The sequence below is a fragment of the Arachis hypogaea genome, chromosome 13 (genome assembly GCF_003086295.3).
Source record: "Arachis hypogaea cultivar Tifrunner chromosome 13, arahy.Tifrunner.gnm2.J5K5, whole genome shotgun sequence".
Classification (NCBI taxonomy): Eukaryota; Viridiplantae; Streptophyta; class Magnoliopsida; order Fabales; family Fabaceae; genus Arachis; species Arachis hypogaea.
In genome coordinates this window covers 15,185,682-15,241,583 of record NC_092048.1, presented here as the reverse complement: position 1 = coordinate 15,241,583, position 55,902 = coordinate 15,185,682, and the positions used below count along the sequence as shown (strand labels likewise).

General features: G+C 35.7%; 5 protein-coding genes and 1 long non-coding RNA gene across 7 annotated transcripts; 3 read left to right on the top strand and 3 right to left on the bottom strand.

Moving 5' to 3' along the window:
* The first annotated feature begins 9,608 nt into the window (after positions 1 to 9,608).
* On the top strand, positions 9,609 to 12,453 carry LOC112737423 (MICOS complex subunit MIC10). The gene is made up of 3 exons (XM_025787329.2): positions 9,609 to 9,947; positions 10,419 to 10,558; positions 12,224 to 12,453. The coding sequence occupies exons 1-3, from the start codon at positions 9,836 to 9,838 to the stop codon at positions 12,242 to 12,244; spliced, it is 273 nt and encodes a 90-aa protein (XP_025643114.1). The 5' UTR covers positions 9,609 to 9,835; the 3' UTR covers positions 12,245 to 12,453.
* A 1,658-nt stretch (positions 12,454 to 14,111) lies between these two features.
* LOC112737421 (GCN5-related N-acetyltransferase 10, chloroplastic) lies at positions 14,112 to 15,845 on the top strand. The gene is made up of 4 exons (XM_025787327.3): positions 14,112 to 14,895; positions 15,133 to 15,185; positions 15,266 to 15,436; positions 15,527 to 15,845. The coding sequence occupies exons 1-4, from the start codon at positions 14,512 to 14,514 to the stop codon at positions 15,741 to 15,743; spliced, it is 825 nt and encodes a 274-aa protein (XP_025643112.1). The 5' UTR covers positions 14,112 to 14,511; the 3' UTR covers positions 15,744 to 15,845.
* A 45-nt stretch (positions 15,846 to 15,890) lies between these two features.
* LOC112737420 (chloroplast envelope quinone oxidoreductase homolog) lies at positions 15,891 to 19,029 on the bottom strand. The gene is made up of 4 exons (XM_025787326.3): positions 18,865 to 19,029; positions 18,598 to 18,742; positions 18,406 to 18,497; positions 15,891 to 16,942 (listed from the first exon to the last, which is right to left on the bottom strand). The coding sequence occupies exons 1-4, from the start codon at positions 18,955 to 18,957 to the stop codon at positions 16,253 to 16,255; spliced, it is 1,020 nt and encodes a 339-aa protein (XP_025643111.1). The 5' UTR covers positions 18,958 to 19,029; the 3' UTR covers positions 15,891 to 16,252.
* Positions 19,030 to 19,162: 133 nt separating this feature from the next.
* On the top strand, positions 19,163 to 22,033 carry LOC112737422 (uncharacterized). Its single transcript, XM_025787328.3, has 4 exons — positions 19,163 to 20,059; positions 20,178 to 20,231; positions 20,652 to 20,777; positions 21,352 to 22,033. The coding sequence occupies exons 1-4, from the start codon at positions 19,691 to 19,693 to the stop codon at positions 21,529 to 21,531; spliced, it is 729 nt and encodes a 242-aa protein (XP_025643113.1). The 5' UTR covers positions 19,163 to 19,690; the 3' UTR covers positions 21,532 to 22,033.
* Positions 22,034 to 22,439: 406 nt separating this feature from the next.
* LOC112737419 (phospholipase SGR2) lies at positions 22,440 to 35,537 on the bottom strand. Of its 2 annotated transcripts, XM_025787324.3 has the most exons (21): positions 35,035 to 35,537; positions 34,461 to 34,561; positions 34,152 to 34,346; positions 33,224 to 33,379; positions 32,427 to 32,498; positions 32,150 to 32,302; positions 31,527 to 31,577; positions 31,136 to 31,306; positions 30,055 to 30,204; positions 29,438 to 29,503; positions 28,842 to 29,351; positions 27,832 to 27,904; positions 27,638 to 27,726; positions 27,378 to 27,450; positions 26,587 to 26,689; positions 26,074 to 26,167; positions 25,928 to 25,990; positions 24,863 to 24,911; positions 24,096 to 24,193; positions 23,870 to 23,916; positions 22,440 to 23,030 (listed from the first exon to the last, which is right to left on the bottom strand). In XM_025787324.3, the coding sequence occupies exons 1-21, from the start codon at positions 35,246 to 35,248 to the stop codon at positions 22,775 to 22,777; spliced, it is 2,784 nt and encodes a 927-aa protein (XP_025643109.1). In that variant the 5' UTR covers positions 35,249 to 35,537; the 3' UTR covers positions 22,440 to 22,774. The 2 variants fall into 2 exon arrangements, with proteins under 2 accessions (XP_025643109.1, XP_025643110.1); XM_025787325.3 differs by lacking the exon at positions 30,055 to 30,204.
* Positions 35,538 to 46,523: 10,986 nt separating this feature from the next.
* LOC112735780 (uncharacterized) lies at positions 46,524 to 48,118 on the bottom strand. Its single transcript, XR_003168536.3, has 3 exons — positions 47,441 to 48,118; positions 47,162 to 47,210; positions 46,524 to 46,674 (listed from the first exon to the last, which is right to left on the bottom strand). It is a non-coding gene; the product is annotated as an uncharacterized lncRNA (long non-coding RNA).
* Positions 48,119 to 55,902: the final 7,784 nt, after the last annotated feature.

Below are 55,902 nucleotides of genomic sequence, written 5' to 3'. Positions count from 1 at the left end.
GTGACTTTGACAAAGTCTGTCCTGGATATGAGTATTAAAAGGGAGGAGAACCGGCAACAATTCCGAAGGACTTTTGTCATCTTCATATAGAAGTGCTTCTTGCTGCCGATAACGGTAAGCATGGCCTCCCCGATCCATAACTCGCCTATCTTTCATGTGGACAACATCTGACAGTGGGATTGGGCAAATCATGTGCTCAGCTTCTTGAGAAAGGGAATCGAGAACAAAAGAAAGGGAAAGAAACAGTCCGTTGACGGCTGTGTTTTTGTTTTTATGCTTATTTATTTCCATGAAACCAAGTTCCCTTGCTTGAATGGATCTGCTGCTCCCCTGCCACCGTGGGTGGCCCACTGGACAAAGAAGATGATGCTTGACCGGATTTCACAGGAAGCAACAGACGCAATGGTAAATTTTAAACAAAAATTTCTCCCTAAAATTTCTCCTAGTTGCATTTTAAGTTTATTGGATTGAGTTGCTTTATTTAGTACATCGACTTATTCTGAAATGTGTTCTTCATTTTGATTGTTAGTGTGTTCATTTGAATCCTTGTGCATACAGAAATGTTTTTTTCATGATTAAATGTTTATCACGTTTTATTCATCACATGAATGTTGTTCGGTTCAGTGGGGTTTGAAGTTTTGATTCACCTGATTCTTAGTGTGTTCAGTTGAGTCCTGGTGCATGCAGAATTTTTTTTCTTGATGAATGAATGTTTATCGCGTATTATTCATCACATGAATCGTGTTCGGTTTAGTGTTTCTGCTCATTTTGATTCACCTGATTGTTACCGTATTTGCTCGTTTCAGATGCTTCTAAAATACTCTGCTAACTAAATAAGTTTGTTTGTTTAGGGACTTTTGTATAGAAAGCAAATAAAGGAGGAAAAAACAAAAAGAAAGAAGGTGGAGAAGAAACCAACTTTTTTGAAGGGGAAAGAGAAAGAAAAAGGGAAGAAAGGAAAAAAAGAAAAATGTTGATCTGGATTATTCTTCGGAAGAAGACACTTTTTCCAAATCTGAATCCAAATCCGAATCCGACAAAACACTGCCAGCCAAGAGAACAAGACAACAAAGGTTGGCTAAAAAATAAAAGATTGTTGAGACGGATTCAGAATCAACAAGAGAAACTAAAGCAGTCCCACAGATTCTGAAAGTAGAAGTGAATCCGAAAACCAGTAAGTTTGATGTTCATAATGGTTTTGCTTTACTTGTATTTGGTTAAAATTGTTCTTATGCGCTTGTTCTTATGTATTTCAGAGAAGAAGAAATTGAAAAAACAGCAACAAAGAAAAGAAAACAACCACAGAAGGTGGTTACAAAAGAAAGCAAAAAAATGAAGCATGTGCCGACGGATTAAGAGAGCACAAGCCAACTGAAAGCTAGTAAGTATCGGGTGATGTTCATTTATGTGATTGTATGATCTCGAACTGGTTTAGTTTTGCTTTTCTTTGCTGAAAATTGTTTTATTTAGCACATGAATTGCGTTCGATTCAGTGGGCTTGTTCACTTGATTGTTAGTGTTTTCACTTGTCCTTTTGTATGCAGAAATATTTTTCCTGATGATTGAATGTGTATCACGTTTTATTCAGCAAAAGAATTGCATTCGGTTCAGTGGTGTTGCTCATTTTCATTTACTTGATTGTTAGTGTCTTCAGTTAGGTTCCTTTGCATTAGAAATGTTTTTCTTACTGATATTTGTCTCCGGTATAAGTTCGATGTGTTTGTCTATGTTGTAGAGAAAAAGAATTTGAAAAAACACCCATAGTAAAAAGAAAACAACCGGGGAGGGTGACCAAAAAATAAACCAAATCAGGAAAGCTTGTTTTCACAGATTCAGAGAGTAAAACTGAATCTAACAGGGAGTAAGTTTCTCGAATCATATTTTCGATTATTCATGCTTTCGTTTTAGGTTCATTGATACTTATTTTATGAATTTTCAGAACTGAACAAGAAAAGGACAGCGATGCAGAAAGAAGAAGAAAGGCGTTGGAGATGTTAAGAGAAAAGATAACAAAGAGAAGAAACGATGGAGCTCAGACAACAAACGTTGCTCCAAATAGGTTTGACTCCACAGAGGCACGAAATGATTTCTCTAAGACGTAAGATTCGATTTATTATATTGAGTTCTTTTTCTTTGTTTGCTAACATTTGATAGAATCTCTTATAATTCCTCTGGATTCACTGCGTAATATTTATTTATCTTACTTAGATTGCCGACTCTAAACCTGGGTAGCGAACCTATCTTACAGACTGAAGCAAGCTCCACACCGTCTGTGAATGTCCCGGACAATACCAGGTAAATTCGTTTATTGCAGGCTTTACTTTTGGTTCAGTAGGGTCTAAAAATGAATTTCATGTGTTTCTAGACCGCTGCTTTTAATCTTGGTTGCTGATTTTAATTTGGTATCTTTTTTATTAGGAAAAATATCCCGGAAACCCCGGTAAAAGTTTTTTAAAGAAAGAAAATCCATCAAAAGAAGAGTTTTAAAACTCCACCAGTGTAAGTTAAAAATATTTATGTTGCTCTTTTAGATTTAGGTAATAAATTTGATTTAATTAATCACACGAAAATCGTGTTTAAATGTCAGTAGCACTACACCTGTTTTCGACCTACAAATAATTGAGGTTCGAGAAGAAACTCGTTCTCAACCTTTGGAAATGTGATTTTTTCAATGTGCAAATTTCGGTTTCTCAAAACCTATTCTAATTTTTCAACATTAACTTCTTCCTTCTTTACATTCCTTAGAGATCCTATTGCGGTATCTCTTCCGAGTTCTCTTAAGAGTTCCTGAAAGATGACTATATCTAATTTCGGGCTACTGCTTTTTCATTGTTTCTTTACGTTGTAATTAGAATTCTTTTTATTAGTTTTAATGGTATAGGATAATAATTCTGGGTCGTTATTGAACTCTTTTATGTTTAATGCAGCAGCCCTCCCGAAGAACAAGAGCAACCATGCCAAGAAGCTCCGGCGGCACAGCAATTGGAAGAAGAAGCACAACCTGATTTGTAAGTTTTCTGCTTGTTCAAATCTAGATAAATTTCGGTTCACTGTTTCATTTTGTTTCGGTTCACTGATTTGTTTAATCCAGAAATTAATTACTCTCTCTATTGTCTTGCAGTGCTGCTCGTCCTAGGCAATGGGAAGATGATGTGCCTTCCTTCAGCCTTGGTATAAATCTCCTAGCATCTCAACCAACTTTCCCGTCTCAAGTGACAATGACTCAACCAACTCATCCCTCTGAGCCGACGGTGTTAGATCTTGAAGTCCTGACAGACGCCGTGGTAGATGCTAGTGTGACGGCAGCATTAAAGTTTGCTGAAGCAACGAGTGACGAGTCGAGTTTCACAGCTGCTGAACTTTACAAAACTCTGGAGAAAGAAAAAGAAATCACGGAGGAGTTGAAGGAGAAGTGTTATCATTTGATGACACATGTCAAAGTAACCAAAGATGGTACCGATGAATATGACCCCTTATTCATCTTGAACCATAAAGCGAATTTTGAGTGGCTTAGACATCACTTCATGTCTTTAATACCCGGAGAACAAGTGGAAAGCACGATAAATTCTTTGCCTATTGCATTAACATCAATGATTTTTCTAGAGACTCTAATATCGCATATCTCGTAAATTTTCTTCTTATAGGTGGGCAATACACATTGCAATTCTCAACGACATGAAATGTCCCCAGTTTGAGAAAGATATATACTGTGTGCCAACAGATATTGTGGTAAGCCAAATTTTTTATTCCCTGCTGATTGAATGTGTATAACATTTTATTCAGCACATTAATTGCATTCGGTTCAGTGGTGTTGGTCATTTTCGTTCACTTGATTGTTTGTGTCTTCAGCTATGTCCTTTTGCATGCAAAAAATATTTTTCTTGATGATTAAATGTGTATCACGTTTTATTCAACACACGTTTTTATCACTTTCAGGGTTTAATAATATCCCAAGATGAGGGTTTACGCTGGGGCGGAACCCTTAATGGAGGACGGAGATGGAGAAGAAGCAGAGTATATCATGCTCAATGGTCAACGTACAAGGTAAAAATCTTTCTCTTCTTTAGTGCTATTTTTAATGTGTTTTATTTTGTATACTATTAATTGTATTTTACTTAAATTCTTGCTTAGCTATGATTGTGGCATATACGTCATGAAATGGCTTGAAATAATTGATCCTCGAAAGATCAAAAGCGGGAAGAAGTATCAATATAAAGCTTGGACACAAGTAGTTTCTAAATTAATAAAATAAAATTCTTATTGAGTTTGATTCATTTCTTATGTAACTAATTCCTTTCAATTAAAATGTAGGAAAAGATTGATGCTTTCAGGCTTGAGTATGGTCCAAATATTATCTTCCACAAACTGAATAAAATGAGAGACCAAATCATTCGGGCATGTGAAGCAATAAGACTCCCGAAGCCATCTGCTGCCCTCTCCAACCCTTTTTGTAAATTCACGTCTGAGGATATATATAGTAGTAAATAGGATATAGTTTGTTTGACTGGTTGTAATTAACACTATTTTGTTTAAAAAAGCAAACATTACTTCTTTCAATGTATATATCTGAATATTAATGTAAATCCTAATGTATATATCTAATGTTAATGTTAATGTATATATTTAATGTTAATATTTATATCTGATTCAAGATGTATATATCTGTTGGAACTGTCTGGCTACTATTTTGTTCCAGGTTCACAGTGAATGGAATCAGGGTGTTTTTCAAACATTACAAACCCCAAATAAACAAATAAACCGAAACTAATACACACAGTGAACTGAAAAAATGCATATATCAATATAGCAGAGAGATAATTTGAAAAAAAATGCATATATCAGTATTCAGTTTCAGAAACACCTGAACTCTCTGACATAGCACAATAAATTGACCATGGAATAAAGAATTTCACAAAAGCTAATATCAAAAACAAAAAAAGTGACTATTCAATAAAGACTAACAACAGTCAGAAATTAACCATCCTATAACTTCAGTGAACCAAAATTTGCTCATAGGTGAAAGGAAATTTATGTTAAAAAAACTCGTATAATCCTCTCCTGGATAATTCATATCCGGGGCATTGTAAAAGCTTGAACTTGGCTGAATCGCTGGTCCGCTGTCTAAAAGATTCAACTGCAAAAAAAAAAAAATCGTATATTAGCAAAATGCACAAATGAATGTTTGCCTAATCGAAAGCAAATCAATTTTACCTCTCTTGGAGTTGGCCTTTTCTTTTTCTTCGTGACGTTAGAGATCATTTTTCCAGGTTTGATCGAAGTCTGTTCTTGGACCCGCCTCTTGTTCTGACATGTGGCGGGATTTGAAGGTTCTCTCTCTCTCTCTCTCTCTCTCTCTCTCTCTCTCTCTCTCTCTCTCTCTCTCTCTCTCTCTCTCTTTGCCCTCTGCTTGCTAAGCAGTTGTCGTATTGCTTCACGAACTGACTCAAAGAGCTATTGCGTGTGATGAACTTGTTGAAAAATGGATGCATACTCTCGCTCCTTTGTGTGCTTCTCATCCCAACCCAGAAATGGTTATCCAAGTAAACTGGAATCTATAAATGTCGATCCTCATACACCACTGTAGAATGAACTGAACCAATGAGCTGCACTAAACCAAAATCTGTGCATGTTTTAATCCAAAATAATTCCAATTAAAACCTCGGTTACCTGAGAGCCACTTGTTGCCTCCGAGGCCATGCTTTGTGAGAAAATCGTTCCAGTTTCTGTCGAATTCCACTTTTGTGAACGAGTTCCAAACGACATGGCTCATCTCTTGTTCAATTTCTTTGTGTCGCTTGTAGCCGTTTAGTTTGTTTGGGATCTTCTTCATGATGTGCTAGATGCACCAGTGGTGAATTATTGTTGTCATGCACATCTCAACGGCCCTTTGCATCGATGCGCATTGGTCGGTAAGAATGCCTTTTGGTGCCTTGGCTCCCATGCAATGGAGCCAACACTCGAATAGACATTTGAATGATTGGATGTCCTCGTTTTTCATTAGCGCACATCCGAGAAGTGTCGACTGATCGTGGTGATTGACGCCCACAAAAGAACCAAAAACCATATTGTACCTGCATAAATGCACACTGTCACAAATTGGTGAACTGAAATGTGTACATATGGTGAACATACAAGCTTAATCTCAGTGAACGGAATACCTATTTGTGTTGTATGTGGTGTTGAATGAAACAACATCTCCGAAATACTCGCATGCCGCCCTGCTTCTTGCGTCGGCCCACAATACATGTTTGATGGAGTGATCACCTTCGAGGATGAGCTCGAAAAAGAAATGTTAGTTCTTCTCTTTTATTCTTAATAGGTACTTCCCGAATTCTTTGGTGTCGTCTTGTTCGAACACATTCCGTACTTTCTGTGTGATGTAATTCCTCACATCTTTTTCTATAAAACTTAGTTCACGATGACTGCCGGCTACTACTAGAATGATTGGTAAGTTTTGCTAGGTCTGATTCCGGCTTCCTCGTTGGTTTCAATGGTGCGACACACAAACATGCTTAGCTCCCTGTGTTGTTTGAGCATCTCTGTCCGGTCTGGACAGCAAGGGTGTGAGTGATTCAGAATAACTTTAGAAATTGCCCAGAGACCCACGTCCTTCAATATGTGTACGTATATCTTAGCTGGATAGTTTATGTCGGCTGAGGTGGGTTTGTCTTCAGAGTAGGAGATATCTTGGATTTCCACCTCCCCTCTCTGCTGCATACAATTAGTTGATTATTAATCTTGTCTCCGTCCCGAGTCATGTTCCTTATTTTGGTAGAAAAATCGGCAAGTTTGGAATAATTTTTGTAGAACTTTCTGGCTTCTTCTAATGTCTTGAAAATCATCCCAACCTTTGGCACAAATTGTTCATCCACAACACACCTGGTCTGCAGAATGAACTAAATATGTTGTTATGGTGAAACAATTGTACAACACTGAATGAACGAAACATAATCCATTATATAAAATCAAATTCAAACAGCTTTTTGCATAATGAACCGAACACGTACTCATGGTGAAACAATTGTATAGTACTGAGTGAACAAAATATAATCCATTATATAAAATCAAATTTAAGCAGCTTTCTGCATAATGAACCGAATACGTACTTATGGTGAAACAATTGTATAGTACTAAGTGAACGAAACATAATCCATTATATAAAATCAAATTCAAACAGCTCTGCCTACAATCTACAGATTATCAATTCAATTCAATTTAATTCAGTACACCTCCGTCCATTCAATTCAAATTCAATTCAATTCAATTCAAATTAGGAATTGCATTCCAGTCAATTCGATTCAAAATTGAATAATCCAAACCTCTTCAGTTTGATTCGTTTCAGAAGAATAATCCAAATCGCTCTCATTCAACTGATTTGAAGTTGAGTAATTCATTGTTTCTATTCAGAAGTGCAGATCGAAGAAGAAAACGAAGAACAATAGGAATAAGATAAATGCAATGTAAGCAGATCTAAAGAAGAAAACGAAGAAGACGAACGTGACCAGAGGAGAACGACGAAGTTGATTACATTGAAGGAGAACGCGAGCAGAGAAGAAAAAGAAGAAGAAGAGGAAGAAAACGCGAGTAGATAAGAAGGTTTAGGTTGCAGGAAAAGGTTTATGTTGAGCAAAGGTATAGGAATACAATGCAGAAAAAGTTTACGTTATATGTGGCGCGTGTATAACAAACGAATGAGGGAATGGGGAGGCGCGTCTATCAAAAAACATTTGGATAACTTGGATGCATTTTTTACATGGATGCAGAGTATTATTGATTTTTTTTCTTTCTCATGGTGCAAGTCGGAGCACTATTTAAGGATTTGTTGATGGCTAATAAGTCGCTGCATCATCAAATGATATTCAAATCGTCGACACTTGTTTAAATAAACTAGTAACTATCCAACTTGGTTAAATATTCTTTTTATTTAAATGAGTAAACTACCATTTCTATCCACGAAAGTTGAAAACGCTGACACATCTACCCATAGAAGAAGAAAATTACCATTTATACCCTTGAGACATGAGCTCCGCACAACAAAATTATCCAACCACTAAAAAATTACCTAAAAATCCCAAATTACCTTATCATTACCACTACTACCATCATCCCCCATCTCTCTCTTCGTACCACTTGAATACCCTCCGATCTAACCTCCATTTCTCTGCCACAAACCACCTCATTGCTGCTCCTTCATCACCATAACCTTCATCACCTCAATTAAAGCATAGTGCATTGAAAAATAGTGACCTCATGAATTAACTCGGAGAAAAGAACCTTTGGAGGAATTAAAATCAACCCAGAGAGGGATTTAAAATGGATCACGATGGGTGAGAGTCAAAATTGAATCTTGGTTTCAGCTGAGTGTGAAGTTGTTTAAGAGAACAAAACAGTGAAAAGGGTGTCGTGGAGAAAGCTGGCAGAAATAAGGCGAAAAAGGACACAGATCTAAGGTGTGAAGAGAGTGAAGAGAAAGGATCAAATCTAAATAACCAAACACAGAAGCCTCGTGTATTTGGATTCACTTTTTCTGGGAGAAAAGAAAATGGCGAAAGAGACAGAAAGAGAGAGAGAGCTCGCCGCGATTTTGGTTCGCAAAGGAGACCGTTGTGGTGGCGGCTAGCGCGGTGGCCCGTCGGGGGCATTGGTTCGGTGATGAGGAGAAGGTAGCCACGGTAGGTGAGGGTGGTGGCGATGAAGAGAGGAGGGGGCTGCGACTCTAGGATTGCTGGCGGCGGCGAAGCAAAGTCTGGGGCAGAAGTTCCTCTGGTCAGCAAGGGCGAGACAGGGAAGAAGAGAAGGAGGGGTGGTCGCTGACACTGACGCTGGAGGCTGCAAGAACAGAAATAGAGGCTGCGACATTTGTCACGGAGGAGGAGAGGTGGCTCGTGGCTGAAAAAATTGCTGTTAGGATTGTTTGAAAATCAATTGATTATTGGTTAGAGAGAGAAAGGATGGGGTTAGCGGTGGTGGTGGTGGTAAGGTGATGAGCATATGAGGATAATGGAGTGGTTAGTGGGGAGGAGAAAGATGATGCAGATGATGATAAGGGTAATTTAGGGTTTTATGTGATTTTTTAGTGTTTCGATAATTTTGTTGTATAAAACTCATGTTTTATGGGTACAAATGATAATTTCTTTTTTTATGGGTAAATTTGTTAGCATTTTTAACTTTCATGGGTAAAAATAGTAGTTTACTCTATTTAAATAAAAAAATAAACCCGATTCTAAATACGAAAGGTACTGGATAAAAGGCGATGGATTCAAATAGTGTCAAAATTTGTCGGTTTAATTATTCTGTTGGTTTCTATAGTTTCGCGAAATTTTCAATTAGGTCTCTATATTTTTTGTTCCTTTTAATTAAGTCCTTCCACCAATTTTTTTTTAATTGGGTCTCTACACTTTTTTTTTTATTTAGGTTCCTGTACCAATTCTTTTTTTTTTAGTTGGATCCCTATAAAATTAAGCCAATTACTACTAAGATGGACTTAATTGAAAAAAAATTAGTATAAAGACCTAATTATAAAAAAAATATAAAGACCTAATTAAAAATTTCACGAAACTATAAAACCAACAGAATAATTAAACCAAATTTGTCCCTATGATTGTCGTCCCTATTTCTGTTTTATTTGGAAGAAAACTAGAATTCTAGAAAATAGCAAAAAGTTTTTGTTTTGGGTTGGGCCAAGGCCCAGAGAAAGTGGAACCCTAACGGTGGAAACGCATGACGGAGTTTTGTGACATAACAGCAACAGGAGAGGAGAGGGAGAAGGAGAGACATCGGCATCGCAGAGAAGAGAAGAGAAGAGAAGAAGAGAAAGGAAATCGGAAGAAGAGAAATGGGAAAGGGAGAAGAGCTGGATGCGAAATGGGAGGCGTGCCTTGATCTCTCCCTTCGGCGCGTCGTGTATTCGTCCCTCGCCGGTGCATTTGGCGGTCTCCTCTTCTTCAGTACGTTCCTTCTTATCCTCGCCTCATGATCTCTCACATAACTTAATTAATTATATAACTCATTCCTTTCTTTGTATCTCTGCATCTTAGGTTTCACCGTTTCCCTACCATTACATAGCATAAGCTACCCTAATTTCCAAGCCCCACTTAACATTCCATTATTTCGCTGATTTCTTAGATGCCAGTGTCACTTGCTAGTTTTACCTTATGCTATTGCTTTGGGTTCTGTTTTATGTTGCTCGGAGTCCTAGATATGCACTGCAGTGGTGGTTTATTTCCGGTGAATAAATACGATCGTTTCCCAAGCCTCTATGCAAGCTTTTCTCACATATAATGCCGGAAATTTATTGAATTGCATTGGATATGAAGACTGATAAAATTGTGAAAGAGTAGTTTAATAAAGACTTCATTTGTATTGGTTTGACCTCTGCCGAAAAAAGTAATGTTGTATTGCTCCGGTTGTTGTGTTAGGGAGTCCTACAACTCGCTGGGCCTCAGTTGCGTTTGGTGCTGGAGTTGGAATTGGGTCTGCTTACACAGAATGTTCTTCGCTGTTTGCTGGATCCGCAACCAAGATAGCACCACCCCAGGTCCATGACACTCCCATTCAGGTACCATTTTTTTCTTATTTACTTCTTCATCGAAATTGTTTAGTATCGGTGTCTGAAATTATGGGCTGCTACTGCTACATGCTTGCCCTCAATACTAGTCAAACTATTGGTGTATGCTGCTGCTTTACTAAGAAGTAGGAATTAGTGCTGGTTGCTCCTAACTTAATTTGAATTGGTGAGAGATATTCATGACAAAAGCTGTAGTGAATGCATAGTTCAAGACTTCAAGCAATATGGATATGAATTATTCTTTAGAAAGATTTAGTGCCACATTATATTCAGTACTGGTAGTGGCCTGGAAAGTTTGTAAACAGCATTATGGTGAAAACTACTGGATTGTCTTCTTTTCTATCTGTAGTGAAAATTAGAATTCTCTCATTTCCTGATTATATCCCGTGTTGTCTTTTGATGTGCACTTGATTGTTTATAAATTTATTTCTACATACAAGCACGTATACTTTTCTGTTGTCCAAAGTATGCCACTGCTCTTGTTAGTTAAAAGTAAACAATCAAGACTATTTTGTAGAAATTTGTCCTCAAAGAGTAGGAAAAGTACATTAATGGAAAGAGCTTGAGAATTTAGATGTCTCTGCGCTTGAAATTTGCACAGTGGCCTTTGGAACTTAAATATTTGAAATTTTTTCATTTCATCTTCTATAATGATTTGGAAAAAAATAAGGTCTTTGCCTCTTTAAAATTTTATTCTTAAAAATGAAACAATGATGTTAGCGAGTTTATACTCCTAACACACATTGTTGGCTTGTTGGTTTTTTCTTAACTGCATAATGAATTTGATACTTGCATTGGAGAGCAAGTGAGGAGAGTGCATGAGAAAAGAAATATTGAAATAATCCAAGAGAAATGGACAAATAGGTTCTTGACATTTTATAGCGAATATGATTAAGTCTCTTGCCAAATTTGATTACAAACAAGCCCTGACCTTTGTAAACAGGAGACACATAGCCATAGGTCCCTTCATACTGGGTTCAAATCATCACCAAGGGGACCTATGTCTCCTGTTTTGAAAGATCGGGAATTTAATTGTAATTAAATTTGATGAGGGATTTAGGGTCCGTTTGGGAAACTCTAGAAGTAGCTTTTTTTAACTTTTGACTTATGAAAAGTAGTAGTATTAATGTTGGGTGCAATTTTCAAAACTAAATTACAACTTTCTAAGAAACTATTTTGGAGCTTATAGAGAAGTTAAAAAAAATGACTTCTCTCATAATACTTCTACTTTTCATTACATTTCTATAAAATAAGCACTTTTAGAGTTAAAAATCCAAACACAAAATAACTTATTTATAAGTTACTTTTAACAGAGTCATTTATTGTTTAAGTTATTTTATCAAAAGGAGCTTAATTAAGTTAGTTACCCAAACTGGGCCTTAATCCCCTTCGAGATAAAAGGTCAGGGACTTTTTTGTTCTTTTCTCTAATCTCAATTGTGGACATCTTATGAACTATGAACTTCCACTGGTATATGGTAATGACTAGAGAAGACTGAAGCTTAAATGCTGGTGGTTGTAGTTTGTTTTACTTTTAATCTGAGTGGCAGGGGATACTGGTTGATTTGATTGCTCATTATGTAACTTTTGTGGGCAATGCATGCCCTTGCACTGAGTGGATTGGGAACTTAACTTGCTTACTTGCTCTTATTTCCAGAATGTGTCGGACACGGAGTAGATGCTTGCTTAAGGGATCCCGCTTCTTGGATGTCAAGACAGAATGTTATTATTATTATTGGTGGTTTTTTTTCCATACCGGTAACATGTAGAAACCCTGTGATTCTGTAATGTATGCAGAGTTCATTCACAAGCTGTTAACGTTGGATCACAAAATAGAAATAACCATTGCCTTCTGCAGATTTCAAGTTGTGTCTGCACAATTTTCAATCTGAATGCTAGCTAGTGTCTTATCATTTCTGCTTAGGCATATGACACCATGCGTCTTTGTGTGATTTCAATTTTGTCTTGTATAATTGAACTGGATGGCTTCTTGCCGTGAGTCTTAAATGGAATCGAATAATGGATACACTAGCTAGAAAGATGAAGTTGAATGAACAAGAAGTGCTCGTTCTTCGTTTCTGAGCTTGAATTCCCATCCGAAGTTAGTTAAAGGCCCCACGGCAGGATTTTGGGGAATTAAGTCTATGCATAAGAAATTGCCAGTTGTGGAAATATCAAAATATGATTTGTGTTGTGTTTGTGAGCTTGTTACCTATTTCAGTATTTGAGTTGTATTATGAAAATTAAAACAATCGAATAAGTACTTGGTTTTATACATCATGCCATATGTACTTTGTTGAAAGTGAAAGTTCGTCGATACCACGTAAAATGACATCCCGGGAAGATGAAATTATTAAAGGTTCAAACTTTCGGACGCATAACACATGGATGAAATGGGACGCTTTTAAAATGTTCCCGTTTAAAAATTGGACATTAGTGTTCTGGTTAAATTTAAACTATGCATATCTTTGATTGAAGATTCAATTTGGTCCATTTTCACAAAGGACTATTCCTATATAAAAAAAAAAGACACCTAAACCCTCAAATTTTTTTTTATTATTTTAGAATAATATGACTTCTCTAATAAAAGATCTGTCAAATAGTAATGACAACTATTTTTATAGGAGATTTTATTTGTATTTTGTGAGAATTTTAAATTTTCACAAAGTTTTTTTCAACAATACTAATATTATCAACATTAATGTTATTTTCTTTCGTTTCTTATTTAATGCTATTTTTTTCCTTTAAAAAGTCTTCGTACTACAATTATTTTTTTTCTTGCGATATCATGTCTATTAATGGTTTTTTTTTCCATTTAACCACCACTGGTGAAGGAATTTTTTGAAAACAAACTTATTAATAGTTTGTGGGAATTTAAAACTCCACAAATTACAAATAAAACTTCCACAAAATTAATTTACGTTACTATTTAACGAATTTTTAAATAGAAAAATCGTATTGTCCCAAAATAAAAAGGTTGAGACCCGGAGTATCTCTTTTTTAGACAGAAATCGCCTTGTCTTTCGTGAAAATAAATAAGGGTCGAATTGAGTGTTTACTCGCATATCTTTTATTGATAGATGTAATGGTTAGAATTTAATAGAGTCTAGTAATTAAAACTTGATCACCATTATGAATTTTTAAGTTGTCGATAATTATATGAGTAATTATTTAAATTAGTCTTTGAAATTTTTAAAATCAGATATTTTAGTCTATTCGATTTTAAAATACACAAAATAGCTTTTAATATTTTAGTGACTAACAAAAAGTGATTGTATTATCTAACAAAAAAATATTAAAAATTTGTGTATTTTAAAATCTAAAAGACTAAAATATATAATTTTAAAAATTTTACAAACTAATTTAAATAATTACTCTAATTATATTTTTTAAAAAGATAAAATTATAAAGAATATAAAAAGACCTAAAAATTACTATCTGAACTAATATTAAAAGACGTATCAAAAATTACTAAAATATAATTTTTTAATTAAAATAAAATAGTATAAATTATTTAAAATTTAATACAATGCAATAAATGAAATATAATATATAAATTTAATTTTAATATATTATTAATATAAAATAATTTTATATATGCATCTAATTAAATATCAATCAAAATAACTATTTACATTTGTAACAAATTTTCTAATTATCACTGTAACCTTTATATACGACGAGCAGCAAGAGAATCACTACTTCGAATATAGAAATGACATTCATTCAGTTTTCCCTGGCTGGCATGAATCCACGTGGCCTATATATTTGAGAGGCAGAGTCAGAGAGAGCAAGAGAGTCCACAAAAGCAAGAACTGGTGGTCCCACTCGGAATCCTGTAATGGATCCTGCATCTGACATCACCAGCACCAGCAAGAAGGCTATGTTATGTAGCGTATAAGCTTGCTTATCTTGTTTTCTTTCTTTGTTTGGTTGCATTTATGTATGGCTTATTTACTGGCATGCAACCCCACCACTTCACACAAGCTTTTCTGCTCAGAAATCTTTCTTGATTCTAGAGCAGTTTCCAGAAATGCATGTTGCAGTAGTGTGAGAAGGAGTAGCGGCGGCTTTGTGTTGCAATGCACCACCACAAGTAGTACTTCTCAGTTATCTCGTGCAGATCAGAATTTGAGTCTGCAGCAGCAGATTGAGAACGCTGGTGAGAAGCTTAAGCAGCAACTCGAGTATTTGGTATGTGAATATGGATGGAAGGTAAGGAGGCTTGTTGAGAATAAAGATGAGACAAAGAAAGCCGCTCTAATTCAGGCAGAAGCGTTCCATGAGCCTGTGGCTCTTTTTAATGACTTGTTCTTTCAATTCTTTAAGGTCAATCTTTTGCTTCTCTTATTTTTCTTTTTCTTTTTCAACCAGATACTCTGATTATGTAAAATATTTTTTGTACTCATTCAATTGCATTAGTTTTTTTTACTATTCATTCAAGTAGTATTATTGATGTAGCTAGCGTTCCGTGCAAAACTGTTTTACGCGTATCAAAATTAAATTCTAAAAGAAATCACTTCGTTAGTTCACTGTGAATTTGATGCATTTACAATATGCAAGTAGGCGGAAGTGCTTTCTGGGCTCATGTACAAGCTTAATAACTCACCTCCCAATAGGTAAATTTGTGAACATCTGAACTTCTAAAGATAATAAAAGAGAGAGAAATATCAAGAATTGATCATTGGTGTTTGTGTAGGTATGCTTGTTTGGTGGCTGAGGCAGCCACAGAAGATGCAGATTCACAAAAACAACTTGTAGGGGTCATAGATGTCACTGTCTTAAGAGACCGAGATGTGCTTCAACATCTTCCTGCTGAAGCACAAGAGTACCTTTACATATCAGGAATAGCAGTCTCCAAAACATTCAGGTAGCTAAGTGAAATCTAATATAGACTTCGTTTATTTGGTTTTCATTGTGCTGTTAAGTGTGTATTTATGAAACTAACTGGTGACTACAGGAGGAGGAAAATAGCTACTGCATTGTTGGAAGCGTGTGACAAGCTTTCCATTCTGTGGGGTCATGAGTTTCTTGCACTTCGGGCTTATGAAGAAGATCTTGGTGCACGCAAATTGTACACAAATGCAGGATACCATGTTGTGTCTAGAGATCCACCATGGACAAGTAATTGGATTGGACGAAAATGTCGTGTTCTTATGATTAAAAGAACTAGCTAGCTTAATGTATAAGTTTTGAGACATCTTACATCCAAACGAAACCTCAACATGAGTAAAGTGTATCATAAGTACATAGTTTGTGATAGTATAACTATTTTGTAATTCTCATGCTGTCAAAATATGCTTTTCAAGTGAGAAGCCTCAAACTTTTAGCAAACCCTTTTACTAAAATTCGTATGCAATAAACTAAACAGCGGAAAGTGCTTAACAGCAGAGATAAACTGTTTTTACATACTAACACAAGCACCCCAAAAATGAAAATAAAATAAATAAAATAAAACAAATAAAATCCAGGTAAAAGACTTGAGTGATTTCCCTAATAAAGCATCTTATATCACACACCCCAAAAAAAAAAAAGATCTTACCATTTACAAACAGCAAAGGAATGACACACTCCAAACACTAGAATACATAAAAACAGCAGCATAGCATATGCTGCTTATTCACTTCTATATACCTTGTACCATACATGGATACACAGAAATATTGAAACTGCAAGCAAACAGAGCTTATGTCTCCACAATGATTTTTCCAGTAGCATGGCCATCAATGCTCTTAGCCCAAGCATCTTCAGCTTTGCTCAAAGGAAACCTAGAGTCAATAACAGTCTTGATTTTCCCATCCTTCACTAACTGAACCATATGCTCCAGGCCCTCCCGCTTGATAGTAACGAAGAATGGCACCAGCTGCTTCTTGGAAAAAGTAATTTTCTTCACAGCAAATGTCCACAAAGAACTCGCATTAGGTGTCAAATCGATTACCTTCCCATTTTCAGTCAAATTAGGACTGAAAGTTGACCATGGTATTCCGGTTGTACAATGTATCACAGCATCATATTTCTTGCCTGATGGACTCTTTAGGGCTGCCCCCTCTGGAGTCTTGTAGTCAAGAACCTCATCAGCTCCTAAGCCCTTAACAAACTCGATGTTGCGAGCCCCACAAGTGGCTGTCACATGTGTGTTCCCTAGTTTTGCTAGTTGAACAGCATAATGACCTACACCACCCGAAGCAGCAGTTACCAATATGTTCTTTTGCTGGCCAGACCCATCAAGCTTGACTCCTGCAATTTCAGTGAGGGCATCACGAGCAGTGAGACCGGCAACAGGTAGAGCTGCTGCTTCAGCAGCCGATACTTCTGCTGGTCTGATAGCAGTTAAGCTCTCACTAGCAACGGCATACTCTGCTAATCCACCTCCATACTGCCATTCAAAACAAACAACACATAAAATAGATATTGGAAATATTATCCTAGGATATGTTGGACAACGATCTAAACTTGGAAAATTTACAGGTTTCAGAAAGTTAAATTATACTCTTCCATCTAGGGGCTATCATTTATTAGTTTACGGGAGGAAAACTATAACAAAAATGGGGAAGGTGATCTTCAGATTGTGTCACAAAATCAGTCTCTCTATTAGGGTTAAGGCCACATACATAAAACCCTCTCCAACCCCACAATTGTCAGAGCTTGGAGCACTGGGGGTACCCGTTTTATTCTCGTGTGTTCCAAAAAGTATAACATGTTTTCTTAGCAGACGTGTTTTATATAATATAGAGAGAAGTATGAGACTATTGTCTTACATCACAGCTATTTAGAACTGCTTCACTGAATTAGTGAATTGCAATTTGTTTGTGTTCACCCCTACTTTCTTATCTTTTTCCACCTAATTCTTAAAATTTGAATGATTTACTGTGTCTATCCCGAAAACCTAGAATCAAGCATACATTCCAAACACTGGGCTCAAGTGTATGCTCATATTCCCTAGTTAACAGATTATCAAAAAAACAAGGAGAAGGCCCAAGTTCATGGAGCTTGGAGAAGGAAGATCAAATAGAGGAAGATAGATATCCAAAAGGAGGACATGGCAGTCATGAGGAACACAGAAGAGAAATTTAGGCGGAATGGTGGGTGTGCTGTATCACGATGCAAATCAAAGAAGATATGCTTTAGGAGGATACTTGTCGAATGGAAAAGGGCTGCTCTACATGATAGGTGATTCTGAAGATTCGAACTCAGAAAAATGGCGGAAATGATGGCATTTGAATGGGTATTTCAGTATGCTTTGGAGGTGTTAAATACTTAAATGGAACATTTGAAACATTTGAAATAATTTCATCCAACTTACTACAACTGTCATGGATATAAGGAAATGATGAAGCAGCATCAGAACAAAGATTCAGCTGTAACTATGTTTTAAAGAGAAAAAAGAATGGTTCAGAGACAGAGAGAAAACACGCAGGAAAAAGAAGGATTTTGCTCTGTTCAGCTTCTTGTGTGTTGAGATAGCACTGGAGACCCGAGAAGCTAGCTGTTGTTTTCTTGAATTGAATTGTGGCATAGGGTTAGAACTTAGAAGGCTAATAGAAGAGATATCTATGTGGATATATTAGTGTGGATTCTGTTGTTTTCTTTTATTCCTACTGTACCTTCTGAGTGTAGCTAGTGACCATTTGAAATTATCAAAAATTGAAAACGAAAGTCCATTTAACCCTATCTATCTCTCTTTTCTCTTCTACTTGATAGAAGTGTTGCCATTTGTGAACAACAATGTATATATACTCAAGCTTACAATTTTAACCCCCGAGCTAGAGTAGACAGTAGACAGAAATCACCGGAACTTTAATCGAAAGCAATTAACAAGTGAAAGATAGAGAAAGTTACATCATGACCGAGTTTAGCAATGACTTTGTCTCCAACTTTAAAATCTTTAACTTGTGGTCCAACCTCTACAACCTCTCCTGCAACATCAGTACCTGATTGCAGCAACATTAAACACGAATTGTCAAATAAATAAACCAGAACACTGCGGATTAGAGGTAAATTGAGAAGAAGACTTAGCGTTAGCATAATTACAGGGTATGTGGGGAAACTTTCTCGGTAAGAAAAGAGGGCGAAGCATGCCCTTTTGAATCTTCCAATCAACAGGGTTAATGCTAGTTGCTTCCAGCTTCAGTAAAACCTCACCGCTCTTCGGAGTAGGAACCGGAACTTCAACATGCTGCTTACAAATTACAATCGTTTCTCACTCCCGAATCAAAATCAAGCAACTTCAATTTGGATTGAAACGACCATCAAGTTTTAATTTTGATTTAAAAAAAAAAACAAAGACGAGGGAGGTACCTTCAAACCGGCGGCACCGCCGCCGTAGGAATCGTACTGGAGAGCTCGCATAAGCTTGGTGGCCTTATCGGAGAGGGATGTCAACGACGACATTCACTATCACGTCGCAACCAAATTCAATTCAATCCAAATGCTGTCACTGTTTTGAGGTAGAAGACGTGTGTGGAAAGAGAGTATAATATCTGTCAGATTTGTTTGCTTTTATATAAAAATGAAAATTGAAAATTCCATGGTAATTAATTCACGAAATTTTCAATGAAATAAATATCATATACATCAATTTTCACGTGGCATACATGCCTACCACATAATATCTTTGCAATCGTTGCAAATATGCAAGTCACATCCGATAAACTTGAATTGCATTGTAAATATTGAAATCACGTCACAAATATTGACGAATTCTTTTAAAAGTAATAAATAATCTTCTTAAGAAAGAAATTGTCTCCCTGTTTGATCATCCACTGATTTCCAATTGCCTAATAAAAAAATATTTGTCCATTTTATGCTAGAATCAAATATTTATTTTATTTTATTGGAGTTGAAAATGTGAACATTTGTTTTGTTAAAATGAATAATGAATGATATAAATACTATTATGTTCTTTTTTTTCTTCTGTACTTGTATTAGTCAATTTTATTACTGTTAATTATCATTATTGAGTTGTAAGCTCACGTTATCTCAAATTGGGTTCTGAATAGTGAAAAGTGAAAACCCTTGTCTTGTGTTGTGGTTTTCTAAAATTGAGTGTTGTATTCTCCAATTTCCAGTTTCTTCGATAATTGTTTCTTCGTTTTGCCGATTCTGAAGAACGGGAGCTACTGCCATGGCCACCACAGCTCTGCGGTGGCAACCTCTGCTACCGCCCAACACGAACCTGCAGCGCCGCCATCGCCAAATGGTAACCTTCAAAGTCGAAGCCTTTCGCCGGAGCGACATGGACAGCTTCGCGAAGCGTATGGCTTCCGGGGAAGCATGGAAGGACGCGTGGCGAGGTGCCAACGACGGCATGGAGCGCTTCATCTTCGAAGCGAAGAAAACCGCTGAGCGCCTCGACCGCCGCTACGCCCTCTCCAACCGCCTCTCCTCGGTGGCCAGGGCTGCCGCTGACCGAGCACGTGAGATTGATCGCGATTTCGAGATTAGCCTCCGATGGCGCACCTTCACCATGGATTTCAGAAGAAATTGGCCTCAGGTCTTTTCATTATTTCCCTTCTTTTGTGCATTGATGATCTTAGTTTTGTGGTGGTTACTGGTTCGGTATCTTATATTCTTAGGGTTTATGTTATTTTGTGCGTGTGTGTGTGGTTCAGTACAGGGTGCAGCTCAATAAATTTCTGGATAGTCCAGTGGGAAAGGGCGTCGTGGTACGTATATCACTCAAATTCAAAATTTTTATTTCTGGGTTAAGATGCTAGATAGGAATATTTCATGTAGATTTATTTACAAAGGCCATGTGAAATGCGAGATTTAACTTGAGCATTAAACCATACATTAGGTTCCAAAAATTGAGTCCCATAGAATTCATTGTAAACATTTTCTCCATTAATGCTGCCATAACCTGTGAATCTAATTAACTTTACTTTCTCCAAAGGGCACACTGGAGCTAATCACTTTATTTGATCTTACTTTGAAGATATGTAAGCTTTAGTTATTATTTTTATTCTACAAAAAGGAAAAAAAACCCTTTGAATCATGCTTTAGTGTGCACCAACTCGTCAAGTATACATGTGATTTTTTAGTTCAGTTTCTCGACCTTGATCTGACTGGTCAATTCCCCCTTTCAGACAACTTTCTTCATCTGGTTTGCATTGTCTGGTTGGCTTTTTCGAATCTTGATTATTGCAACATGGGTACTTCCATTTGCTGGTCCTCTTCTCATAGGGACATTGGCTAATAATTTAGCTATTCAGGTATGAGGAATCATTGCCTTTCAATTTTTAATGCGTTCAAGCATGTGCATAACTTCTGAATTGTGCTGTTTAGAGTAGTGTACATCACTTCAATAGCAATTATGACTTGTGGCTATAACCAGGCAGGTGAAATTCTCTTTAGGAAAGAAGGCATGCTAACAATAAGTACACCAAAAATAATTTAACATGATGGCCTCATTGACAACCTGTAGACTCTGAACTGGGCCTATGAAGCTTGTTTTAACTGCGACCAAGAAAACTTCTGTGTTCAATGAAATAACTTTTTTCCCTTGAATCATCTGTACTATGTTTTCATTTTTACTTAATGTTTTAAAAATGTTCATGCATTTATACTTGAGCTGCATTTGTTAAATTATTTTTGCAACTTAGCACTCAGTTAATTCTCACCATGCTGGCAGTTGCCATTGACGTTAAACACATTGGATCAAATTATTTGGACTTGTTATTTATGTGGCACATAGCTCAAGTTGCTCTAGTGGTCTAAAGTCACGATCATTTCAATTATAATGTTTTATGCACTTTATAGGCTCAAAATGTTGTTAAATCTGTATAGGGAAATTGTCCAGCTTGTAAGATTCAATTTGTTGGTCTTAAGAGCCAAATAATTCGATGTACAAGCTGTGGCAACATTGTGTGGCAACCTAAAGGGGATTTCTCTTCAAGAGATGGTAAAAGAACCTCTGCATCTAAGTCAGACCCTGAGATTATTGATGTTGATTTCGAGGAGAAATGAAGACATGTTGGAGTTGGTGAATATCACTATGGATTTGACTTTGCAAACATAATGTGATCAGTTTCAATTCATTAATTATGTTTCCGGTTTCTTTATAATTGGAGTTTGTTCTTATATATTTGCTGTACAAGTGTTTGTAGTGTTAGTTGTATGCACTTGTAAATTTTTCCTTGTACGATGAAAGCTGAGATCGGAAAGAAGAAAACCAAACACTAAAAGAAAATTGGAAGACAAATAAAAAAGTAACAGCCAGTTTCCGGTGCAAACAGTTTCTGGGGCCACATCAATTTGTGAACTTTGTCGGCAGATAGCATCAATTTTGTAGCAAGATGTTTGGGCAACATAATATTACCATCATCAAGAAGCATGTTATTACTTAACAGACTTTAGGATTATGCTTCAAAATGGACAAAGGGGAATGCCCCTTGCATGTTGACTATTTTGAATGTTCAAAGATCTCTGATTCCAAATAATTATATTTCTACTAAATTTGGTCCTTTAATTGTCATGTTTCCAATTTTGCGGGTTGTGTCTCTATCACGAAAACGTTTTCTATTTGGAAGGTCTTTTCCTTCAAGGAGGTAACATCACAATTAGAAGTTAAAATCGTATCTTTGTCTAGAGTAAGTTGGTGTGAATGGACCTGGATTCTGAATGAGTCTTCTGACGAGGAGGTAGGTGGGCTGGTATAGGGAATAATTTGTCCACCCAAACCAGAAACCGAAGCAGCCCCGATTCATCCGTAGACTGTACCACTGTGGTCATAAAAATGGCCAAAAGTTCAATCTACAATATGGAAAAACGTTATAATGCTCTCCTTACACCTTACATCTGTGTTTTCCCCGGGACTATACTCAATTGCTCAGGTTTTGCCATATATAAAATGTCTCTGATTTAAGTGTACACAGTGAAGAACAATCATTTCATTATATAGCAATTTGTTCTAAGGACCATGATTATACAGTTCGTAAACAAAAGGTACAAGTATGATTTTCCCCGCTCTTTTCTCCTCCTATGTACATTGGAGAATGGAACAATTCACCACTACACTAGTCAGCCATATCGGACAACTCTAAGATGATGAATCCTTCTACTTCTAGTGTACATTCTTTGACAATTACACAATTGCAATTACATTGTTAGAGGCATTAACAGCAACTACGGATGAATGATTGAGAGCAATGCTCGTATCAGCATGTGCCACATTCACAAAGCAGTGATTTGATGCAAGCCTTGCATTTATTTAGAAACTAGAAGGTGTGCGCTTCTGTATAATCCTTCTAGCCTTGCTTGAGAAGTTTCTCACCATTACCTTGTCAGAGAATGTCAAGGGAACTTCTTCCTCAACAGTCTCTCTCCTATCAAACCAGCCAGTAGAACCACTCTCGTACTTTGAGGTGCCTGTGCCTGATGCATCCGAGTAGTTGGGGTCTTCTGGTATATCTCGATACAAATGTTTCAATATAAAAAGAGCAGTGTCATAATCCCGCCAATAGTTTCTGTACAGAGCAAAAAAAATGGTGGTCAGTTATCAGTTATAAGAATAACACCACAAAATCCATGATATTTCTGTCAAATCATTCATTCTCTTTCTAGTAATAAAATAATAGACACTGAAGCTCCAAAACATATATTAACCATGTCTTTCCCGCTGCAGAGAAGACCCTTATGATTAGGCACATCAATTCTAAATCTATGCTATGTTTAAGGAAGAGAATCAACTCATCACCACATTGGATCTGATTTTAAAATAGATTGTTCTGTGTATTGTCCCGGTATATATAATGTGGCAATTGAGCCACTGGCCATGTAATTGGCTCAAGGGACATAAGAAAAAATGCAATATGTTATTGTTTTACATAAATTTTAAACATATCTTTATGAATTTAATGTTCATGTACTGTCAATGTAAAAGAATTTTACACAGACAACCAATCGTGTATTGTCATGTCAGCAAAAATAACTAATTTCCAAACCCACTACTTAAAAAGTCATCTAAACTTGCATCAAAATTATACTTATCAAAATTACACAGACAACCAATAGTGTATTATGTTAACAACTAGAGAACAAATTAAACAAATCACAGATATTCTAAGCAAACTCCAATTACAAGTCTACAAAGGATCAGATGTATGTAGCCTAACATAAGCAAAGAGGTTGTTTATGTTATTAGAATCCATGGCCACCAGACCAGAAATAAGAATTGTTATATATATATATATATATATATAACCTAACAATTAAAATAATCACCCAGTTGCTTCATTTTATTCACTTCCAATGACTACAATCTTGATAGTATGATAATTACACAAATTCTAAATGAAGCACTTACGTATGTGATCCAATGGCTTGCAGATATGGATGCTCGAATGTCTTATCCTGTATATCAAACAGAAAATCAAACGAATAAAGAAAAAGAATTTGAATGAGTTAATTTTGGAGCAGCAAGTTTTGCAGAAATCAGTTATATATGATCTTGGTTTGCACAAGACTTCTGACACTGGAGTAGTGGGTCAACAATAGCAGTAGCAGATTGTTAGTTTGGAACAACTCCATACCTGTAGCATGTGATCAATTCGTCCATCCTTGCTTCCTGTCAACCTCTCCATCATCAAAGACCCATATGATGGCTCTTCCTCCACTTCTGGATTTTCATCTGCAATACAGGAGCCAAGAAAAAATTGTCACAATTATGTTATAGCATTAATCAAGAATAAATGATTTAATAACCACGAGACCAATAAAGTTGCAAAAGCAGAGTCAAACTATCAAACACAACATGTTTGGTATTGTTATATTATTTTCAATTTACATTCTACAATAAAGACTATAGATGAGGACCATAAATATCTGCATTAAGAACAGAAGCAAGATTTAATTTGAACTCAAGTAGTCAAGTTTTATAACTTGTTAAAGCTGAAATCAGCTTGCAATGCTTTTTACAGTTATTGTGGAATTTCGCACATTCCCATTAGGTTATAAAAATCTAAATGTTCATAGATATAGCCATCACATGACTTTAAAGTTCAACATTTCTTTTGGTGACATAATATTTACCAAAAAGTCAGCGAATGAAACATACTCCCACAAGACTGACTACCATGTCTGTGGCATGGTTATTAGTTATCACAACCCTGGCAAAAGGAACTAAGAAAAGCCACTTCTAAATAAAATGCAAATGGGAAAAGCTGTAAGATTACAAAAATCCATTTTAACAGCTACTATATCAACAGTCTTAAAAACAACCTTATTATATGAAATCGGAAAACATTAGCTCATAAAAATGAAGTTATCAAATGAAAAGGATCCTGAAAGACAATATTACCTTCTTGGTTATCCATGCTTGTCGATTGACAAACTGTGAGGACCTTAACCTGCTCGAAAATCATGAATAACAATCATCTTACAAAGCTAAACAATATGTTTTCTGTTCAATCTAGCAGAACCATCATAATTGATGAATTACATAATTCAATGTTCTAAAATAATATTAAGCTTCAAATTGTCTATATTGAGCTGCATTTGTAACAAACCTGCATACACTTTAGCTTACTAGTATATTCTCCCAAAATGAATTGTCGACCAACCCATGAACCAAACTCTAAGCTAGCAAGTTTACAAAGCAATCAAAACTCATAAATTTCACATTTGAAACTTAGAAAACCACTATGGTAGCTGCAATCTTCGTAGTTATTATTAACATCTCTGCTTAGGTGGTCCTATATTTCGTGAACATTACTCCAAATGTGTCCTCCTTCACTTTCTTTCTCCCTTTAGGATTCCAGTAAGGGTAGCAGATATTAGTAACATACATTGTTTTATGGTCAGCCTTTGACTCCTAATCCAAAATCCCAATAAAGGAGCTCACCCCAACAGAAATACAAGGACAGAACCTAATTGCATTATGTTTCTTAAAATTTTTCACGCTGATTTGGCCAACAGAGGAATATCTAATTATTATTCTTTTTTTTTTTTCCAAAAATGTACTTCTCTCTGATAAAGCCTCTTGCTTTTAACCAAAAAAGTGGTCAAGGTGACAAGCAATCTTAACCACTGGACATCAGTTTAAATACTACGGAAGCAACTCTTTATATGGAAATTATATAATTCATACCCCCATGGTTAAACAAAAACTAACTCCACGAGTGTTTCAAATGAATTCAGAAACAAAAATGAAAACTGCACATTTTCTGTGCACAATGCACATGAAACATGAAAAGCTAGGGAACAATAATAGAAAAATAGATTCAGAAATGGATATTATAGAAGGGGAAAATGTAACAGGGTGAAAGGATGATATGAAATGAATAAATAATCGTAATCCTTAGTCATCTAGCCTAATCTGTATGCCATCCCTCCACTTGGTTATTCTTATAGAAAAGATGCTCACCGTTGCAGAATTCAGATAATTCTTCACTGCCTGAGTGCGAACTGCCAAATCTTCAGTAAATTCCTACACCAGGATTGAGGGGATTATTTGAGACAAATACAGTGGTCCAGTGCATTCACATGGTACAAGCATCTATACTGCCTTACCTGAAATCCAATATGCAACCTTCTTCCTCCTTTGTGATACGGAATCAAAACAGGACGTTTGCCAATGTATTCTTTACAGACAAGTGGCTCTATCCTGCAGTGATATTTTTTTGGGGGGATAAAAATAGCATTTATGATGTCATATATTTTTCTAAATCCTCAGATAGAATATTAAAGTAATATATTTTGGAAAGAAAATTAGTAAAATAATGTTGAATTGGTATTAACAATTCCACAAGCCAGTGTGCAAGTAGCAAGACAAAGGTCCTCACATCCATGTTCAAACAATGTGGAGCAGTTTGTTAGATATATACCTTTTTTCCCACCCTAATATAATACTCCTCTTGTTGCAAAATTATATATTAAAGTGATGTTCCAAATTCAAATAGCAGCAACGGGATTTAGCAAATACATAGAATTTGAGCATAATTAAGGGATTATTTAAAAACAACTGGGGGCAAGAAATAAAAAAGCCTACTAGGGAATTTCATTGGGGATGAAAATATAACAAACCTGTATGCAACTGGATCGTAGGGGTGAAAAATGTTGAACATCTGACGACAAGCTGGCATTTCTTCGATTATATTTTCCTGCTCCCAATATTCTTGACCTCTGCCTAGAATGATGAGGAAAGAGTTTTGTCTTAATTTACATCAATACAATTGAAGCTTGTATGTTTATAGGTGACTAGCACTTATCCAATAAAGTAATATGGTGTGATATTCCCAACTTCCTATTTCCAACTTAATCTAATAGTGTCAAATGAATTTGAATGAAAGAAAGTTTTAGAAGAAAACATGGTCAAAGCAGGGGAGCCCAATGAACAAGATCTGAACCAATGGAGATTAGGAAGGATAGTGCATGCAGTCTTATTTCCGCAAGCAGAGAAACTCAACTTGTGAGCTCTAAGTCACAAGGCAGAAACCTTTTGCACTAAGGCTAACCCTCAATTTGCATACTCCTGATATGGTCTCTAAATCATACTTCCATTACAAATGGTTCATCAATGTGGAAACAGAGCAATATAGTATAAAATGTGCACTATTGTAAAAGGAACTTCAAGACTAGAAATAAAATTTCTACATTCTACGGTGGCTATAAAGCTCTGGCAACACTTAAAAATTGTAGCCAAAATTAAGGTCACATTTTTTTATTATTGCCAATGCTTTTTAATTTGAAAAAAAAAAGGTGTGACCTTAATTTTAGCAATACTTTTTTAAGTGTTGACAAAGTTTCATAGCCATCATAATTATAGCCACTATAGAATTCACACCATTTATGTATACATGCTCAAAACTTATTACCATTGCCAATTCGGATATTACGGAGAGAAAGAAATACACCAAGAGGGGATCCAACAGCGAAGAAGGTGTCAACCTGCCATACAAGCAGTAACAATCATATTATCAATGAGATATATAACTCATATTTTAAATGGAAATTAGCAAGCACCCATCTTTTTTTCATTGGATATGTTTAAAATACTAAAGGGAAACATACATCACAGTAGAAAACACTGAAGAGATTATATACCTGAAACAAAGGTTTTTATTTGTTACCATACCTTGAAATGAAGCTTTGTGTACTTGATATATGGGGTATAACTCTTTGATTCATCTTGTGGCGTAGATAACCCTTCAGGTAACTGTTGCACTGCCATATTGACATAAGCATCTTTAACTATTTTGCGTTATATATTGAAATTCAAAGAGAACAAAGAAAACACTTTAAGCTGTTCAAGCACAAGCTAGTAACTACCAGGTTGCAACTCTTCAATATGCCCTGCACCTCGTGATTCCATTTTGACTAGAGAGGCTCTCAATGAATCAATCTAAACAACGACATTACAAGTTATTACCATACTAATTCAAGAACATTCCATTGATTTTATAAGTCTAAAAGTAAGTAAGCCATGTATGTAGTATATATGCACACACCAAACCCAGCCTCCATCTTACAGTTCAAGCTCTCATACTAGTATAAACATGTATCACAGACCAATTCAGAAATTCAACCCACTAGGAGTAATAGACCAAGAATAGGCACAGTGAAACACAGCTAAGGACTAAATCTTTACAGGGTAACAAACCAGGCGATAATGAAGTTCTTAATAATTCCAGGTTTTATTCAAGAAATGGCAGAGATTTTAAATTCAAGACAATACCTCTCAAGTTAATGCCATCTTAGGGAATTCAAAACTAAGTATTGAACAATAACTTCATATCCACACGTTATTAGACTAAAATAACTCCCAAACCATAGTTACTAAGCCAAACCCACCATTCCATGGGACATATTGACATACTAACAAGACACTAACAATTCATAAGCACACACAGGACGCAATCAAACTCATAACCATAAAGTGTAAAAAGAACTTAACATTGCCACTTCTCTGGGTGTGTGGAAAAGAAGGGGGTATGGAGGGAGGGTGAGGTAGCCAACCTAAAATTTACGATGGACTGAGTGTTTGCTTTCTCCATAGAAACACCTTTAATAGGATGAGGTGTCAGAGAAAACAAACCATTATGGACAAGCAACTAACAGCTTATGATAATGGTACTGCAATTGACATGATTAATTGATTGATTGTCATGAATTAACGATTCATCTTGAAGGGAAGTAAGTAAAGGATAAACAGCAGGGGTGCTTCTGTATCTTATGGCTTCTTAGATTTCCTCACTATCTTGAAAGGGGGAAGTTTCCAGAAAAGAACATTAAAAATGAAAAATTACAAATAAAGGAACAGGTAGAACCTGAAAACTAACCTCTTTCATGAGCTTCTTGATTACTTCATCTTTGTTCTCTGTACCCTGGCATTCTTCCTCAGACAATCTCTTTGCCAATAGCCCAACATTCGCGCTCTCAGACTTATCCAACCCATTGAATGTCTCCGAAGGCATGTCACTAGAATAAGAAAGGAACTCAGAAACATCTCCCTCATTACTTGGTTTAGGAGCATCAGTTTCAGCAGTGATGTGTTCACTTGATGAGGCAGGAACTGAAACTAACGATTCCTCTGAATTTTCTTTCTCTACTTCAGGAATGATCTGCTGCATACTGTTCTTTTCATTGGAGGGGTTCACTGTGTTCAAAGTGTCGTCCTTATTGATTGATGAATGGTGAAAATGACTGTCTTGCTCATCAGGAAGTGATTCCCCGTTTTTAGCATGCTCCTTGAACATCCAATCCATTGGAAAAGGGCAGGACAGATTATTTTGATGGCAGAGGATATCATATGAAAGGACACTTCCCAGAGAATGTCCATATAAAGAAATCTACAGAAAAATCAGCCAAAAATAGATAAATTATATATATTGAAAATGCATAGAGGACAAATGAAGCAAACTTTCTCATAGTGTACCTTTCCATCATATCCAGGATTCCTCTTGAGAAACTTCAGATATAATCGATTCAGTTGGTTAGATACCTATAGAATGGTTTCACAATCAAGGGTTCTGTTACAAAAATCTTCAAAACAAACCATCCAAATCAAGAAGGAAACAAGAATGTTACTTTCCATCTGAAATTTTTGAAATTAGATAAATCTGTTGTGCTGTCACGTGAAATTTAAAAAAAAAATGCATCATGTTTCCACTTGTATGTTTGACAGTGCTGTTTTTGCAATTACCAAAACAGCTCTGAGAACAACAAGAGGCTCATAGAAGTAATCCTCTCTAAAGTTCTTCAAAAATGGAGTTTGTGGATTCAAGGGGATATTAAAGCAGAAACCATATAATATCATAAATGCCCCTAGGATCAGAAAAATACAAAAATACCTTCTTTACCAATTCTAATAGACCTAAGGGATTGTGAGAAAGTAAGTTTTTGGGCTATTGCAGTCAATTGAAAATAAAACAGTAAGATTTGATCTTTAAATGGGGAAAAAGTAGGAAAAAGTTGAAATAACGAGATCTGATCATTTTTAAAGATTTAAAAGACAATGTAGGTATGCATGTCTATATGTGCACACATACATACCGAGTCAATTATGTCTTGACAGTATATTGGGCTCATGTAGTATAAAACATCATGAACAGTAGCACTCAGCATAACACGCAAGCCGCGAACCCCATCGAGAGTTATTTTCTCAACAGCTGTTTCACCACTAAGCTTCAAACCTTTTCTCCACTAGATAACATGAATTCATGAATAAATATAGCAAAATAAAATGAAAGATTATGATTAACATAAACAATCACAATGATTAAAAGCATTGAGGCCTCCGTAAAATTTGCAATGTGCTCTTTGTACACAGATTTGTAGAAGAACCCGTAAGATTTCAACTTATATATTTCTCTTTGCCTGTAAACATGCTACAAGCTTTGGTTCTGTCTAGAAAAATGGCCTCTCTTTCATGTTCAACTTATATTTCAAGGGAATTTCTCATTCTGACGTTCAGGATAGATTGTGCAGGTTGCTCACACATATCAGGAGAACAACACCCCCCCCCCCCCAAAAAAAAACCACAAAAAAAAAAATAAAACCACACACCTACACACATAAAAATACAGCAGATTTTGCAAATTTGCCAAGTTTGGAACTTGACTCTAGTCTATCCAAAGTAATTCCAGCTTTGATTACATATGCTGTATAAATTGCAAAAGATACTTTGAATCCATAACATCAGAACATCATGTAACTCCACAAAAACAAAATCAAAGAGCAAGCCTAAACACTCATCAAACAGAGCAAGTGAAACAGACAACATTTCCACTGTTGCAGAGATCACCAGGAAGATTATGGGATTTCATGCAAGTTTCTAACTATGTGGTACAGCCATACAGGTCATACAAGCCAGGAAATAGTTCTTCGATTCACAATACAAGTCTCAATTCGGTTTAATATGGATTAGCATAGTATCTATGTCAGTTTCGACCATTTTTGCAACATGCAGTCCAATGGATAATCAAGATGAGAAAGAGCTTAACTTTGTATATAAGGAAAATAATGATAAAAGCCTCATAATAATAATAATAATAATAATAATAATAATAATAAATAAAAAAACAGGAAATCTCATATAAGGCTCAGAACACAAAAATGAGAACATGTGAGATACCTGGCATGGTATAAAGAGGACCCTTTGAGTGCCACGTTGGTGATGAGTAAGATGCTGTTCTGCAAGCCTTGCTGTAATATGCCGAAAATTTGCCACATCATCAACCAAATTAGATTTTTCCAGCCTTTGACCAATTCCATGAACCATAAATACCAAGTGTCGAACAGGGACCTACAAACAATTATTATCATACAGCTGATATGTAGCAAACCAATTATGACCAGGGGAAGGCGCATTATATGATCAAATCCAATTCCAAAGGGAAATAAAACTAAGTTTCCAAGTTTTAGCAGGATGGTATGGAGCTCTAGAGACTGACAAGAACACAAAAAGCTAACTGAAAGGGAGAAAAAGAGTATGACGATGAACACAATATAAATGTAGGCTATACCTGTGAGCAGTAATCATCCATCTCCTCCTCCTTCTGTTGCCGTAATTCATCCTGTTAAAATTTGTAAGTTAATAACAATAGAATTGATTTCTATTTGTATGCTTCCAGAAAGAAGAGCCTTGAAGTTTATTCAACAATTAACTGATAATTATCCACAATATTATCCAATAAACTTACTAAAATTTACGATATCAATTGTCATGTGTTGAATATGATACAGTTTCTTATTTTCTACAACAAATCATGCATTAAAGAATAACCAAGAAATAATGGCATCCCTGACATAGCTACAGCAAGATTTATATATCAACATAAGCACGCCTCTGTAATCACAATAATTGAGAAGATAAAATTCCAAGGCAAATTTGCTATCCATAAGGGAAATGAAACGGGTGGGGTGAGTTTAGACATGATTAATGACAAGGAGCAATGACGTCATTTAATCTATGTAACCAATCCCACCTAGTAGGACAAGACTCTATTGTTGCATCTTATGGAAAGATTGAGGAGCTTTTTTGTGACAACATGATTATATATAACTATTAGTACCTATATACATTCTAGTAGTAAGACCCCCCCCCCCCTCTCTTCTCCACACACACAAAAAAAAAGAAGAAAAATACCTGGGTTGGTTTTGATGAATCTGATGGTGAGTAACCACGTCTTAGTTTGATTGCATTTCTGCTAAAACTAACAAAACTAGAAAAGCCAGAAGCATCGACACTTAGCCAGGCATCCCAGGTATCATCTTCTCCTGTGAAAAGTGCATGCAGACCCTGCATGATCAACAACAATATAGAATGAAGCACCAGTCATTTACAATTTTAAAAATAAATAAATTCTCTATCTGTAAAACAAAATAAATAAAACATATCATCCTTTTAGAGATATTCTACATACTGGTGTGGAGCCTTGCAAATCAACTCGAGCTGCAAATAGACCTGAAGGTTGAAATGTTCTACGATGCCAAACCTGTAGAAACCAATGAATCGTAAACCTTATACTCTGGGCGAAGGGAAGAACCAAATTGAAAGCCGATCACCCTCTAACCCCCCCCCCCCTCTCTCTCTCTCTCTCTTTCTCACAACAACAAAACAAACAACACCCTTCCTTTCCTTCCTTCACACAAGTGTGATGCTAACATGTCCAGGATATGTATTTAGAATCTTCACGGAGTAAAGAGGTTTCCAAGTTTTTTGTTGCACAGCTAATTTGTAAGAGTACCTTTGTGAACTCCATGAAACTTACAAGATTAAGTGTTATCTCTGGCTGTTCTGTTTTCTTTATCTTTCAGGATCATAATACATCCCTTGATCTTATAATCTTTTTCTTGTACAACAATTTCCAATAAATGATAATAAAAAGAGACTAAAGAAATGGAAGTATAATAACAATCTTGGCGTTTTGTAAATAGATTGCAAAACATTGTAAAAGGCGAGAAACAAAATTGTAAAAAGCAGAAGGTAATAACGTACTAAACTGGGATAAACAAGAAAAGCATATCAATTGGACAAAACCCTATCAAACAGCCTTCCAGAAACAATTTGATAAGAACAATAAAATAAAAAAGGAGCAAGAGTTGCACATGGAAGATGATTTTGCAATTCAAATTAGACCCACATGCACAGCAAAAGCCTTTTTAAAATTATGAATAGAATTATTTGTTGGAAAACATTAACACAAACAGTTAGAATGACCTGAGTACGATAAGCAATCTCTAGTTGTTCAGCAACATCTTCACGAATTGGTAGCCAATCGAGCCCACCTTTACGAGCAAACCAATGGCCTCTTAGAACACGTCTATTTTCTCCGTTCCAGTAAACTGGGAAACAATGTCTCTTTGTCAAATCCACCTGCATGGATTGAGAATCACATCCTCAGAAATCAGTTCTAGTTATTTTCAAGCAAGAGAAAAGCCATGTTCCCTCTTTTTTTTCATTCTCTTTCTTTGAATCAAAGAATAATGTCCTAAGAGGAATAGAAGAACAATACAAAAAACACTGGAGGACCTCACACGAGCCCAAATATATATAGCTCCACTACTCAACATGTCCAAGAGGTAACATCCTCTAAAAAGATAATGAACTTTACATAAAGTAGGGCCAAACACTTAATCCTATCCCATAAAACTTGCTTGAGAAAATGCCCATTCTTTTATGTGCTTAATATAATTACTCACCAAAAATATCCCTAGAAGCAAGCAATATATAATAAGTGCTGATGAAAAATTTACGCCAAAAACACTTGATCCTTTCCTATCCTCTCTCTCCGCATTTAGAACCATGCATCAAAAACCAAATAATAAACGACATGCATCATGAAGACATGAAAGAACCTGTTTTTCTTGTGGGGAAAAAGGGTGAATTCAAACAAACATTGTATGTTTTCCAAATTTGTTTTCCATTTATTTTTAATCCACCTTCTAATAAAGTAAGATTAGAAAGCACTATGGTGTTTACCATAAATCACCCAAGAGTAGGAATGATATAGAAGCCACTTCTACCGCAAAACATTAAGGTTTTTCCATTAAAAACTCGCCAAATTTCCTCATATTGTGCTACATAAATCTAGAAAGTTATCATTGAGACCATTATGAAAAGAAGACACAAAAAACAAACAAAATACCTCATAGAGTCCTCCCTTTACAGGGACACCAACTCTCTCTTCCTCAATTTCAAAAAGTTGAAACGACTTTTTTCGCTCCAGCAAAGATTCATTGTGCTGCTTATCTAAATTTGTACTGGTACTTTGTCGTTGTCTTGGGCCTTCACTACATTCTGCATATTCTCTCCACCAACTAGAGAGTAACTCTTCCTCTCTCTACCAATGCATATACAACAAAGAATCTCATTATCTAGAAGTCATCCCATCCATGATTCAAGTAAAAAAAAAAGTAGAAGAAAAAGTAACCAACTATACATTTTATAAAATGACCTGCAAGAATGCTGCTTCAATTGCCAGAGAATCCCTCATGCCGAAACGAAAATAATCACTCTTCCCCACTATCTCTGTGCTCGGGACTGAGGCTGCCAACTCTGCAACGAGAGAGCAGGTGAGTGCAAGTACCAATGCTTCCACATTTTAATGAACAGACAAACAAACTCCGAAAGCATATCAAAAGAACAAGATTCAAAAATGGTGATACGAATCACAGGAAGTTAACGAGTTAAATGACAGTTTATGCTTGGTTTTTCTCAACACGGTTCCTTTTCTTGTGCAACAATTCATCAAACACATCACTTCGTACTTATATATTCACTAAGTCATTAATACACTAAGGCCCTGCAAGCCATTTCTAGCAAAGTTCAATTTAAAAAGCAAAAGCAACATCAGAGTCTCATGCAAGTTAAAAGATCACACTCCTAAAAGTCTAAACCCAAAGCCAAGCACAGCCCTATTGATTTGTAGCTGAACAGTGAGTGAAATGGCCCATAGAGAAACAAATGAAAGAGAAGCATAGTGAAGTATGGATATCAAGATTGCCGAATTGAATGAAGAGAATAGATACCGTTGGGAGCGAGAGGGATCTTGCAGAAGTACCACCTAACGTCACCGCCATCGGAGGGGCTAGAAGTCTGAGCAAGATACTTGTGCCTTGCTTTTGAATGCTCGATCACGTCTTCAAGCCTCGCAATGTTGGAAGGCGTGTTCTTCAGCGAGTCAGGGTCAGGGCTGTTGCTACTTCCCTCAGCGCCGCGGCGGTGCTCTTCCGCTTCCGCCATCGCCCGCCGCCGAGGAAATCAGAACCGATTGGGAGTCCGGGAACGGGAACAGACGGTGGAAGGTGTTGTATTGTTGTTGCGTTCGGTTGGAGTGAGCTACCAATTCTAAAATTGGAAGCGATTCTGTTTCTCTTCCTTTTTCTAATTCCTCTCTTTCTGCTTTGTAAATCAAAACTGAGAGAGAAAGAGAGAAGGGAAGGAGGGAGAATGACAGAGATGGCGTGCGTTGAATGTCAGGTGAATTTCATTTCATTCATCATTTCAAACATGCTATTTTCCATACACCAACAGCCAAACAGCGGTGGCTCTACTAGGGGTGTGCATGGCCCGGCCCGGCCCGAAGACCCGGCCCGGTCCCGAGCACTTTAGGGGCTAATTTGATGTGATTTCATCGGGTCTAGGGCCGGGTATGGGTCTCAAAAGTAGACCCGGTCATTATTTCGGGTCGGGTCCGGGCCATAGCTCGGGTCACCCGAAATTGGCCCGGTGGCCCGGTCATCATACACAATTAATATTTTGTGTTATTAGTGATGGATGATGGCTATTATTATGTGAAATTTAAGTATTGTAAACCTTAATATTTTGTGTTATTAGTCATTATATATAAGACTATAAGTTAATGTTTTATATTTAAAATGCATAAGACTTTAGACTAATGCATAATTTTGTGTTATTTGTATTGATTTAAATATTTGGTGTTATTAGGCAATATTAGTATTGATTATGGTTATACTTTAATTTTAGAGAAGAGTTATTTCTTATTATATTTTTCTAAGTGAATTTTACCATGTCAAATAATGGTTGGAGTCTTGGAAATTTGGATATTTTTACATGCTAACTTACAAGAAGGTATCAAGGTAATATAATGTTAACGGCCCGGTTTTCACCCGGTTTTTACCCGGTATAATCGTGGCCCGAAAGTGTATAGGTTTCATCGGGTCTAGGGTCGGGTTCGGGTCTAACAAATAGACCCGGTATATATTTCGGGCCGGGTCTGGGTCACATCAAACCCGGTTTCACCCGGCCCATGCACACCCCTAGGCTCTACCCAAAATCAAGATTATTACATTAAGAAAATGAATTTATTTTTTATGCAGGAAAATCGTTTTAATGAGAATAATTATTTTTTATATTTATTGATTGTGTATATAATTATATAAAAAATAATTATAATTAACTTTTTTTTATCTTTAAACTCACAATTTTCTAGATAAATATGAGGAGACTATGCCATTTTAATTATAACTCGTTGGATATTACATATTAACTATTAATACCCTATACATTAGTAAATGGCATTGCTCCTTCCATAAAGATAATAGTTATATACATGTATTATATCAAATAATTTAATTAAATATATTGTAATCATATAACAATTTTTAGTTATCATCTTCAATTTTCATGTTAATAGTTATATTCGTGATTCATAAATTCTAAATCGAATATTTTACTCTCAATAATTTTTTATTATTTTAAAAAATAATTGACGTGACTATCATAACACTATATATGTTAAACAAGAACAAATAGATCTCTATTTAAGTACCTGGTAAGTTATTTTGATAAGAGACATAAATCTTTAACAAAAACATCTTAAAACCACCAAATAATATTATTTTAAAGAAAAATAATTTGTTGGGTTAAATACGATTTTATAATTTGTTGGGTTAAGTATGATTTTGATTTCTAAATTATATAGACTAAAAATTTTTTTCTGTTTTATTTTTTTTGCCTACAAAATCATCTTTAATGTTTAACGTAGTTTTAAAATCGTTCTTTTGATCTAGATCTTAAAATTCTAGACTAAATTATCCGTAACAAAAAAAATTATAAAATAAAAAAAACAGATAAACTATTAATAGAAAAAAAAGAACTACAAAAAAGTCATTAATGGAATACCAACAACAACAATACACAATATTCAACAATAATACAATATTCAAATTCAAAAACAACAATAATATTATTTATTGCAATCTAATATTTTAAATTCAACAACATAAAAAGAAAAGAAGAGGAGAAGATCTGAAACCGTTACCTTAACAGGTTTGTAGGAATTCAGTTACCAAAACTACAATTTTTCAACACCCAATAAATCTTTACACCAATAAAACAAAATCCAATCATTAAGGGTGTGTTTGGGAAACGCGTTACAAGAGAAGAAGCACGTTTAGCCTTCTTGAAAGTTTCAATTTTTGGTTTGGCAAATTTTTTATTCATAAACGCAGAAGTGATTTTGCTTTCAAAACCACGTTTACAAGAAGCTACAATTTTAAACTTCTGCGTTTCACCGACGGACTTTTAGCCATCAATACTCCATCTTTATTTACCTTTTACCAACTTTATTCTTTATGCATGTTATTATATTATTTATGGAATTCTTATTATTTTTGTTTACATGAACTCTCTTTTTTTATTATTTATTATTTATTATTTTTAATTAATTATTTATTTGATATTATACACTTTTATAATTATAATTTTTTGTATTATTTTTATTATCTTTTTGTAATATAATTTATTAATTCTATTAGGTAAAGTAAATTAAACAAAAAATTAATTGTAAATAATAATAATAATAAATTATAGCATACTAAAAAAGAGTACTAAGAGTACTAAAAATATACTATAAAAAAATATCATAAATTTTTTTTTTATTTATTTCAATTACTACCAAGATAAATATTTATTTTTTTTTATTATTTTTAGTACGCTCTAAAATTTATATTTTGTTAGTTTTAATTAAAAATATATTTTGCCAATTTTTATATATTATTTTTATTTTAGTGTATAAATATTAATTTTATTATAGAATTAATTAATAAGATCTATTCAATTATCTAAATTAAAATGATAAGATAATATACAAAAATTATTTAAGTTGGTGTCTATTTTAGTAATTTTTTATCTAAAAGTGATTTTGAGTAGTATAATCCAAACAATATTTATTTTACTATAATTCATTTTGATGCAAAAATTACCAAACATAAATCACTTTAACACAAACTTACTTTTCATCAAAATCAAGTTTGCAAAATCAATTTTATTCAAACTCCCGTTTGTAAACTGTAATCCAAACACACACTAAGTTAGCTTCTTGCAAATTCTCAGCAAGGCTTCACAAAATTGAATACCCCTTGAAAGCTTGTTTCAGCTTGGTGGGAGCAAAACCATAGTAACCATAGAACAAAGCACTTACCAGAAATAAGAACTAATAATCAGCATTAATAGAACAACAAGACCAAACATTTATTCAATTTTCTTTAGTTTCAATATTTAATCTGTGCAAGCTAGGTCAAACAATTTTAACAGTGCTTACTGAATTGGTAAAACCAAGCAATCTAGCAAAGAATTAGCTCCAAAACATTCATTCTCCCTTAAAAATCAAGAATGCATCCAAATCAACAAGTAGAACTAACTCAACTGCAAAATCAACTAATCCAGGATCAGAAAAAAAAAAAGAAACAAGGAGAAAAGGAAGTGAATTGAAAAGGAAATAGGAAAGAAGAGGGAGGAGAAGGCATTGAAGAAGACCTGAAGAAGCGCAGAGAATGGTCATTGTCGTCCTCGTAAATAGTCAAAACTCAAAAGGCACACTACACGGTTTGGAAAGTGAAAGGACTTTGGTTTCTTGTTCTCGTTGTTGCGCTGCTCCTCGCGAGCTCCATGGTTGTCGCCACTGTTTCTACTTCTGTTTCTTCTATTTTTGCTTCTAACGAAAAAGAAGAAGATATGATGTAATGAAGAAGAAGAAGAAGAAGAAAAAGAAAAAGAAGAGAATAATATTTTGGTCCAAATGACGATTTTAAAATTACATTGAACCTTAGGGACGATTTTGTGTGCAAAAAAAAAGTTAAAAAAAAAATTGGCCTATATCTTAAAGACTAAAATCATACTAATCCTAATTTGTTTTATAATAACATTTCTTAGGATATTATCAAATAATAAAACATGTTAAGAATTTATTTATCTAGTTTGAATATAACAAAATTTATTAAAATTTGGTATGATGATACAATAGAGGGAAAGATTAATAAAATTTAGATCTTCTCATGAGAATAATGAGAATCCAAGTTTGAAGTTTAAAGAGAATGGCTTACATAAGAAGTTAAATATTTTGTTCTTTTACAGGAGTAGCTTATGTGGTACCAAAAGTGTATGGAGCAATGGATTAAATTTAGAGATCGTAATATAAATTCTTTTACCTCAAACCATTGTAAGGCATAAGAGAAGTAAAATTTATGGTCTTTTTCTTGAGGGTGGCTCTTGGACTTTGGAGGTTGAGGTTTTAGAGGCTGAAACAAACTCCTTTTTTAAAAATTTGTTTTCTACGAAAAAAGATATTCATATTGATACTATGGGTATTTTTTTCTCCCTCAACTTAGTCAAGATGAGACTTGTGGACCTGTTACTTTAGAAGAAGTTAGTAGTATGGTTATGGGAATAAATTCCTTCAAATCTCTTGAGCTGGACAAGTTTCAAGCTCTTTTCTACAAAAGAGTTCTTGAATGTTATTAAATTTTGCGTATTGTTCAAAAATCCTTTGCGGGAGAACTTGTCGGGTCGACTGCTTTTGATACTCTTATTGTTTTAATTCCTAAAGTGGAGTCTATGTCTTTTCCAAAAGATTTTTTACCAATAAACATGTGGAATGTGATTTATAAAATCACGACTAAGGTGTTTGTTAACATGTTCAAATCTTTTTTAATTGAGATTGTTTGACCTCTTCAAGGAGATTTTATTCTAGGTAGAGGCATGACAAAAAATATCATTATTGCCAGGAGATTATGTATTTCACGAGGAATACTAAGTCAAGAAAAGATATAATGACTTTTAAGATTAATTTTGAGAAAGTGTATGATAGAGTGAATTTAAGGTTTATAGAGATCTTTGAGACGGTTTGGGTTTTCCAATTCTACTGTAAGTCTTATGATGACTTATGTGACGTCGTCTTCTCTCCCTATTCTTTGGAATGGTAATAAATTACAAAATTTTAATCCAAAAAAAAAAGCTTGAGGCATGGGAATCCTATATCCCCTTACCTCTTTGTACTCTGTATGGAGAATTTGACTCTGTATAAAAAATTTGGCTTGTCTGGTTACTCATATGATCTGAACTGGCTCGTGGATTCCTGTTTTGATTTTGAGGCATGGCTTAAAAATTTCTCATTTAACATTTACGAACGACCTTCTTTTATTTTGCAAAGCTACTACGAAGCAAGTAAAAGTCGTGATGAAGACTCTGGATATGTTCACCAAGGCCTCATGAATGAAAATGATTTTTAGTAAATCAAAGGCGCAATGCTCAAAGCATATTCTCTTGAGAAGGAATAAAGTTGTCTCTAACATCTGCTTTTACTCAAGATTTAGGAAGATATATGGGAATTAATATTGAGCATGATAGAGCAACTAAAAAAACAACTTGGGAGGTGATTGAAAATATTCAATAGAAACTGGCTAATTGGAAGGGATCCTTGCTTAACAATGCTGGGAGGCTTTGTCAGGTTAAATCATGACTTATATCCCTCCTTTATAATATGCAAGTTTCCTTCATCTATGTTTGTGATAAGATAAATTTCTTGGAAAGATCAAGCAAATGACAAAAGATTGCCCTTGGTGAAGTGGGATAGTATTGGAGCTCCTAAGGTTGCAAGAAGGCTTCGTACTTGTGATACCATTATGATAATCTTTTCCTTTTTTTTTTTTACACTGGTTTGAGATTGTTTGAATAATAGGGATAAACTATGGATTCAGCTTCTCTTAGAAAAATATCTCTGGAATCCAATAGATTTTGGTTGCAACCATTTTCAAAATGCTTCTCCTATTTGAAAAAATATTGTTAAAGCCTTTGATATCCTTAAAGATGGTTTCAAGTGGTGAATTGGGAGCCTCTAACAATCTCTTTGGCACGATATTTGGACACTCATAGATTTTTTGAGTGATCTCCTCCTGGATGTTAATATTTCTAAGCTAAATTATACTATTAATGATATTTGGAGGAATGGTGTTTGGGACACTGATAGTTTAACAACTCCAATTTCAGAAGATATTAAGCTGGTTATTCGGCAATTTAGTCCCCAAAACAGTGGTAGTAATGAATCCAGTTAGAGTTAGTGGCCAACAGCTACAAAGCAGTATGGTGCTAGAGAGGATTAGAAGTGGCTAGCTAAGAGCAAATTTGGGTTGAATGATAACAACAGATGGAGATGGGTATGGAAGCTTAATCTACAATAAAAAATTAAGTTTCTTATTTGGCTTGCTTTGCATTCGACTCTTCCAATGGAGAAGTTTCGTTTTAGACACCATCTCTTCGCTATGGATGTTTGTCTAAGATGTAGGTTAGAGAAAGATATGGTGCAACATTGCCTTAGAGATTATGAGAAATTTAAAGTTATTTGAAGGCTGCTGGATCCATCCATTCTTGATTTTGATGGAGAGAGCAACTTTGTTTTTTGGATCCAAAAAAATTTGTGTGGTAGAGAATTACGTTTGGCGCTGGCTTATGGTGGATTTAGAGACATCGTTGCAATGATATCTTTAATTATGATGACCCTTAGACTGATGATAAAGTTGCTGCCAATGCCAGAAATTCGGCAAATGACTTTTGACTGTATACAACTAAGAACTATCTTCTTAAGAATTTGGATCAGCAACTAACTTAGGAACCTCCTCCAGATAATTCTTATAAAATTAATTGTGATGCTAGTCTCGTTTCTGAATTGGGTTTGGCTGGTTTTAGTTGTATTATTAGAAACTCTAATTGTTTGTAGGTGTCGGACTGCTTAGGAACTATGCCACCTTGGAATGTGATATGGCTGTTATAACCCAATTTGAAAAGGCTATAAATCAGTTTCGCATGTTATAACTCGGCTCTAAGCGTTATAACTCATCCAAACATTATAACTCAGATTCGCACATCAAAACAAATATCATAACGTCCTGATATGGTATTACTACTCTTCAATAAAAAATAATTGCTAAAGCATAACTGCTAACACTTCCTCACACATATAAAAGGTAAGGTGCATTATCTGAATAGGGATATACGAATATACATTGAACTAACTTAAGTATCAGAGTGTCTTTTGCAGGTACACTCCCCTTTTTGTTCTCTCCGCACCAAGATATACTCCCTAGACGAAAAGCTCGAACCCTCAAGTCACAAGCTCGGAACTAAAATAGAAGCTCGGAGCCTGCTACTGGAAAGATGAGCTATATCCAGTTAACTCACGTAAGAACAATTGGCCCACCATGGACCCTAAGAAATAAAGCCCTTCCTTCCTTCTTTCCTAGGCCTCAAGATTTCTCTATCCACCTATAGCTGATCAATCGCCTCTCACACCCTCTGAACTACTTCAGATGGTGATTTAGTTACAGCAAGCTAATCAGCGCATGGCGGAAGAGCATCAAAGAATGGCAAACCAAATAATCGAGTTGAGCAATGCTCGGATTGAAAATAATGACAATCATAATGAACGAGCCGAAGATGAGGAGCATGAATCTGACCCAATACATATCTCTAAAACCCAGTGACATGAAAAAGGTCGGCGAGCCGATGAAGAGAATCAACCAAACAATACTGTTGGTCCGTTCGCTGCAGATGTCATGAACTTTCAAATGCTCAAGAGGTTTACTCTGCCTACCAGCTTAACCCCTTATGATGGGTTGGGCGATCCAAGAAAGCACGTCAAGAAATTCCGATCTATAATGATAGTAAACGATGCTTCTGACCCTGTTTTGTGTCGTTGTTTTCCTACTTATTTAGATGGCCCTGCACTTGATTGGTTTTGTTCTTTGCCTGCAGATTCTATTTCTCGTTTTCAGGACTTAGCAAAATTTTTCGAGGATTAGTTTGCTGCGTCTTCTATCTATTTACATGATTCTGATTATTTAAACACAATCAAGTAAGGACAGAATGAAAGCTTGAAAGACTATATTACTCATTTTACAAAGGTAGCAAATACTATACCAGACCTTCACCTCGAAGTGCGTCTGGACGCCATCAAAAGCGGACTTCGACTAGGAAAATTCCAAGAGACGATCACGGTTGCAAAGCCAAAAACACTGGGCGAGTTCCGTGAGAAGGCTAAAGGTCAAATGGAAATTGAGGAACTCTACCAAGCTCGAAAATCAGAGAAAACTCACAATAGCAAAGACGAGGATAAAGATCGGGACAGTAAGAAAGCCTTCAAGCTAACTCCTCGCTATGACTCATATACACAATTTAACACCAAAAGGGACGACATAATCAAGGAGATCCTAAATTCAAAACTCGTTAAGCCTCCCCGGAAGGCCGGAATTATCAGGACACAAAGAACATGGATAAATCCAAGTATTGCACCTTTCACCAAATGCATGGACACACTACTAATGAGTGTGTGATTGCCAAAGACCTATTAGAGTGATTAGCTCGGCAGGAATATCTAGATAAATATATCAGCAGACACATACAAAAACGTGCCACATCCTTTGCCGACCACACCTCCACGGGACAATATTCCCGAGATAAAGAGAAAATGACTCATAATCATCCTGACCAACCATGAGGTATTATTAACTGTATTTCTGGAGGTTTTGCAGGTGGAGGAGCAACAAGCTCGGCCAAAAAGCGAACATACTAAGCTATGCTCTTGGTAGAAGGCAATTTGAATGAGACCAAAACACCTCTTCATTTTCCACAGATGACATTCCAAACGTCTGATTTCAATACAAACAATATAAATCTGGATGATCCGGTTGTCATTTCCATCCAACTAGGAGACCTTTTAGTACGCAAAGTGTTACTAGATCCAGGAAGCAACGCGGACATTCTATTCTATTCTACATTCCAAAAAATGAAACTGAGCAATAATATACTCCAGCCTTCCACTGGAGACCTGATTGGATTCTCATGTGAACATGTCCCAGTATTGAGATCTGTGTGGTTACAAACCACACTGGGTGAGCATCCTTTATCTAAAACTTTGGACGTTCAATATATATTTAGTTGTCGATTGTTTTAGTCCTTATAATTTAATACTTGGCCGACCTTTTTTAAATAAGTTTGGCGTTGTTGTCTCTACAATTCATCTCTGTATTCAGTTCCCTGTGCAGGACGATCTTATCGCGACCATTCACAGTGGCTATCGTAAAGCTCGTCACTGTTACAACATCAGTCTCAAACTACCAAACCGAGCTATAGGAGCTCAAGTGAATAATGTCCATAATTCTGATGAGCTCCTTGCACTTGCAGACCTTGACCCGAGAGCTGAGTTCCTTGAGCGACCAACACCAATGGAGGAACTACAAAAAGTATATTTCACTAATGATCCTAACAACTTTACTTATATAGGCACAACTCTTAGCAAGGAGGAAAAGAGTTCAATTCAACAATTCCTACAACAACATGTCGACCTTTTCGCATGGACTCCTGCTGATATGTTCGGAAATCATCCTTCGATCATTTCTCACAAGTTGGCACTTAACCCATCAGCCTGATCTATGGCTAAAAAAAAAAAACGTAACCTTGGCCTTGAGAAAAAGCAAGCATCTTTAGAAGAAACAAAAATGTTCATCAGTGCTGGTTTTATAAAGGAAATAAGGTTTACGACATGGCTGGCCAATGTGGTAATTATAAAAAAACACAACAGTAAATGGCGCATGTGCGTTGATTTCACCGATCTCAACAAAGCTTGCCCAAAAAATGCTTATCCTTTAACATCTATTGATTCTTTAGTTGATAATGCTTTAGGTTATAAAACCTTAAGTTTTATGGACGCATATTCTGGTTACAACTAGATTTTAATGCATCATTCTGATCAAAATAAAACTGCCTTTATTACTAACTATAGTAACTATTGCTATAAAGTTATGTCTTTAATTATATTATGCCTTTAATTAAAGACATATCAAGAAGCACAAACTATTGCTATAAAGTTATGCTTTTATTTATGTGTGAACTATTTGTGGTTGGGAGAGATCTTGTCTTGGCTTGGGAGAGTGGCGTAAAAGATGTTATTTGTAAAATTGATTGCTTGGATGTTTTCATTTTTCTCCAAAATCTTAATTATCATAATATATGTGAAGAAGCTGATCTTGTGTCTAAAATCCAAGAGCTCCTCCTTCGATAATAGGTCATTCATTTTGATTGGATCCTATGGGAAGCTAATAAGATCGCAGATTAGTTAGCAAACTATGGGACTAAGAGCAACGCTAATAATGTGATTTGGTTAAATCCGACAAATGATCTTCAGCAAATTCTTCATTTGGATATTGAGGTATTTGTGTAGGTTATATTTCTTTCTCTTCGGAGCTATTTGGACAACAAAAAAATAGATGCTAGAGCACGTAGTAGTGTTTGGTAAATATAGTGATATTCTTTAATTAAAATCACGGTTATATTCATAATTTCATATTCTCGTATTATAACTTGAAGAAACTAGATAAAGAGAAAAACAACCTCCTCATTGAAGAAGATTAATTGAGTGGTAAGGTTTGAAAATAGAATTATTTGCTTGTAATTCCTTATCATGTTTAACTAGGTATCATATTGGTATTTTGCATGCAAAAAAATTATGTGTACCAAAAAAATTATCATCATCATCTATTTGTGTGTGTTATTTTATAAATTTTTAATTGTATTTCATATCCTAACATATATTTATATAATAATTGAGTTGGTAACTGATTTTTACACTACAAGAAAACAGCTCTATTGCCACGCTTTTAAAGTGTGGCAAAAAGTTGAAAAAAGCGTGGCGATAGCTTTTCGCCACGCTTTTTGAGCTACTGCCACGCTTTTAAAAGGGTGACCTCTGAAAGGGTGGCGGTTGCTCTATTACCACGCTTTTTTCAACCCATCGCCACGCTTTTTTTTGCCACGCTTGTATGTAAAATATGACCACGCTTTTAAAGCATGGCGACAGAGAGAGATATGGTCACGCTTTCAAAGCGTGGCGACAGAGAGAGATTTGGCCACTCTTTTGAAGCGTGGCGATAGCCAGTGATACGGCCACGCTTTTGAAGCGTGGCAATAGCCTTACAAAATTTTTAAAAAAAATTATTTTTACCTTCACCACCGCAAAATATATTATTTTTTAGTCCTTTTTTATTACCAAACCTACAAATATAGTATGCAATTTTTATTACAAGACAAATCAAACAATAATTAGTGACATATAATTTTTACTATAATTGTTTTATACATTAAAAAACTAATACTCAAATACAAAATAAATCTCGAGTTCAAATTCCATAACTAAAAACTGAAGAAAAATACAAAAATAATACAACTTAAATCCTATGTCCTTTGTTGTTCCTCCTTCCTCTAGCCCTGTCAAACTTCCTTCCTTTAGATCGTACATAAGGCTTGGGGATTTTACAAGCCTTGTCTTGAAATGGAAGTCATAGAAGGCCTTCCCCCTTTGCATAAAGGATACAGAGCATCTATTGCAGAAAATAAAAAAGAACAGTAAGCTCATACAACAATCAAATTCAGAAATAGCAAAATCAACAAGGGAATACAAAATATGTTTAGAAATTTCCTTAACTGGCAACTAAAATTCACTCTCAACTAGAATTACATAGCATGTCTTTGATCATCATAGTAGAAATCCACCTCACAAGAACTTAAAGCAAGAAAAAAACATGACCAAAAGATAATCAATTATAAGAATTCAGTATTTGACGGATTTGGTATGGAAGGTGCTATCGGAAATTCATAAATACTCTTCCAACAGTGACAATAACTAAAGTTCAATATGCATAAATACTCTTCCAACAGTGACAATAACTAAAGTTCAAGATGCCAATAGATTTTACATCTTAGCACAAAGAATAAAGCATGAGGCATATACACATTCATCTGTCACAAAGAATCTCAAGCAAAATATTCAAGGCAGGAAAAGGAAGCCGGGAATATTTGCCGACTTACGATATTTGAGAACTTGGTGGTTGAGCAGGCAAGGATGTCAAACCACCACCTGCATAATTGAATCAAAATCAGTAATTCAATATACAATGATGGAAAAAAAAAAGTAAATTAAAATTCATGATACACATTTAAAATGTGTTAAAACTCTTCCAACAGATGTTTGAATGGTATTATTCTCTAGTGAGAGAATAGATCATTCTAACAGTAGTAGAGATAGAAACCAAGAAATCATAATAATTGAATGTTTAAACCTCAGCATGACTAGTCTTGGAAGACTACCTTGTTCAGCAGAGGAGATGTAGGAGTTAACTGAATTTTGAGGAAGCCATGGTTTGGCAATACCACTATGGAAAGTGGGTTGTAACTGTGCATCGGGCAGAGCAGCTTGCAATGAGCTAAGATCAAGAAACTACAAGTGACATGGCAAACATTATAGATTATAGCAAACTGGAAACAATTTTACAATTTTTGTCTCTTATCCCTTAAATAACATTGTCAAATTTGTATCTTTTAATTATGCAGCAACGAAGTGTTACTACTCAGTTCTAAATTGACATAACTGATAAATGAATGTACTGAACTATATATTATGCAATCAAGTGAAAAAGCAAAATAAAAGCATTAAACATTGATCATACATGTTTTTATCCCACTGGAAAGAGGTAAAAGAAGAATGGTCATAACACACAAATTATATATGATTCACATTTGCACAAAAATCCAGAATTCGAATTATATCAGCTAACCAACTTCTATAGGCAGACTAAAACAACAGATGTAAATACAGAAGAAGCTCAATACCAGCAAAGCCTGAGGTTGAGGTGAAATTAACCATATTTACAAAGCAGAAGAGAAATGCTTAATCAAACTAAGACAGCAACAATGCATGAAACATCAACTGCTAAAACTTCACCGCTCTCAAGATTTAAATGTAAGATTTAAAATTAATTCACTAGTATAAACTACTTTATAAAGCTGTATTTTCTCTTATTATATATAAATTACTAGCAGAAAGTCTATGCAATGCATAGGCCGAAGAATTCTGTAGGAAATTTTTTTAAAAAAAATTGAATTGTCGTATATTGTAGATGCACAAAAATTAACAAAATAAAATAAATTAAAAATAATCTAACATTTAGATGCAAAAATTATTACTATACTAGGTATCATTATTTTGTGTGTTTCTTTGCACTGCTTGTAATTTATGACAAAATAAAGAGTAAAGCAACAATTAATTACAAATTTCATAAACTAAACATCCAAGGATAACTTTAAGACCAGTAATAGAAAAATTAACTGAGAGAGAGAGAGAGAGAGAGAGAGAGAGAGAGAGAGAGAGAGAGAGAGAGAGAGAGAGAGAGAGAGAGAGAGAGAGAGAGAGAGAGAGAGAGAGAGAGAGAGAGAGAATGAGTGATTTGTGCTTCTTGATATGTCTTTAATTAGGTACTAACTTTAATATGCTATAAAAGACCTTGAAATATCCTTATTATGACCTCACCAGGGGCGGAGCTTTAGTTTGATAATGGAGGCCATGTCGAACTTTTTTATGTATATATGGATTATGAGTGGTGAATTATTTGAAGATGATCTAAATTATGTATTATACATTGTTGTGAGCTTTTACAAAATGTTAGTGACATTTTGTCTTTTTTATAATTAAAATATACCAAGACTCTAATGAGTGTTGCTGAAATAACAAGTTTCGACTACTCTTAAACACCACCAGCGAGAGGTAGAGGCCGTGCTAGGGTCAGAACTGGGGGGAGAAGCTATGGAAGTGGCAGAAATTCGAACAAACTGTGCTCCTATTGTGGCAAAATCGGGCACCTAGTTGATACTTGCTATAGAAAGCATGGGTTTCCACCACACTTGAAAGATTCAAAGCGTCAAGAAGTGGCCAAGATCAATAACATTTCATCTGAGAAAATTGATGAAGATGAACAAAAAACAACAAGCAATGAGATATCTTTATATGAAGAGAATGGTGAAGGTTTAAATGTAGAGTTTACTTCAGAGCGAAAGAAGGTCTTGCTCACATTCTTACAACAGAATGGAGCTCAACCAATTCATAGTGTCAATCAGGTTATGAACTCTGCTCAAGATAATGACATAATCATGATCATTGAGAGGTGTCAAGGAGTTCCCTGGGTCGTTAACATAGGGGCCATTCATGTCACATACAACTTAAATCAATTTCACACATATAAACAAATTAAATATATGTCTGACTACCCAATAACTGCATCTTAACCTCACATATTGCGGGTACAGTTATATTTTTAGAATTAGTGTGTCTGACCAATGTATTGTATTTGCCTTAATTTGCTTACAATTTAATATATGTCTCTCACTAATTAAATGCCTAGACTACCAGTTTATGATTAACAGATTTGGATGTGAGATTCAAGATTATCAAACGCAAATGATGATTGGTGCAGCTAAACTACAAAATGGACTATATACTGTGAAAAACAATAAAGCACAAAGCATAATTCACATTGCATTAATTCATCACAGGATGACAAGCGAATAAATGAAGGTATGACTAAAATTTTAGAGCAGATTGTGGCATTTTAGGTTGTAGCATGTCCTACCTAATAGATTGGATGTAATGCAACAATTGTATCTATCCATTGATTCAATGAATAAAGTTAAATTGTCCAAATCTTGTGATGCGTGCCATTATGCAAGGCAGAAACACCTTCCATTCCCTTTTAGCTTATCACATTCAAATGAATGTTTTGGTATGATTCTTTTAGACTAGTAGGGTTAAAGCAGGCAGTAGGCAGTGGCATGAAAAGCTATGTTCCGAACTTAGTGCTTCCGGTTACATACAATCAAAGCATGACTATGCTTTGTTTACTCGAGCTTCAAATTCAACCTTCACAGCAATACTAGAGTACGTGGATAACTTGGTACTTGTTGGAGATTGCTTAAACGAGATAAATAGGATCAAGAAAATACTTGATGATGCTTTCAAGATCAAAGATATAGGAAAACTAAAGTACCTCATTGGGATGAAAGTGGCACGCAGCAGCAAAGGTATTGCATTGTACCAGTGCAATTATGTCCTTGAATTGGTCTCCGAATATGACATGCTCAATGCCAAACTTGTCACAATGCCCATGAATTACTCCACCAAGTTGTCAAAAGATTATGCAGCACTATTTCAAGATGTGTCCTTCTATCGAAGATTGGTTGGAAGATTGCTTTATTTGACCAACACAAGGCCTGATATTAGCTTTGCTGTTAGAAAGCTGAGCCAGTGTCTTGATTGTCCCACCATTGCTCATCATCAAGCTATGCTGTGCGTGTTGAAATATCTAAAGCTCGCCCTACTCGAGGTCTATTCTTTCCAGCATCATCCGACTTGTGTATCACTGCGTACTCCAACTTCGGACTGGGCTGGGTGGCCAGATACATGCAGATTAGTTACAACAACATGCTTCTTCTTAGGAAACTGATGAGTCCATATTTGACGATATATTTTAGCTTGAATTGGATGGATTTCATCATATAAACTCACACTTATTCACTAAGATAGCATACTTTGTGTTTGATCCGTAGATTGAACCTAAATATGAAAACATGCGTTTTTGTGCTTAAATTGAGCAATTTAATCCCACTTTTATTCCATTCGATGCCGTGATATGTTTGATGAGTGATTTCAGGTCCTAGAGGCAAGAATGGGTTGGTCGAAGTGGAAGAAAGCATGCAAAAAGGGAGAAAACATGAAGAAAACAAAGAAGAATAGCTCAGCCTAGTGTGCGTGCGCACAGACATGCGTGCGTACGCACAGCCATCGAATTAGAGCCACGCGTGTGCATGGGCCACGTCGCGCGTCCAATCAAGCATCGCCTGGTGTGCGTGCGCACAACCTTCTGTGTGAACGCACAGGTCGAGAATTTCCACAGAGTGTGCGGACACACACGTCTGTGCGTCCGCACAGGTCCCAGGGCATGCCTCCATTAAAAAGTCATGTGCTGCGCAGTTTTAGGGGTCTCTAGGCCCATTTCTGAAGTGCTAAAGGCTGGTTCAAGAGGCTATATTAAGGGAGCAACAACACATAGCAAGGGGAGCTCACTTTAGATTAGGAAAAAACACATAGTAGGAGTAGGAGTAGTGTAGTATAGAAAATTCTCTCTTGGGTTTAATTAGGGTTTGTAGCATTTTATACTTCAAGTTTGATTTTGGATTATAGCAATTGCATTGTAAGTATTTCCTTAATTTCTCTCTTAATTACATCACTTGTTCTACACTTTTATCTATTTTCATTTCTCTTGCCAATTTATATAGTTTTGCAATTTTGGATTTCTAGTTGTTTAATTTGATGTTTAATGGCTTTTATATATTTTTTTGAGTTGCTTTTATTGATTTTGATCATTTATGATTCATAGCTTTTACCATTTTTCCAATTTTTCCATGTTTTATGTTTATGCCCTCTATGTGTTTGATGAAATGCCAAGCTTAGTTATGGGGTAGATTTCCACCCCTTGACTAGGAAAAAATGAGTCTATGGATTACTAGAGCCATAATATCCAACGTTTAGTGATAGTTCTTGAGAAGTTAGTTGATTCTTGTTTCCATTAAAGCTAGCCTTTTATCAACTAGTTTGGTAAGTTGGTTAGGACTTATGGATTAAGGTCACTTATGCTTGCTTGACTTACCCCTCGATGTTTGGGGTTAACTAGGCGAGATTAACTCATGATAATTATCATAGTTGTGGTTATGGCAAGGAAGAGATTCCATAACTCATCCCAAGTCAAGGTTTCATTTATGTTTTGAACCAATTTTCCATCACTTTATAGTTTACTTGTTTATATTACATACATATATAGTTCTTTTGTTCTTTCATTAGTTTATTAATTGCAATTTTGTCTTGTTCTTTTATCTCTTTATTTGTTTGCTTGCTTCCTTATCATTGAAAACATCCTTGGCTTCCTCACAACCAAAATTGTGTGCACTTGTCGGCACTAGTTCCTAGAGAGAACGACCTGGGATTTAAAACTCCCGGTTATTTTGTGTTGATTGTGACATCTTTAGGATTATAATTTGACTGATGATCAATAGTTGGATTTTGACTATACTTGCAACGTCAATCATATTTTTAGTGTGAAAATTCAAACCCATGAAATTCGGTCATTGTCAAATTTTGGCGCCGTTGCCGGGGAGCTAGCGTCATGAGTGCTATATTTTGGTTGTTGTAAATATTTGAATAGTGTGAATAAATACTTTTTAGGTTGTTTGCTTGTTTTTGCTATTAATTAGGATTTTGTTTCTTTTGTTAATTGATGTCTTTAGTTTTTATTTTCAATTTTCTCTATGAGTTATCACCCTTTTGGTTTAGAGTTTGGTTGTGATTATTTTGTAGGGTTTGATAACTTCAATTTTGGATTGCATCATGGGATTGGAGCATCTATTTTGGAAGGAGCAACCTCCTCCATACTACAATGAACTATACCCTTCCCAATGCACATACCAAACCCAAGGATATGGTGGATTTCACTATAATTATACACCTCCACCACTATATGCCTATGACCCATACCCCTAACATAATCCTCAATCACCACACTAATACCAACAACCACATTCTTATATACCACCTCAAAACACCTACCAACATGAGTCACCTCCCACATATACCACCCTTCTCCCAAATTATGAACCTTCTTTTTCACCACAATATGAAGTATTCCCACCCTTGGCCCAAGACCATCAAGATTTTCAAGCCTTTCTCCAAGAGCAAGAAGGATTTCGAAGAACTCAAGGACAATTCATGGCTACCATAGCCGAGGTGGTTAACCGTTTAACTCTTCTACGCTCATCCAATCAAGAAACTCCTCTCAGAGAGTGTGAGGGAACAATTGAAGGGCGTAGAGAAGAGGAGAGCATGGAGCCACAAGGGAAAGAAGAAGAGCTAAAGCATGAATTGAAACAAGAAGGAGAAAGGGAAGTATATGAATCGGAGGAGAGAAAGTGAGAATTGAGGGAGATTGATCAAGATGAGGATTCCATCATTCATGATTTTTTGTCCTCCTTGATCAATCCCCTTAAGGATCCTAATGAACTTCCTCCCATTGAGCTTGAGAAAGACATGGAGGTAGACTCCTCACAACCTCCTTGTTATGATGTGAGTGATGGGGAAGAGGAGGAAGAGGTTGGTGAGGAAGGAGTTGACAACCAAGAACATATTGAGTGGGTGGCAATTTCACCTATAAACTTCATTGGCCCCATCAATATGCTATCTTGGAAACAGATTACCAACTCAAGGTCCTTCTTGGGTTGGTACATGGTGAAGGAAATGATGTTGGGTGCCAATTGAATCCAAGGTTCTTCAAGAAGACCAATTCAAGACTTGGAGTTCAAGCATTGTGTAGGGCTCAAGTGGGTGATTTCTGGAGAACGTTGGGGTACTTCAAGGGTAGAATGAGAGCTTATCCATCCGGCTTGAAGCATAAAGATCAACAAGAAGGTGACCAGATGCCTAGAATATGGGATCCCGGAGGACCTATAAAGTGCAAGCTTGGATGGAGGTTCAAGGAGGAGTGGAAACACAAACCACCCTAACAAGAGTCTCCACAACAAGTCCAACTTAAGGACTATAAACCTAAGTGCTAGGTGGGAGACACCCCACCATGGTAACATCTTTCTTACCCTTTCCCTTTGCTTATAGTCCTAGTTTCTTGTATGTCTGCCTATCTTGGATAGCTTATGATTAGTTTAATTTTGAGTTTAGTAGGTTGATTTGTATATGGATCATGAATGTGTGGATTTTTGAATGTTTGGGGTTGAAATATGTGTTGAGCTAAAGTAGAGTGCCCCATAAATTGAAGAAAAATTTTCGAAAAACAGGGCATCTGTACGTGCGTACACACTTGTGCGTGCGCACAAACCTCTATATTTCGCATCCTGTGCATACGCACAGTGCGTACGCACACCCCCTTGCAAAGCCTCTGCTGGCAGCGCTCGCATGCCTTATGCACGTGCATTCTCCTATCTTTTGTGCCTTGTGGGTGCGTACATACGCAACCCCTGTCTCGCACACCCCGTGCGGCTGCACAGACGTGTGCGTCCGCACGCAAGCTGGTAGCCCCTCTGGTGGGAGCGTTAGCACAGCCTGTGCGCTTGCACCCCATACCCCCTTTTCGCTCTTGTGCGTGTGTACGGACCTGTGTGCGCACGCACACATGATCCATCTTTTGAAAAAAAAGGCATTCTGTGCGCGCGCACAGGCTTGTGCGTGCGCACACGTCTATTTTTGCCTTCTGTCCAGAGCGTTCACACGACTTGTGCGGACGCACCCCTCCCCTTTTCACTTAGTGTGCGTATGCACAAATGCTATTTTGGGCAAAATTTTTATTTCTTTTCCATTTAAGCTCTAACGCACTTCCGCCCCATCCATCCCTCTCTTTTCTTGCTTTTTCCATGTTTTTGCTCTTATTTTACTTAATCTTCATTGTATTTTATTTTTATTTTAGTAATTATATTAGTTTTACTTTAGTTGTTTCTATTTAAATAAGTTGCAAGTGTTTGTTTATTAGCGATAGGGTTGCCTCTTGATACAATGCACTTATACTTTGCTTTAATATGCAAGTACCTAGTAGATTTGAATACTCATGTTTTGATTGTACCACTAGGGCAAATTATATAAGTGCATTGGATTAAGTGATTTGAGTTAAAATTAGTTGTTCATCATGATTTTCATATTAAAATTCATCACATGTCCAGTACTTGTTCCTTGTTAATGCTTTGCATTTGTTTGAGTGACCTAACTTGATTCTTATCAAACTTATCAGTTTTTGTAACAAGTACCCTTCCATGTGACATTTTCATTATGCTTCGTGATGAGTAAGGAGTTTTCGTTTATTATTGAATTGGTTGTTGTTTATTGTACTATTTTATATTAATCTTGCGCTTTAACTTGCCCAATTACAATAGCCAATTTTTTAATCACTCAATTCACTTTCATAGTTACCTAAGGTTGCTTGTGCCTTAAATTTTGCTCATTCTCCACTTGCAACCTAGGTAACTTAATTGAGAAACTTATACTTTTTCTTTGGATTGTGTGGATACCGCTTCACCTGGCTAATGTGTCTGTTCTAAAGTGTGCGCACACTTAGAATACACACATTCTCTTTTATCATACCACACTCATATGATCTTTTTTCTCAATTGTTGTTTACTTGTGTATACAGCAACCCATAACCCCCGCATCCGCCAACCGAAGGTGGAGCTCTCGAGAGACATTTTTCCCGGATGATGTTCGTGCACGGAGGACCGTGCAATGCTTAAATGTGGGGGATGATTCGTCATTTTGGGGCGTAAAAATTTTCTTTACCGAACACTTTGCACTTTATCTTTTGTTTTCTTTTATTATGTTTCTTGTAGATATTTGTTAGTATTTTTTACTATTGCATCTTTACTCTAGTTAATATATATATACTGCATTTGCATGATTTATATTTTATAGATAGAAGTTGTGATTGGATGATGTGAATAGTATAGCACCTAGTTCAATTTTGTCCTAATTATTCATGTTAATTTTTAGATGTTGAAAATTAGGAATAAAAATAGGGAAGTTTTTGAAATTGCATCCATCACATCATACATACATATAGGAAATAATTTTGGTGAAAAACAACAAGAATTTTCCAAGAATTTTGTTTTTAGGGCATTCTATTGAATTGATTTGGAAAATTATTTTTAAACTTGTTTGAATGAATTTATGTGAAACATAG

What these genes read in the sequence shown, in the direction of transcription:
- LOC112737420 (XM_025787326.3), bottom strand. Translation starts at nt 18,957, where the DNA reads ATGTCGTCGTTGACATCCCTCTCCGATAAGGCCACCAAGCTTATGCGA. An exon ending in AAAGTTTCCCCACATACCCT is followed by an intron (nt 18,498 to 18,597) that starts GTAATTATGCTA and finishes TGCTGCAATCAG; the next exon opens with GTACTGATGTTGCAGGAGAG. An exon ending in TTGCTAAACTCGGTCATGAT is followed by an intron (nt 16,943 to 18,405) that starts GTAACTTTCTCT and finishes TTTGAATGGCAG; the next exon opens with TATGGAGGTGGATTAGCAGA.
- LOC112737422 (XM_025787328.3), top strand. Translation starts at nt 19,691, where the DNA reads ATGGCCACCACAGCTCTGCGGTGGCAACCTCTGCTACCGCCCAACACG. An exon ending in TCAGAAGAAATTGGCCTCAG is followed by an intron (nt 20,060 to 20,177) that starts GTCTTTTCATTA and finishes TGTGTGGTTCAG; the next exon opens with TACAGGGTGCAGCTCAATAA. An exon ending in CTAATAATTTAGCTATTCAG is followed by an intron (nt 20,778 to 21,351) that starts GTATGAGGAATC and finishes AAATCTGTATAG; the next exon opens with GGAAATTGTCCAGCTTGTAA.
- LOC112737423 (XM_025787329.2), top strand. Translation starts at nt 9,836, where the DNA reads ATGGGAAAGGGAGAAGAGCTGGATGCGAAATGGGAGGCGTGCCTTGAT. An exon ending in TGGCGGTCTCCTCTTCTTCA is followed by an intron (nt 9,948 to 10,418) that starts GTACGTTCCTTC and finishes TTGTTGTGTTAG; the next exon opens with GGAGTCCTACAACTCGCTGG. An exon ending in TCCATGACACTCCCATTCAG is followed by an intron (nt 10,559 to 12,223) that starts GTACCATTTTTT and finishes TCTTATTTCCAG; the next exon opens with AATGTGTCGGACACGGAGTA.
- LOC112737419 (XM_025787324.3), bottom strand. Translation starts at nt 35,248, where the DNA reads ATGGCGGAAGCGGAAGAGCACCGCCGCGGCGCTGAGGGAAGTAGCAAC. An exon ending in GTCAAGACATAATTGACTCG is followed by an intron (nt 29,504 to 30,054) that starts GTATGTATGTGT and finishes ACCATTCTATAG; the next exon opens with GTATCTAACCAACTGAATCG. An exon ending in ATCCTGGATATGATGGAAAG is followed by an intron (nt 29,352 to 29,437) that starts GTACACTATGAG and finishes ATTTTTCTGTAG; the next exon opens with ATTTCTTTATATGGACATTC.
- LOC112737421 (XM_025787327.3), top strand. Translation starts at nt 14,512, where the DNA reads ATGGCTTATTTACTGGCATGCAACCCCACCACTTCACACAAGCTTTTC. An exon ending in TGTTCTTTCAATTCTTTAAG is followed by an intron (nt 14,896 to 15,132) that starts GTCAATCTTTTG and finishes ATATGCAAGTAG; the next exon opens with GCGGAAGTGCTTTCTGGGCT. An exon ending in AATAACTCACCTCCCAATAG is followed by an intron (nt 15,186 to 15,265) that starts GTAAATTTGTGA and finishes GTGTTTGTGTAG; the next exon opens with GTATGCTTGTTTGGTGGCTG.